This window comes from Oncorhynchus nerka, linkage group LG9a (assembly GCF_034236695.1).
Source record: "Oncorhynchus nerka isolate Pitt River linkage group LG9a, Oner_Uvic_2.0, whole genome shotgun sequence".
Classification (NCBI taxonomy): domain Eukaryota; kingdom Metazoa; phylum Chordata; class Actinopteri; order Salmoniformes; family Salmonidae; genus Oncorhynchus; species Oncorhynchus nerka.
This window is the reverse complement of record NC_088404.1, coordinates 45,528,422-45,600,252: the sequence shown is the minus strand read 5'-3', so window position 1 is coordinate 45,600,252 and position 71,831 is coordinate 45,528,422. Positions and strand designations below refer to the sequence as shown.

Here is a 71,831-nt window from a genome sequence, read left to right as displayed (position 1 = left end):
ACTATTTCTACACAGCCTCTCTACTACTCATCTCCACTATTTCTACACAGCCTCTCTACTACTCATCTCCACTATTTCTACACAGCCTCTCTACTACTCATCTCCACTATTTCTACACAGCCTCTCTACTACTCATCTCCACTATTTCTACACAGCCTCTCTACTACTCATCTCCACTATTTCTACACAGCCTTTCTACTCACACTATCTCTACACAGCCTCTCTACTACTCATCTCCACTATTTCTACACAGCCTCTCTACTACTCATCTCCACTATTTCTACACAGCCTCTCTACTACTCATCTCCACTATTTCTACACAGCCTCTCTACTACTCATCTCCACTATTTTTCTACACAGCCTCTCCACTATTTCTACACGTCTCCACTATTTCTACACAGCCTCTCTACTACTCATCTCCACTATTTCTACACAGCCTCTCTACTACTCATCTCCACTATTTCTACACAGCCTCTCTACTACTCATCTCCACTATTTCTACACAGCCTCTCTACTACTCATCTCCACTATTTCTACACAGCCTCTCTACTACTCGTCTCCACTATTTCTACACAGCCTCTCTACTACTCATCTCCACTATTTCTACTCAGCCTCTCTACTACTCATCTCCACTATTTCTACACAGCCTCTCTACTACTCATCTCCACTATTTCTACACAGCCTCTCTACTACTCATCTCCACTATTTCTACACAGCCTCTCTACTACTCATCTCCACTATTTCTACACAGCCTCTCTACTACTCATCTCCACTATTTCTACACAGCCTCTCTACTACTCATCTCCACTATTTCTACACAGCCTCTCTACTACTCATCTCCACTATTTCTACACAGCCTCTCTACTACTCATCTCCACTATTTCTACACAGCCTCTCTACTACTCATCTCCACTATTTCTACACAGCCTCTCCACTACTCATCTCCACTATTTCTACACAGCCTCTCTACTACTCATCGCCACTATTTCTACACAGCCTCTCTGCTACTCATCTCCACTATTTCTACACAGCCTCTCTACTACTCATCTCCACTATTTCTACACAGCCTCTCTACTACTCATCTCCACTATTTCTAGCCTCTCACCTCTCCACTATTTCTACTACACTACTCATCTCCACTATTTCTACACAGCCTCTCTACTACTCATCTCCACTATTTCTACACAGCCTCTCTACTACTCATCTCCACTATTTCTACACAGCCTCTCACTACTCATCTCCACTATTTCTACACAGCCTCTCTGCTACTCATCTCCACTATTTCTACACAGCCTCTCTACTACTCATCTCCACTATTTCTACACAGCCTCTCTACTACTCATCTCCACTATTTCTACACAGCCTTTCTACTACTCATCTCCACTATTTCTACACAGCCTCTCCACTACTCATCTCCACTATTTCTACACAGCCTCTCCACTACTCATCTCCACTATTTCTACACAGCCTCTCTACTACTCATCTCCACTATTTCTACACAGCCTCTCTACTACTCATCTCCACTATTTCTACACAGCCTCTCTACTACTCATCTCCACTATTTCTACACAGCCTCTCCACTACTCATCTCCACTATTTCTACACAGCCTCTCTGCTACTCATCTCCACTATTTCTACACAGCCTCTCTACTACTCATCTCCACTATTTCTACACAGCCTCTCTACTACTCATCTCCACTATTTCTACACAGCCTCTCTACTACTCATCTCCACTATTTCTACACAGCCTCTCTACTACTCATCTCCACTATTTCTACACAGCCTCTCTACTACTCATCTCCACTATTTCTACACAGCCTCTCTACTACTCATCTCCACTATTTCTACACAGCCTCTACTACTCATCTCCACTATTTCTACACAGCCTCTCTACTACTCATCTCCACTATTTCTACTCAGCCTCTCTACTACTCATCTCCACTATTTCACAGCCTCTCTACACTCATCTCCACTATTTCTACACAGCCTCTCTACTACTCATCTCCACTATTTCTACACAGCCTCTCTACTACTCATCTCCACTATTTCTACACAGCCTCTCTACTACTCATCTCCACTATTTCTACACAGCCTCTCTACTACTCATCTCCACTATTTCTACACAGCCTCTCTACTACTCATCTCCACTATTTCTACACAGCCTCTCTACTACTCATCTCCACTATTTCTACACAGCCTCTCTACTACTCATCTCCACTATTTCTACACAGCCTCTCTACTACTCATCTCCACTATTTCTACACAGCCTCTACTACTCATCTCCACTATTTCTACACAGCCTCTCTACTACTCATCTCCACTATTTCTACACAGCCTCTCTACTACTCATCTCCACTATTTCTACACAGCCTCTCCGCTACTCATCTCTATTTCCACTCATCTCCACTATTTCTACACAGCCTCTCTACTACTCATCTCCACTATTTCTACACAGCCTCTCTACTACTCATCTCTCACTATTTCTACACAGCCTCTCTACTACTCATCTCCACTATTTCTACACAGCCTCTCTACTACTCATCTCCACTATTTCTACTCAGCCTCTCTACTACTCATCTCCACTATTTCTACACAGCCTCTCTACTACTCATCTCCACTATTTCTACACAGCCTCTCTACTACTCATCTCCACTATTTCTACACAGCCTCTCTACTACTCATCTCCACTATTTCTACACAGCCTCTCTACTACTCGTCTCCACTATTTCTACACAGCCTCTCTACTACTCATCTCCACTATTTCTACACAGCCTCTCTACTACTCATCTCCACTATTTCTACACAGCCTCTCTACTACTCGTCTCCACTATTTCTACACAGCCTCTCTACTACTCATCTCCACTATTTCTACTCAGCCTTTCTACCACTCATCTCCACTATTTCTACACAGCCTCTCCACTACTCATCTCCACTATTTCTACACAGCCTCTCCGCTACTCATCTCCACTATTTCTACACAGCCTCTCTGCTACTCATCTCCACTATTTCTACACAGCCTCTCTACTACTCATCTCCACTATTTCTACTCAGCCTCTCTACTACTCATCTCCACTATTTCTACACAGCCTCTCTACTACTCATCTCCACTATTTCTGCACAGCCTCTCTACTACTCATCTCCACTATTTCTGCACAGCCTCTCTACTACTCATCTCCACTATTTCTACTCAGCCTCTCTACTACTCATCTCCACTATTTCTACACAGCCTCTCTACTACTCATCTCCACTATTTCTACACAGCCTTTCTACTACTCATCTCCACTATTTCTACACAGCCTCTCCACTACTCATCTCCACTATTTCTACACAGCCTCTCCACTACTCATCTCCACTATTTCTACACAGCCTCTCTCATCTCCACTACTCATCTCCACTATTTCTACTCAGCCTCCTACTACTATCTCCACTATTTCTACACAGCCTCTCCATCTCCACTATTTCTACACAGCCTCTCTACTACTCGTCTCCACTATTTCTACACAGCCTCTCTACTACTCATCTCCACTATTTCTACACAGCCTCTCTACTACTCATCTCCACTATTTCTACACAGCCTCTCTACTACTCGTCTCCACTATTTCTACACAGCCTCTCTACTACTCATCTCCACTATTTCTACTCAGCCTCTCTACTACTCATCTCCACTATTTCTACACAGCCTCTCTACTACTCATCTCCACTATTTCTACACAGCCTCTCCACTACTCATCTCCACTATTTCTACACAGCCTTTCTACTACTCATCTCCACTATTTCTACACAGCCTCTCATCTCCACTATTTCTACCTCATCTCCACTATTTCTACACAGCCTCTCTACTACTCATCTCCACTATTTCTACACAGCCTCTCTGCTACTCATCTCCACTATTTCTACACAGCCTCTCTGCTACTCATCTCCACTATTTCTACACAGCCTCTCCCTGAAGTATTAGGCCTAAAATGTAGATGTGCTTTCCTTGCCAACTTGTCTGATCCATGCAGTGCTTATTGCCAAACAGGAATGTGTATAGTAATAGTATTGAATAGACTGTGCTGTATATTGTGATTTGTCTGATGGTGTTTATAGAATGTCAACTTGTTTCTTCATTTGAACACTTTACGTTAACCTTGACTTTAAGCCTCTCTTGGAGAAGTTGATTTCTGAAACAATAAATAGTGAGTTGGTGACAGACAGCTTGCAGTGTGCTACGGTTGGGGTTAAGACTGGAGTTGAGTCTGAGATTGGGTCTGGTTCCGTGACTGGGTCTGGGGCTGAGGCTGGGGGAGACCTTCACTCCTGACCCTGGCTGTGTGTTAGCTGAGTCGGCTCCAGGTTTGCAGGTTCATTCCCCACATCTCAGATGTTTAGACACGGTCTCACTGTGGAGCATTCTGCCGTTAAGTCTCTTGCCAAGTCAGGCATCGGGCGAAAGGAAAATGCTCGGTTGACAGCCTGTTCACCAGTAACGTATTAATACTATCAGCTAATCGGAGAGTTCTGGCCTCCAACCGCACAGGAACAACTGTGGGGGGAATGTAAACAAAGAGAGATGTTTTTAACAAGGCCCCCCCAGTGTTGAACTCCTACTCACACCTTGACCAGATACAAATCATTTTCGTTGAGTTTTTCCTGCTGTTTATTTATTGGAAAGCTTGTAACGTTTTGTGGAACACGATCATTTACTGACCTATGTGAAGTCTACTGTAGCACTACGGGGACTCTTCCATTATACACTACAGTTACACTACTGTTCAAAAGTTTGGGGTCACTTAGGAATGTCCTTGTTTTTGAAAGAAAAGCTCATTTTTCTGTTCGTTAAAATAACATCAAATTGATCAGAAATACAGTGTAGACATTGTTAATGTTGTAAATGACTATTGTAGGTGGAAACGGCTGTTTTTTTATGGAATATCTACATAGGCCCATTATCAGCAACCATCACTCCTGTGTTCCAATGGCACGTTGTGTTAGCTAATCCACGTTTATCATTTTAAAAGGCTAATTGATCATTAGAAAACCCTTTTGCAATTATGTTAGCACACCTGTAAACTGTCGTTCTGATTAAAGAAGCAATAAAACTGACCTTCTTTAGACTAGTTGAGTATCTGGAGCATCAGCATTTGTGGGTTCGATTACAGGCTCAAAATGGCCAGAAACAAAGAACTTTCTTCTGAAACTCGTCAGTCTATTCCTGTTCTGAGAAATGAAGGCTAATCCATGTGAGAAATTGCCAAGAAACTGAAGATCTCGTACAACGCTGTGTACTACTCCCTTCACAGAAGGGAGTAGTGTTATATTATGTTATTTTAATGGACAAAAAATGTGCTTTTCTTTCAAAAACAAGGTGATCCCAAACTAAGTGACCCCAAACATTTGAACGGTAATGTATATTAAATGATTAGTTAAAATAACGTTCTAATATCTGTACTTTGTAACTTTGGTTTTCATGGTAATTTTCATTTCAGTGTTAAGTATCCTGTTATGTTCATATTGACCTACATATTGACCATCCCCTATAATACTGTAAAACCAAAGGTGCTCCCTCTTATTCCTGATCACAGGTCAGCTGTTCATGTCCTGCAGAGAGGTCCAGATGAGACAGGAAGTGAGGATGGATGGGGAGTTCTACCTGAAGGTCAAGTCCAGGATACTGCAGGTGTGTGTGCTCTGTCAAAATAACTTCCCATCACTTCGTCATTCAGCCACATCCTCATCTGTTGTCTCGATGTGTGTTTCCTCCTAGATCTTCTGTGCTGAGATGCAGACTGATTTCCCTAAGGAATATGTTACTCTGCGGAGTGGTCAGACAGACAACTACTCGGAGGTCTATGGATACAGGTGTGCTTGTTGAAATGAGATTATTCTCCTGCAACAATACATTTGAGTCATTTAGCAGACACTCTTTCCCACAGCAACTTATAGTAGTGAGTGCAGACATTTTCTCATACTGGTCCCCCATGGGAATTGAACCCACAACCCTGGTCTTGCAAGCACCATGCTTTACCAACTGAGCCACCATGTTGCCAGTGTATGTGATGAGTGACAGCATGTATAGGATTCCTTCCTGTATTCATTTTTTTAATTTTTTTTTTAAATGTACCTTTATTATGGCCCAGCGTCGTCCGGGTTTGGCCGGTGTAGGCCGTCATTGTAAATAAGAATTTGTTCATACCTGACTTAACTGACCCTACCTCGGACGACGCTGGGCCAATTGTGCACCGCCCTATGGGACTCCCCATCACGGCCGGCTGTCTACAGACAGAATATACTGTATTTTCCATATAAGGAATGTACCTTATCTGTACCATTATTTTCAACGTCTAGGTTGCTGAACCCTTTTGAGTGCCCGTATAACGGCAGCAGAAGGCAGGACTGTGACTGCAGGAACGATTACTCTGCAGCGGGATACACTCTCTTCCACAAGGTCCGCCTGGACATCAGCTCCCTGAGGATAATGAGTGAGTAATGACCATGTGATTGCCTGACCACTCCACTGTAATGAGACCACACATCCATGTTGTTTTACCCCTGCACACACCCCACTCCTCTTACCCACAGCACGGAATAACGTCTTGCCAAGAGGGAATTGCTCACCGAATGCAATTTTGAACACCTTTCGCCATACTCCTCACAGAAATCGCGATAATCGCCTTTCAACGGGCCTTGGTCACGTCACTGCAGTCCCCTTTGAGACACAAACTCACAGACACATGGTTACACGCAGGCATACTCACAAACACACAAATGCTCGTACACACACACAATATCGATTGTGTTTTCTGACATACACATCGGGAGTCACACATACTCTCTCTCTCTCTCTTATACACACACACACACGTGCAACAACTCCAGGCGATATTCCTATCCTCTGCCCAACCTCTCCTGTTGTCCCTGAGCATGCCTTAGATTAGTGCACATGTGGCGTGGTCAGGATATGTGGTAATTATATGTGTGTGCGGCTAGGAGGAGGGAGCCCACCACTCCACTCCACCACTTCACAGAACCCATGCAGTCATCTTCCCATCCCATCCCATTCCCTGTCTACTCTGGTCCTGACAGCACATGTTCCCACCACGCCAGGCCCTCCCCTCCGCACTGCAAGGAACTCATTTGGGCTTGACTCTTAAAAAAAAAAAAAAAAAAGAAGAATAATGACTTAGATTATGAGCTGCTCTAGCTGTGCAATGTGTTTCTCATTAACTTTACAAAGCGAGAGAGAGGGAGAGACAGGGAGGGAAGGGGAGAGAGAGAGAGACAGGGAGGGAAGGGAGAGAGAGAGAGACACAGGGAGGGAGAGGGAAGGAAGGAAAGAGAGAGAGAGAGAGGGGGAGGGAGACTAGGAGGGAGGGAGCGCACTGGTCATGGTCACCATGCGTGACGAAGCCGTAAAAACAGGGGAACTAAGATGATCTTAAATGTCATGTCGTTAGGCCTTAAGCCAAGGTAGTTGTTTAGAGCCCCTCGTCTCCTACTCATGTGTCTGTGTATTGACTGTGACCTTCATATGCTCTGTGTCTCTGCGTTGTGTACCAGCCACGGACCTGCAGTTCTCTCAGACCCTGCTTGGCCGTCCCGTCCCGTTCGCCACGGCGGGAGACTGTTACAGCGCTGCCAAGTGTCCTCAGGTATGAAACACAGACCATTTGTGAGTCTATAAATGACAGACTATAATCTGTATGCCTGTATGTCTTGATGGGGGCCTTGAGCCAACCTTTGCTGGCCGAGGTGTTGAAATTCAGTTCTGTCTGACTGGGTTTTACTGACCTGACCCGTCCAGTCTGTTAACTGGAGAGAAGTGTGAAATCGTACGTTTTCCCAGTTTCCACCAGAGTAGTAACCACAGAATCACATTTAACCGTCCAGTGGAGCTCAGTGTGTCTGCCCACTGTACCGTGGTGCTTTAGTTGTCAGCCACCGGAATGGAAATTAGATACAGCCTAATTGACTGTATTTGATTCCTGATCAGGTCCACTTAAAACAGTTTCAGTTTGTTGGTCTATTGTAATCACTCTGGTGTGCTTCCGCAGGGCCAGTTTAGCATCAACCTCATAGGGACTGGTCTGAAGGTGGCTGAGACAACCAAGTGGACCTCACAGGGCAACTATGTCTCTGTCAAAGTCCACAGATCAGAGGTAAGGAGGACTATAAATTCTGGATGTTCTGAATGACTCTAAACCGTCCTATCGTCTGAATTGTCACTTGTTGTATTTTCGAATCTGATTCATTCAAGAGGAATTTCTAGAGACATTAATAAAAATCCTCATTCTCTATGGAAAGTTAATTTTTGTCCTGTCCCACTCCATTCCATTCTCATTTCTCCCTCTCTGTCTGTAGGACGGGGCAAGAATCTACGGTCGCTGTGGTGGCTTCTGTGGGAAGTGCATTCCCCAGCCTCACAACGGCCTGCTGGTTCAGGTCCAGTAAGGGTCGGAGCAACGTCAGACCAGGCAGTGAAACAGACACCAGACCAGAGCTTCCGGGGATCCAATGCACTTCATTTGTGAATGTGGCCACTAACTCCTCCCTTCATCACCCCTTCCTCCCCACCCGGCAGCTAGAACATAGGGACAGCTCAAATAATCTACACTGAGTATACCAAATATTAGGAACACCTTCCTAATATTGAGTTGCGCTGCCCCCTTTTGCCCTCAGAACAGCCTCAATTCGTCGGGGTATAGACTCTACAAGGTGTCAAAAGCGTTCCACAGGGATGCTGGCCCATGTTGACTCCAATGCTTCCCACAGTTGTGTCAAGTTGGCTGGATGTCCTTTGGATGGTGGACCATTATTGATACACACGGGAAACTGTTGAGTGGGAAAAACCCAGCAGCGTTGCAGTTCTTGACACAAACCGGTGCGCCTGGCACATAATACCATACCCTGTTCAAAGACACTTAATTATTTTGTCTTGCCCATTCACCCTCTGAATGACACAAATTCATGTCTCAATTGTTTGAAGGCTTAAAAAACCTTCTTTAACCTGTCTCCTCCCCTTCATCTACACTGATTGAAGTGGATATTAACAGGTGACATCAATAAGAGATCATAGCTTTTACCTGGATTCACCTGGTCTGTCTATGTCATGGAAAGATCGGGTGTCCTTAATGTTTTGTATACTCAGTGTACACACCGCTAGCCATGCAGGGTCCTTTAAAAGAAGACGAGAGACAACCTTATTACGTTCCGTCCTCGCTAGTGTTTGTAATTGTAGTGGTTACCAATCTGCATTGGGATATGAAAAGCAGAATTTGTCAGACACTCTCACATATTCCAGCATTGTACAGTCTCAAAGGGCCACAGTCATATTTCTGGTCGGAAGTTGCAACACTGAGGTAGCCACTGCATAGTACCGAGCTTAAGGAAGAATCCTCTCATGGTTGGAAGTAAGATCTTCCTCATCTCACAAAGGTACCATTTTTCTTTTGGCCCTCAAAAGAAAGGTGAAATTATCATTATGGAACAAAGTGTTTTTATTTTTATACCGTCAGCGAGGAAACGTTTTGTTCTTAAAATGGAACATCTCACTCAATATTTGAATTGTATTCGCTAGTAGTGTCATGACGCGTGGGTTATTACTCATTCCTGCCAAAAGGCTGTTTGTGTTGTGATTAGTATTCATCCAAAATTATAGGAAGAAGAAAGCTACAGACCAGGAGATACGTCCAGACGTGTGTTTTTCGGGAAATATTTGTTCACCAATTAGTTAGCTAGGGTTTGTGTACTACTGTTGTTGTGCATTCTTCTACTAATGGTCACCCAGACTTGCCTTATCTCAAAGGTCAAAGGTTACAGTGAGGAGTACTATGCCTTCTGACCACTGCATCCCAGACTAGTCCTCACGGTTCAGAACCCAATGTTACTGACTACTGACTGACAATGTGATTAGAATAATATCTCTAGCAGGTCATAGAGAGACAACCAATAGACACTAACTCATTGGTGATGTGGTCTGGGGGGAAAAAATAGGTTGTTTGTCCCTGGAAAACAGTTTGTTTATATATTTAAATGAATTGTTATGGTGGTAACTGTTGTCTACATCATTTAAGAGGTGGAAAGTCAAGGCCGAGCTCTCATCTCCAGTCAGAAACTAGTTTGGCTTAGTTCACTTGTGACATTGCTTTCCAGATCATGTCCCTTCTAGGTCCTATAGGTGCATGCGACCCTACCTCTCACAAGCATCCATACTCATGAGATGTATTTCATTTATATCGTCAAATATTTCTTTGACCATATTTATACTGTAATGATACATAGAGACATGTTTTTGTACTACAATGACTACTAGAAGCCGGGAAGCTATTGTTTGGTTTACTTGTTTGTTGCTGAAATGGTATTACAGTGTGTAGGGTGAGTAACTACTAATCTGAAAGAGGCTCTTTGAATGGTGCTTTAATAGCACTGACATCACCACTAATCTTGAGAAGGAACTCACTACTGGCATTTCGAACTGCCATTAGCTTCATGCCTAGTGTAAATGTACTACTACAGAATAATGCCCACAATGCTTTGCAGAACATGTCATGGTCCTTTTATTAATGTAGCTGAAGACCAACCTGGAGGGTTGCCAGATATCCTGAACTACATGAGGGAACCTGCCTGAAGTAGCTCTATCATCATTTAGGTAAATGGAACTCTTTTTCACCACTATAACTGGGGCAGATTTGGCAACCCTGCCATGCTGGTACGCCGGTGTTAAGCTTTAACCAAAGTTTCATAGATGCAGATTAGAACTTTTGTCAGACAATGCAGCTACTTTTGATTTAAGGAATGGTAGGTAGAAAACCCCTTACAAAAGTCAATGAGCAGCTAGAAAACCTTTGGCTATCATTCTTGTTTGATAGGCAATTATACTATGATGAGGTCTGTATCAGAAATTGAAAGAATACTTGATGCACTATGTGCCATAAATTTTGTAGAAAAGTAATCCTGTTTGTTTCTTTTTTTAAATAATAGTTCAGATTTGTAACTTATGATGTATGTTTATTTTTTAATATTCGTGCTGTGTTTTGAATGTAATGGGAATTGGTACGGAATTGAACAAGATGCTTGTTTGCTATGTATTTATCCAAAGATGATTTTAAGAATCAGATGTACTTACAGAGTGTGTGTAGGTTATATAAAATGGATTGATCCAGGTGCTATGGTCACTAATTGCATCAACATCATAGGTCTTGCTACTTTACTAATACTGTAAAATAAGAAATAATAAAATATTTGAATGCTTTTCAATTGATTTCTGTGTGTTGAATGCTTCCATATTACAACGCTTTTGTCTTGCTTCATACAGAGTGAATGGTTAACAGATCAGTGCTGGTGCGCTCTTCAACAGAGGTGGCCTTTGGTTAGACATGAATGGCAGAGGGTCAGAGCTAGTTAGATGGCTGTGTTAGCTGACTTGTGGGCCCATGTGGATTCACTTATTTGTGCATTTCCAAAACATGACTGGAGTTCAATTTCACTCAAATACTTTGGCTGTAGTTTCTCACTACACCAGGTACACTCAGTGTTGAACCCTACAGCTTGGGCTGCCAACTTATCAATGAGTCACCAAATCCATATGTCAAATCAAAAAGTGAGGTCAGTTCTCCAATTCTCTTTGAAAACATGACTAAAAAAAGTAAAATTCAAAATAATTATGTCACTGAAAATGACTTGATAATGAAGGCACAGGTACTTTAGTGAGAAGAGCTGTTTATGTATGAGGCAGGCTCAGCTTTGTACATTAAATAAAACCAGATACCGTAATCCCTAAAGAACTTCTTTGATTCTGTGCCAGTAGAAAATGTTTTTAAAAAACTAGCTTGGTTCCCCAAAAAGTTAATCTAATGATTTGGAAGAAGGGTTGTATCACAACAAGAACTCCCCGAAAGCAGTTTTCCAGGGAAGCCAAGCTGTGCTGAAGTCCACATTGAGTCTTCTGGCTAAAGAGAGAGAAGTCAGATTAGATGTGCTGGGCTCCTCTGTTCTCAGAGAAACCAGACATCCCTAATGAATGTGTTGAGAAACATAGACCAGCACAGAGGATCCTCATAAAAGCAACTAATGATTGATGTTAAACATGAAAAACATCATACGGAAAGGAAGCAGCCCAGCTAGTTGCTCCACTCTGCATTCCATTACCACATCACTTCTAACCAATGATTTATATATGGTATACACTATGGGCCCGAATCAGACTTAAGAAATGTACGGCTTAACTACCCACATCTTTCCTATGCACTTCTCAGTAGTTGGTATTCAGACACCTTATGTAGGTGCATAACAGGCTTTGCAGGTGTGGTTCCTTTGTGGGCGCTGAATACATTCAATTAAACCCCTGAAAACCCAGATTTTCTCATGGAATTTTCATTCAATAGGGTTTTCAGTACATTTATCTTAAGCCATCCCTTTAACTAGAATTGTGTTGTCAGACTAAAATACACTGAGAGAACGGGTTCAGAATACAGGGATCAATGAAAGAAAGACATCTAAATATATGCGTATTTGTCTCTGTTTCAGCACCAACTGGTAGATTTAAAAATACTCTGATCTTGTAGAGTAGCACATTTTTGGGTTAGGAAAGTATGTATGAATCATGAAAAAAACGAACTGGTTTGGAGAGCCTTTACGCACACAATATATTGATGAATCAAAAATACAGTGGTTTGATTCATGCTGAAAGTGGTCATATGGGTGGAAAAAAAAGTGTACAATAAGGGATGAACAATAGTCATGTAAATCTACCCTAATCCTCACTAATCATGGAAAAGTATGACAACTGAACCGTGCACCAGGCTCAAGGTCTGAGTTCCACAATGATTCAAATAGACTACAAATCCCAAATGATTGCCCAACGTTAGCCTAATATGATCCACTAATGCTAGCAACCCTCAGGAACAACTACACAGAAGTGACAGAGGACAGAAAGGTAAACGAAATGGAAGGACGCAAAATGGAAGCTAGAAATGGAAGAAAACGAACACTAAAGTGACAATTATAAATGTATGTGGGTATTACTGACGGTGGCTCCTGATAGAGGCTAATATTTAAATGGAGAAAAGTCTGGGTATATAATTCAAGCATTCTACAGCGTATACATCAACTCGGCAGGTTCAGCCCTACAGAAGCACAGCTTGGGTCTCCAAATTTCATTCACAAAAATGAGGGCACACAATAAAAATTCTGACCAAACAGTTTTATAGCCTACTTCACTGTGGGAAAAGGGGCCACAATACATGTCATATTGATATGATTTTCACTTTGCTTCCATATGACTGGTTAAACATTCGTCTCCAGGGATCATAAGGAAAAATGATTTAAAACAATGTCTGTGTATTTACAATCCGCTTCTCCAAACTGATTATTCATTTAACTAGCTCTTATCAATAGCTCTTCTCAATTATAAATGACAGTTTATGGAGAATGCTGTCATTTCTATCAGAAAAAAAATGAAGTTAATGCTTATTCATGGTTTCCTCCTGTGTAAAGGTGGTGGAATTATGAGGGATTAAGTCAGTCAGAATATGTTGTCTCCGTAGACACACCTCCACCACGTCTTCATTTCTTAGATCTCCACCCCGAACGAATAACGGATAAATAGCATGCTATTCTCATGCTTAACTTCAAGATCAGACTACACATTGAGAGAAAAGTGCATAAAGAGAGAATTATGTTCCACTCAAGCATGCTTAACTCTGGTCCGATCGGCCTCTTCATGACTGACAGGAGGAGCTGTTTTGAAGCCACCACACCTCCATCGAAGGCACTTAATTGTAAAAAAATATATATTTTGGAAGCTATATAAAATGCATTTATTCATGTTTATATTTGTTTTTGCCATGTTTATTCTACAGACAATTGAATGCATACTTTTAAATTATATTATGTGAACTAAACATACAAAACAAAGAAAACTTTCCTTTTTAGAAAGTTCTAGTGTTACTTTCCCCACCACAAACAAACACTTAAATACATGTAATTTTGTCCTTGAAACATTTCATTGAAATACTGTAGAAGTCCATTAACTCCTTTGGAAGAATGGTCTTCTGAGGAGTGCCAATATGGCCGACCGGTGGTGGCTAAAGCCTCTCATTGGCCAATGAATAGCATAAGCAATTCAGGTTTTATACACAGTACATCATTGCTTCAAACATGGAGCATTCTAAAAGTATTTTACTGTATACAATGGAAAGATCATTTTCTCTCACCATACATTAGAAAGTACATTGGTTTAATATTACAATGTACATGCAGTGACAGTCAAGGTTATAAAAAGAGGTCTGTATAAAAACGTATAATCCGATCAAATCGCATTGGGCCCTGGTTCATTGGGTAACAAATTCCTGATTTGGGTAAACACTGCCCTCTGCTGGAAGTACAGTGAGACTACACACGCCGTGTCATAGTCATTGGACTGTGCACTTCATTTATTTGTACATACAGCAACATGATGTTAACAAGTCCATAAAACATAGGTTAAATAGTTAGATATAGGTGTAGGTCTAAAGCAGTTGTGAAATTGAACCGGAGCTTCCCGGAGCCAGGTTCCTGCACCTTGGGTCAATGGGAGAGTCAGGCGGAGCCAGGCTCCTGCACCTTGGGTCAATGGGAGCACCTTGAGTCAGGCGGTGCCAGGCTCCTGCACCTTGGGTCAATGGGAGAGTCAGGCGGAGCCAGGCTCCTGCACCTTGGGTCAATGGGAGAGTCAGGCGAGCCAGGCTCCTGCACCTTGGGTCTCAGGCGGAGCCAGGCTCCTGCACCTTGGGTCAATGGGAGAGTCAGGCGGAGCCAGGCTCCTGCACCTTGGGTCAATGGGAGAGTCAGGCGGAGCCAGGCTCCTGCACCTTGGGTCAATGGGAGAGTCAGGCGGAGCCAGGCTCCTGCACCTTGGGTCAATGGGAGAGTCAGGCGGTGCCAGGCTCCTGCACCTTGGGTCAATGGGGGAGCCAGGCTCCTGCACCTTGGGTCAATGGGAGAGCGCGGAGCCAGGCTCCTGCACCTTGGGTCAATGGGAGAGTCAGGCGGTGCCAGGCTCCTGCACCTTGGGTCAATGGGAGAGTCAGGCGGAGCCAGGCTCCTGCACCTTGGGTCAATGGGAGAGTCAGGTGGAGCCAGGCTCCTGCACCTTGGGTCAATGGGAGAGTCAGGCGGAGCCAGGCTCCTGCACCTTGGGTCAATGGGAGAGTCAGGCGGAGCCAGGCTCCTGTCACCTTGGGTCAGGCTCCTGCATGGGGGAGAGTCAGGCGGAGCCAGGCTCCTGCACCTTGGGTCAATGGGAGAGTCAGGCGGAGCCAGGCTCCTGCACCTTGGGTCAATGGGAGAGTCAGACGGAGCCAGGCTCCTGCACCTTGGGTCAATGGGAGAGTCATGCGGATCCGAGCTTACAGTACCTTAAGGGTTCAAAGTAGTATAAAAAGTAGGAGAAAATGATGATAAAGGATAGGGTTAGGGTTGAGGCTACTGTGTTTTTTTTATTACATTTTTAAATCATCACTGTATGTCATGAAAATAACTCAAAATATATTTTGCAACATTTATTTCCCTGAGCCTCCTTCTTCCATTGAAATCCTCAGTCTGACCGTGCGGGTGTGTTGAGACACATTTTTACATATTTACATAAATAGCCTTGGACAGGATAGCATTTGGTATTTTATACGGATCCCCATTGGCTGCTGCAAAAGCAGTAGCTACTCGTCCTGGGGTCCACACAAAACATGAAACATTACATAATACAGAACATTAGCTCAAGGACAGACCTACATCAATATAGATTCTAGAGCACAACCCGCTTACCCATTCAAATTAGGCAAATACATATGCAAATAAAAGATGAATGGATCCTTCTATAACAAGGGTCTTCAACTTTTTATTTCCTAAGGACCCCCTCCCAGGCAAGCCGGTTACCCAGGGACCCACATCACACGTTAACAAAAAAATAGCTGTCTGTCTTATCTTCAGGTGAATGATAATGGCAATGACAATTCATCAACACTTTTAAATTAAAAGATTTGGTAGATGGATTTTCATTATTTTGACCAACCCCACATTTCATTTGGAAGAAGAAGTATAAACTGTAACATAGGTTACACCAAACACATTTTTCGCTAAGCAGCTGATTAGCTGGTTAAACAAAGGTAAGCCATGTGTTGTCAAAAGAATTGTCAAGAAAATTTGCAGGTGCATTTTCAAAGCATATAACACTCTTTTCACACCACTTTGATACAAAATTAATTTTGTAACAGGTTAGGAAAGCATTTTCGCATTTTTAGCTTAACCTCAGCATTTTTTCCTTAATCTCAGTCTCCTAACCTGTTACGTTAATTCTCCTAAACCTGCTACAAAAAGTCACATCAGATTCTCCAATGTAACTGGCTCCAGTGAGTGTAATTTGCTCATTGTTAGGTGCTGAGAAATAACGTTGACATCATTAGAAAGATATTTTCCTCTTTTCTTCTGTAGTTATGTCATTCAAAATGTGTTTATTCTGTTGTTACTAGCGATATGCATAAAAACATTTCACTATAAAAATATAAAAAATACACTTTAAAAAAAAATATACACTGAGTATACCAAACACAATCTGTGCTGCTATCAGCAACCATGGTGTTCTACATCACCATGTTACACTCGGGCCACATAACACCCAGCACCTTCTAAGATTTATTGACAATCTAAGAGATATTTTATTTGAGCAGCAGGTTCAAGAGCAGCAGGGTCAAGAGCTAAATGAGAAACCCATTCCCACCTATGTGCTAGTGTGGAACAGTGTCCGTTTCCACCGAGCTGCTCAGGTAAGGGAATGGTTTAACATCAATGGGCAGTTTATGAACTTGTACCTCCCTCCATACTTGCCTTTCCTGAATCCGATTGAGGAGTTTTTCTCCTCTTGGAGATGGAAAGTGTATGATAGACAACCCCACACCAGAGTAAATCTGCTGCAAGCCATAGATTTAGCCTGTGGTGATATAGGTGAGGAATCATGTCAGGGCTGGATACGGCACACAAGAGGCTTCTTCCCCCGTTGCCTCAGGAGGGACAATATTGCTTGTGATGTCGACGAAGTGCTCTGGCCTGACCCAGCCCAAAGACAAGAAGAAGCACATTGATCACATGTTTACTCCTTTGATTTTTGTCTCTTTTAGTATTGTATACTGTAGTACAGTGCATTGTAGGCTGTATACTGTACAATGGACAAATTGTATGGCCCTGAACATTGTGCTTTCCATTTATTAACAGTACTGACTGCTCAATAGATTTTGACTGGTTGCAGGTTCATATCAACAAAGAACAAGAATTACAGTATCACAGAGACAAAGGACAAGTTTGTGAGACTACTGTAAAAATAGGGGTAGGAGGAGGAAGAACAAAAAACAAAATTGCAAAGAGCAAAGCAGAGTAGTAATTTCTGAACAATTTTGAGCTACTATGATAGAACATGTTTTCGTTCATCAAAAGACAATGACGGAAAAATATGAATATTTTTTTAAATAAAAAATGTACTTCTCCCTGAGAATAGTATGTTTTGAACAATGTCTTTTCTATTTTTCGGCGTATTGTTTACTGACTGCTTGAGAGTGTATATCATTTTGATCACTTTGTTTATGATTTGAGAGCAGTGTTTGATTTTGAACACAGGTAAAACTGTTTTGAGGCGAATATTTCATTTTGCGAGAGGAGTCAGAGTATGTAAATAGTGCTGGAAGATGAGGTTTTGTGTTTAATGTTTTCAGGAAATGGAGCAAGGTTTCAGAAATGGTGTTTTAGCAATTGAGAAAAACTGTAATAAGGGATCATAGCTTTCACCTGGACTCACCTGGTCAGTCTGTCATGGAAACAGCAGGTATTCTCAATGTTTTGTATACTCAGTGTATTTTGGAAGACCACCTACAGTACCGTAGCAGACCACTACGTGGACACGTGATTGAACTGTCTTTACAACAGGACATTTACATTATTTTGTTTTGATTTGGTTGTAAAAAAAGCAAAATTCTCCTTTAAGGCTTAAGTTAAGGTCCAACTGATAAGTGGACACGAAGCTAGGGTTAGGCTATGGTTCGGGTTTGATTGTGAGGCTGTGTGTACAGTATGAGAATCTTTGACCTTAATATAATATTCTTCTGCCCTTAGCAAGGATTATACTCTCCAACCTTCATATCCAGCAGATATCCAGCTGTGCTTGTTGTCACATTTACCTTGACCACACCACCGCAAATATAGCTGATAAAAAAATCACCATGACTATCACACTTTATAATTCATCATTTATCAATGTCACACAAAATATCCCTGGTAACGGCGACATACACTACATGTCCAAAACTCATTCCACAGTCATGGACATTAATATGGAGTTGGTCCCCCCTTTGCTGCTATAACAGCCTCCACTCTCCTGGGAAGGCTTTCCACTAGATGTTAGAACATTGCTGTGGAGAGCAAGGGCATTAGTGAGGTCGGGCACTGATGTTGGGCGATTAGGCCTGGCTCGCAGGCGGAGTTCCAATTCATCCAAAAGATGTTCGATGGGGTTGAGGTCAGGGCTCTGTGCAGGCCAGTCAAGTTCTTCCACACCGATCTCGACAAACCATTTCTGTATGGACCTCGCTTTGTGTATGGGGGGCATTGTCATTCCACGAAGTTGGAAGCACAGAATCGTCTAGAATGTCATCGTATGCTGTAAGGTTAAGATTTCCCTTCACTGGAACTAAGGGGACTGGCACGCACCATGAAAAACAGCCCCAGACCATTATTCCTCCTCCACCAATCTTTACAGTTGGCACTATGTATTCAGGCAGATAGCGTTCTACTGCATTCCGCCAAATCCAGATTCGACCGTCGGACTACCAGATTCATCACTCCAGAGAACGTGTTTCCACTGCTCCAGAGTCCAATGGCGGTGAGCTTCACACCACTCCAGCCGACGCTTGGCTTGTGTGCGGATGCTCGCCATGGAAACCCATTTCATGAAGCTCCTGACGAACAGTTATTGTGCTGGCATTGCTTCCAGAGGCAGTTTGGAACTCAGTAGTGAGTTTTGCAATCGAGGCAGTCCCATTCTGTAAGCTTGTGTGGCCTACCACTTCGTGGCTGAGTTGTTGTTGCTCCTAGACATTTCCACTTCACAATAACAGCACTTACAGTTGACCGGGACAGCTCTAGCAAGGCAGACATTTTACAAACTGACTTGTTGGGAAGGTGGCATCCTATGACAGTGCCACGTTGAAAGTCACTGAGCTCTTCAGTAAGGCCATTCTACTGCCAATGTTTGTCTATGTAGATTGTGCTCGATTTTATACACCTGTCAGCAACGGGTGTGGCTGAAATAGCAGAATCCACTAATTTGAAGGGGTGTCGACATATTTTTGTATATATAGTGTATCACTGGGCGATGGGTTAATAAACACAAATAGTATGGAGAAGTTCAACTGCTGTTCTTTGTATAAACATGAATCTTTAGGCAGGAAATGCCAAATAATAACTGAAGGATCTATGCTAAAACACATTAGTACTCCCTGCCTGGCTCCATTCTGATCCACAGCCCTTACACCTTTGGTGTTCCTAGATCTGAAAGAACTAGAGCTGCTCTATAGACTTATAATAATATTAAACGCTGTGTGAAGAACAGCCTGAAGCTAGTCTCATTTAATCAAATGACAAGTGTAGGATGTTTGTTAACAATTTAGTGCAGTTCATGGTCAGTTTAGCCCACGTCTGTGCTAGACATACAGATGCCTACTACGTGACTGTCTGTTGTGAGCACTCAGAGCAACATCAACAGACACGTGAGGATCATTATCTTCGCCGTTTGAATAATTTATTACAATATTCAGTCATTTTCAGTTGAAATTCTCCAGCAATACATTTTTAAAGAGAACATGTACAAATTTACACAGCACAAATTACTACCATTTTATCATATAAAGAACATATCAACAATGTCAGCAGTGAAAAAGTAAATGAAAAAATACTTAAGCCTTCATCAGTTTAAGACAATTCTTTGAGGTAAAATTGTCCCATAACTAAACTACTTCAACCTCAAAATATCCATCTATCTTCAATACTCCAAGTAGTGGATTAGTTGTTCGAAGTCTTCTGGGTTTTCTGAAATTCAGTGACCTCAACCTTTGGAACCCTATGGTCAAAATTGGAATATGACAATGCGTAGTCAATCTCACATTACTAAAATCTGTCAATGATGTTCAATATATACAACAGGCTATGACATTGTATAACCATTTCACATTTGGCATATTATAAAATGAAGACAAACCTTTAATAAGTGTGTACCAGCCATTCAACCCTGATTTATAAACACTGTCATCATAGTCAGGTACATCTCTTGTGCCATCTGAAAGTCATGAAATACAATATCCATTATCGATCGCTTTTGGGAAGCAATACGTGACGAGAAAAAAAAATGCCCTCACGACATGGAAGCAGAGCCAGAAGTTAAACTTACATTTTCCTTTGAGATACATCATTGACTGAGGGCCCCAGCGGTTTGGATTAATTTTAATCTGTCGAACAACGTAGAGATAAACTAATTTAGATCACATGGCTGTAGTTGCTGCATTCATTAGCAGTACAAGTATATTAATACATGTTCTTTAAAAACAGTTCAGAAAATAACAAGATTAATAAAATTCTTTACCTTTTGAGCATGTGATTCCACAATCAACCAAATCACAATGATTGTGCAAGTCCATTGAATCGTTGTTCTTGACCTCTACAAATAAATAAACATCCCATTACTTGTTTAGCCTGTTTTTTTGTTGTTGAAAATACTCTAAATTTTAATATCTAATACTTACCATGTCTACAAAAGAGCTGCCTGTCTACAGCCAAGCCAAACCATCTGTGATTGGGCCAATGTTCTTGTCCCCTTTTATTGTTAGGGATAGCAACAGGGTCTCAGGTTCAATAGTACCCCCGTGTGAGACAACTGTTGCAGGTACTCTGAGCTCTCCTAGGAAGGCTGTTGATGTTAGCTCAAAAACAAAAAGCTTACGTCAAGACCTCAATTGACATAATGAAAGTCAATACAATTAGAGTATCCTGGATCTTTAGATCTGTTTTTAAAGATTCTGCATATCGTTTATTTGCAGACATTTAGAAACATTAAAACTAATCACATTGTCGGAATTTAATATTTTATTTTCACAGAATGCTCATCAGTACATTTGGATGTTGTATTTTAACAGAGACTCAACAGGGACATTTGCATAAAATTAAAAGTTCTTTCTGCAGCTTAAAAAGAAAGGATGAAAGAAATGGAAAGAATTGTTCACAATAACTATTTTTTTTATTCATATTTCAAACCAATGACATATGACCCAAAGCTGATGGAACTGTCCTCCATTCTGAGACTTAAACTAAAGTGAGTGAATAAGTTAAATAAATTAACGCATAAATACATGCATAAATCAATTATGTAACAAATAAATACATACGCATACACAATTCACAACATCTTGTTAATAAACATGTTGATAAAAAATGGCAGTTTAAATGTCATCATGTCTAGAACAGACCATATCCAAAATGTTAATCAACTTGTCCTACATGAGATTCTATCTACGAGCTAGTAGATTTAAATATTGACCGAACAATCTGCGTCAAACACTGGCCGAACTCCTCCAAAATCATTTTCTCAGCTTGACACAGCGTGTAGCCTTCCTTCTCAGCCTCCTCTGCTTGCGCCAGAAGACAGCCGCATGTGGCTTCCACGACGTCGAGCGTGATGCACGACAGAGGACACCTATCAGCCAAAAGACCAACAGTGAACAAAAGAAGGAAGGAGGAGACCATTCTCCTCTCCTTACAACAACAACATAATGCAATTAGCAAGTCCTGAAGAGACTAAATTATTTGTTTGTCAAGTGAAATGAAAATCATCTTACACTACATATGCATAGATATTCATTCATGGCCTACTTCCTAGTCAATTACTTATTAAGTCATCATGTTTAGGATGAATTTATTATGATTTTTAAACAATTCATTATTTAATTGACTAAACCTGGGGGGGGGGGGGGTAAGGGAGTTGGACAGAAAGCAGGGAATGATTGCTTTCGAAAACTAAATCTATGACATTGAATTAATTTAGATGTCCTCACTTGTCCTTGTCACATTTGGCCTTCTTGTAGAAGGTGGTGTCAGGGCTGTCCCACACCATGGTCTTCCTCTCTGGACTGTCCTCATAGTTTCTGCAGCCCACACACTTACAGGTGGATGAGCACATTATCTTGGCCTGTATGGGATAATAGAAACACTACTGTTACAGACTAGTATTCTACACTGGCTATACCAAACATTAGGAACACCTTCCTGATATTGAGTTGCAGTGCCCTTTACCCTCAGAACAGCCTAAAGGACTCTAACAAGGTGTTGAAAGCATTCCACAGGGATGCTGGCCCATGTTGACTCCAATGCTTCAAACAGTTGTGTCAAGTTGGCTGGATGTCCTTTGGGTGGTGGACCCTTCTTGATACACACAGGAAACTGTAGCGCATGAAAAACCCAGCAGCGTTGCAATTCTTGACACTACAGGTTCCTCTTAAGTCAAACAGAGTAATGTTTTATCCATATATACCTCATAGCACTCGCAGTAGTTCTTCAGACAGCCTGAGCGTTTGCAGTTGCAGCCCTTGTTGTGGCGTCCTTTGATCTCTCCCAGTTTCCCGTTTCCAATCTTTGGTCTGAACGCCTCGGGATTTCTGTCCAGACAAATCTTCAGGAAAATTATATGTTTATCAATCTTAAAATAACATAGAAAGCAGTCTACCAATAATAATTCAACATTATTTATGTTTAACTCCCTACACGTCTAGCTCAGTTGACTTTGACAATATTTTTCACTTACAAGATGAAAGATACCGACTAACACTAAAGCATACACACAAAAAAAAGATTCTACCTAAAAGGCTTCTTCGACTGTCCCCATTGGAGAACCCTTTGAAGAACCCTTTTGGTTCCAGGTAGAACCCCTTTGGGTTCCATAAAGAACCCTTTCCACAGAGGGTTCTATCTGGAATCCAAAAGTGCTATTCTATGGCAGGGGTGTCAAACTCATTCCACGGAGGGTCGAATGTCTGCAGGTTTTTCAATTAAGATCTAGTCAACCAGGTGAGGGGAGTTTCTTACTAATTAGTGACCTTAATTCATCAATCAAGTACAAGGGTGGAGCGAAAACCCGCAAACACTTAGCCCTCCGTGGAATGAGTTTAACACGTGTTCTATGGGGACAGCCAAAGGTTCCGTTTGGAACCCTTTTTTCTACGGGTGTAGGGGAACCCTGGTCCACTGAAGCTGTTGTCTTTCTGTCTGCTGGCAACTCCAGTAGCTCACTGAGCCATCAAACTCCCCTAATAGTCTGACCCTCTAACCTTGGGCGAATCCATAAATGGTTCAATACAAATCCTGATGAGTTCATTCAAGCAGTGTAGTGCCTGTCAGCAATGACAGCAGGCAGATACTCTGGGTGTCCTCTCAACAACTTCATCAGTTGTTTCAAGACATGACTAGCACTGTTGTGGTGACCATATCATTGGCACACCGGCAAACAAAATTCCATGTGACTAATCAACTAATCTCCTTTCATGCACTCTGGACATGCGTTGGTTGTACCCAACTCACTAACAACCATCAGGTCCTAATGGCCTGGTACTCAGGGCTCTATTGTCCCTCCATCAGGTCCTAATGGCCTGGAACTCAGGGCTCTATTGTCCCTCTAACCACTCTGACATCTATGCAATGCAATCGAAAATCACATCAAACACTCATCAAAACAGTATCGTGCTTTTAAAACTCACCTCACTGTGCTACACCGGCTCCAACGCTCATGGGATGTGGCAGGGCTGGCAAACAGTTACAGACTAAAAAGTAGGTGCCCAGTGACATGAAACAGGTCAACATTCACAAGGCAGCAGGGCCCGACGGATTACCAGTATGTGTACTCCGAGCATGTGCTGACCAACTGGCAAGTGTCTTCACTGACATTTTCAACCTGTCCCTGACGGAGTCCAATATCAACATGTTTCATGCAGACAACCATAGTCCCTGTGCCCAAGAACACTAAGGTAACCTGCCTAAATGGCTACCGAACGTAGCACTCACGTCTGTAGCCATGAAGTGCTTTGAAAGGCTGGTCATGGCTCACATCAACACCATTATCCCAGAAACCCTAGACCCACTCCAATTTGCATACCACACATGATGCAATCTCTATTGCACTCAACACTGCCCTTTCCCACCTGGACAAAAGGAACACCTATGTGAGAATGCTATTCATCAACTACAGCTCAGCATTCAACACCATAGGGCCCTCAAAGCTCATCACTAAGCCAAGGACCCTGGGACTAAACAACTCCCTCTGCAACTGTATCCTGGACTTCCTGACGGGCCGCCCCTAGGTGGTAAGGGTAGGTAACAACACATCCGCCACACTGACCCTCAACACGTAGGCCCCTCAGGGGTACGTGCTCAGTCCCCTCCAGTACTCCCTGATCACTCATGACTACAAAGCCAGGCACAACTCCAACACCATCATTAAGTTTGCTGATGACACAACAGTGGTTGGCCTAATCACCGACAACAATGAGACAGCCTATAGGGAGGAGGTCAGAGACCTGACCGTGTGGTGCAAGGACAACAACCTATCCCTCAACGTGATCAAGACAAAGGAGATGATTGTGGACTACAGGAAACTGAGCACACCCCCATTCTCATCGATGGGGCTGTAGTGGAGCAGGTTGAGAGCTTCAAGTTCCTTGGCGTCCACATCAACAAAAAACTAACATGGTCCAAGCACACCAAGACAGTCGTGAAGAGGGCATGATATAACCTATTCCCCCTCAGGAGACTGAAAATATTTGGCATGGGTCCATAGATCCTCAAAAGGTTCTACAGCTGCACCATTGAGAGCATCCTGACGGGTTGCATCACTGCTTGGTATGGCAACTGCTCGGCCTCCGACCACAAGGCACCACAGAGGGTAGTGCATACGGCTCAGTACATCACCAGGGCCAAGCTTCCTGCCATCCAGGACCTCTATACCAGGCGGTGTCAGAGGAATGCCCTAATAATTATCAAAGACTCCAGCCAACCTAGTCATGGACTGTTCTCTTTGCTACCGCACGGCAAGCGGTACCAGAGCGCCAAGTCTAGGTCCAAAAGGCTTCTTAACAGCTTCTTCCCCCAAGCCATAAGACTCCTGAACAGCTAATCAAAGGGCTACCAAGACCCCGCTTTTACGCTGCTGCTACTTTCTGTTTATTATCTACGCATAGTCACTTTAACTCCACCTACATGTACATATTACCTCAATTACCGTGACTAACCGGTGCCCCCGCACATTGACTCTGTACCGGTACCCCCTGTATAAAGCCTCGCTTTTGTTATCTTTCTGCTGCTGTTGAATTATTTGTTACTTTTATTTTCTATTTTTTACTTAACACTTCTTAAAGCATTGTTGGTTAAGAGCTTGTAAGTAAGCATTTCACTGTAAGGTCTGCGCATGTGACAAATCTTTTTTTTTTATTCCATTTAATTAGGCAAGTCAGTTAATAACAAATTATTATTTTTTGATTTGATCAACATGAAGAAAGAAGTTCAACAATAAGTTGAAAATGAGTGTAAAACATGGTAGTTGTGGATGTTGTTTTAAAGCCTAACACAACTAAATGGATTGTGGATGTTGTTTTAAAGCCTAACACAACGAAATGGACTGTGCTTTCTAAGGTGATGATTACTTCAAAACATCCCTTTGCATATTAGAGCTTATGTATACGCATAGGCCTATGAGCCCAATCCCGAAAACCCCGATTTAAAATAATGATTGTGCTGTTATTCAATACATACCCTCCATGACAGAAAAACATACAAAAACAAAAAAAAGATTTAAAGATGTATTTTGTACATAATTGGTCCAGCCTATACTCCAAAAATGTAAAGATTATAGTAATCACCTTTGTGTGAACTGTATTATTATGCATACTGGATGGACTGGTTATCTTATGCTATGCTCCAACATTACTATCCATGAGTCTGGGAGAGAACCTACAGGACTAGGTGATGCTGTTGGTTCATTGATTGTGCAGGGCAGCTACAGAGTAGGCTGGTTAGCCTACAATTACAGTGAATTAGTATTTGATTTTGAATAGTGCATTTTCACCACTGTGCGTTTCCATCTCCTCTCTCTCCTCAATTCCTCTCTCCAGCGAGCAGAGAGGGGCTGTCAAAAGTTTAATGAAATATGTTTAGTTGTGAAAACATCGATGTTCCCGAACAGATTTCACTTGGTTTCCCAAATTAAGCACGGGGTATCTGCAGGAACATAATTGGAGAGCCCATGGCATACAGAGTTTAGACGGAATATCACCTGTCGCACAGTGAGTGTGCATGCTCCTCAAACAGCGGTGGAGTGAAATAACTGGAGAAGCCTACCAGCGTGATTGAAAAAGAAACCAACGGGGGGCTCCACTCGCTATTTGAGTGCATATTGCTGACGTCTTTTCCCCCTGCCTATCTGATAATGGGCCATTCTAAATTCAAAAGGCACTCGCACATTTAAGCTATCTTTGTTGCAGGTGTATGGTAACAATTGAATAACATGACAGAAGAAAGCTGCATGCCTCTCTTGCTAGTGTCACTGTCCTCTTGAGGCCGATGTGTAGAGCTTAAAAAAAGAACAGTGATACTAGCAAGAGCAACACGCTGGTTGTTTCTTTTTTCTAAATCGAAATAAAGACAAGATAAAATTGAGAATAGTGTAAATAATATGAACACTTGATGAGAGAACAGCGTGTGCAGCCTGAAGCAACGAACAGAGCGCAAGCTTCTCACATCATCAATAGCCTATAGTTACATCATAAAGCCCATATATGTTCTGATTTCTAAGACATTCTACGGTTTGTATCATTCACGTCTAAAGTTGACAAATAAGTCTAAACCTAGCGTATAGCACCTGTTTCAAATTATCACTTTTACGCTCAACATAGCCACTTCATATGCATTCCGGAATGGGAAAAATATCCTTTCTATTTTATTCAGCTATGTTCAATTATGTTCTTCTTACTATAAAATCATATAATATTAAAGAATGGCAGACTTATAAGCATATCTTGTCTGCTAAATGAACAAGCCCACAGCCTATGGCATGGCACATAGCCAGATAACATACAGAAGGTCAACTCATATTCTGTTCTTTTGAAATACATTTTCTTCATATCGTGTTTCTTTAGACCTGCCTAAAATATAGAATGGATGTGTTGTGATGGTGTATATTAAATTGATTTATTATACTTTTTTAAAATGTAAAATGTTCCAAAGGGACGCATCAGCGGCTTGTATGTGTGGAGGCCTGGAGATACTAAACATGTTTATGTTAATTAACGGACATTTACGATGGGACCAGTAGTCTTTTGCATGACAATTATCGGCTGACAAAATGTCATGACTGCCACAGAATGGACAACTTGTAATCAGTAGGGACAGGAGTTGTTCCTAACCAGGAAAAACTCTAATGAGACAAGTGTTTCACTGTACCTTGATGGCCTTGTATCTCTCTGACTCGTGCTCATTGTTGTTGCAGCAGTTGATGCAGTTGCAGTTGCTGCAGACGTCGCCGTTAGCGAAGCAGTCACAGTAACTACAAAGACAGCATACACAGTGATTAGACCAGTCATGATGACATAATGTACAATGGCAAATAACATGAGGAGTGAAGGTCTTAGGACACACCCAATAATTGCTGAGTCATTGGTTGGTCATTCTACAAACATTCACACGTGAGATCACACTTGTCAGTCTACATAACAGATAACAGAGTAGGAAAGAAACTACTGTATATCTCACGGGTTGTGATACAACTCACAGTTTGAGACACTGAGATTTAGTGCAGTTGCAGGGCTTCTTGGATTTGGAGTCCCATAGAGATCCACTGAGACTTGATCAAGGTGAAAGAGAAGATGCAGAGTTACTACCATGACCTGCTGACCATATGATCTATGACAATATCTGCAGTGTCATAGTCAGCTAGCTAGCACACGGTGTCACCCCCGCCTCCCGGAGTCCTCCTTAGGACTAGCTGGCTAAGCTAACAGTGTCCTCGGCATCGTTAACAGAACAGGAGCGAGGGACACTACTGGTGTGTACTTTTCTTCTGTGGGGTTTATCAGCCGTTGGCATTCAACGTTATGGTCAATTACTGCCATTTACTGTACTGGAGTGCCTCCTCCTCCTGCCTAAGTACTGCAGTCATAGCTTAAAAATGGACAAATACAAGTATAAAGAGGGGTTCCTGCAGATGCAGAAACTGCCCACATGCAGGAATGCCCTGAATTGCGGCCTGCAGTCACACCCTTCTCAAAACACTTTCAGACTTGAGTGATCACTATTGAACAGCAAATGGCCACTAGTGGTGTAAAGTACTTAAACACACACTATGCAGAAATCGCTTCTCCATTTCCTGGTTGCAAAAATTTGAATAGTTTGCCTAATTTCAGTTTATATGACAAAACAAGCAATTATAGTGTAGAGAATCATTTTAACATCTAAACCACTGTGAAATATATTTTCCATAACCAAAAATATTGTATTTTCAGCTGTTTGAAGCTAGTATACAAAAACAAGAGACAAAAATGTAACTTAAGAACGGGAAGCATAGACATAACACACATAGAACAGATTTACCACTTCTTAGACTTGCTTTCAATGCAAATTATAGATCTATAACCAGCATTTCTATGTGAATTTGGTCGGATCGCCCAAAAAGTTACATATTGAAACTTCACAACTTTTACTCCACTAGATTCCTAAAGAAAATATGTACTTTTTACTCCCATACATTTTTCATGACACCTGAAAATTACTTGTTACATTTTGAATGCTCAGGCAGGCCAGAATTCTGGTCCAATTCACACACATATCAATATAACAGGTTGCTGCTTACTGCTTCTGATCTGGCAAACTCACTATACACAAATACTGTGTTTGTAAATTATGTCTGAGTGTTGAAGTGTATCCTTCTATCCGTAAATAGAAAAAATAGAAAATCGAGCTGTCTGGTTTGCTTAATATAGGGAATTTGATGTACAGCATTTATTTTTTACTTTTACTCAAGTATGACATTGGAGTACTTTTTCCACCACTGTACTTCAGTACAGTCTACTTTTAGACTTTTAGTAAAGTAGTATTTAAGTGGATTCATGTGGAATCCTTTGCATTTTTCTTATCGTTTTAATGGAAAACCGGGACTAATTCCATGTCACATCCCCTAGTGTTCCTACCGTAAGACACTGCTTGCCGTGGACTGACCATCAGGGACCAGACATAGGGAGTCAGGATACTCAGGATACTGCTGGTACTGGCAGGACAACCATATACATGTCACTTTTCAACTTCATGGTCAATTGTTATGAAGTTCACTTTTCTTTTTAGCTTTTCAAGTTTGATGGTTGATTTAGTGTTATTTATCAGTAGTAAAAGCAAACATTCTGGCCTACATTTTTTGATTGTTAGAGCCACAGTTGATCTTATGCAGGTCATGAGACTTGAGGATGAGACAGACATGCTACTGACCTGTGAGAAGTAGGGTGCAGGCATGTGGTTGTAGCTGTATCCAGAGCTAGGAGGACCAGAGAAGACCAGATGGTTGGGGGAAAGGAGGCTGTGGTTGGGCCCAATGGGAGGCAGGCTAATAGAGGGCAGGTAGGACTGAGAAGCTGTAGTACATGAAGAATGAGATTGGTGTCAATACTGCACAACACATCATACCCTGCTATGAATATTTATTTATCTAAAAATACATAATAAACATTCTGGGATTAAATAGTTTATACATCAATATTGGCTTACATATTAAGACGTATTCAAATAACCAGAACAGCTCAACAACAGTAGGCCTATGAGGTTTGGGATGATCAAGATTCTTCATGGTAGCCTACACGTCAACAACACAGCACTAAGACGTGATCTGCCTGCCTCTAACCTTTTCCCATTGAGTAGCTCTGCTCTGAGTTTTCCTTAGAGGATGTGGTGTAGTAGTGGGTCTCTGGACTGGAGTCAGGGTGGCCAGGAGGCAGGGAGTGGAGCATCTGACCTGGGCTACAATGGTTCATTACCACCATCTGCCCTCGGCCACTCATGTTGCACACAACCTAGATAAAGCCCCACAGTGGACGTGTCACAATACCCATAAAACCAAGCAGGCAAATAGGGAAATGGTTCCAATCGTTTTTCCACCATTCCTTTTGCCCATAGGGGATTTTGAAACACTTAAAATAAGGGCTGCGTTTTGTGTAGGCTTACCCTGGTGTGACTTTTTGGTAACCATGTAAATCTCTCGGATAAGGTGACTTTTATCAATATATTCAGCTCTACTCTGAGAATAGAAAATGCTAATTAACATCAAAGTAGACATCATGCAAGACTACAAATCCCTGCAAGCTTCTGTACGTAATGTTTAGCTGACATCTTTGCTAACAGGCATTGTGTCAATTTAAGACTTGCCAAAGACAGTTCACAGAATTGTCAATTTAAGGAAATGTTGCTTATTTATTCATTAGTAAATGTTGTTAACATTAGATAGTTAATCCAGAGATTCTTACCTTTGCCTTGATTCGGCAGTCTCATCCAGATCATGGCATTTGTAGTTCTGTATGAGCTAATTAGCATTTCATTTTGAGGGAGTAAATACAGGCAAATATACTGAAAAGTCACCTTGCCCTGAGAGAGATTTCCATCGTTATCAAAACGTCATGCCAGGGTAAGCCTACACGAAACACAGCCATTATTTAAGTGTTTCTAAAATCCCCTATGGGAAAATGGATGGTGAAAAAACTATTTGAACTATTTCCCTGTTTGTTTAATTGCTAGGTTTTATGGGTATTATGACTCATACTGTGGTACTCTTATGGAGTTACAGTTTACTGCTACACACTCACAGAACCATGTCCACCTGTAGAGTAGGCCTTCATTGTGGAATTGAATGTGTACTGTAGTGCCTAAAGGTAATACATGTTGTTGATGATGGAAAACTGTGGCCAGTGGAAAATTCCCACTGGGCACACACTGGTGTTTCCACGTCATTTCAATGAAATTACATTTAAAATAGACGTTGTATTGAAGTCTGTGCCCAGTGGGTTTTATATACATCTCTCAGCTAAACAATTACACACTCACAGTGGCGTTCTCCCCAAGCTGGTGGTCTAGGTGCTGTAGATACACAGTGAGCGGCCCGTTGGCCTAGAGACCGGAAACACAGAGATTTTATAATCAGATGCCTGGCATTTCATAGCTAAATATGCATATCACTGAGAATCCACACAGTAATGGTCTTGAGTTATGGTTGTTATGAAAGGACCTTCACATATCCTCTTGTTAGAATTATTGCTTAACACAAACTAACACACAATTTGACTCTTGTAAGGTCATTGCGATCATGTTTAGAATACTGCTCTATCTTTTGACTCAGAGAGCCCTATTCAATAATAACCATTCAATTAGGTTTCCAAGGCTAGATAAAATCATATAAATTATCTTTGCTATGCAAGACTGCATATTAAAATTGTCATGCTGACATTTAGCCTGTTTTTCACAGTCAACCCTTTTTCATTGATCACATGAATCAAAGAATGTGTCTATTCCTGCAGTGCAAAATTCATGAAATATTATGCTTTCTGGTAAAGGTTGTATATGGTCCTGCATTATACATTATTTGTAGGTTACATGTACACTTGTACACATCAGACAGTAAGTTGGAAATCCTCTTACAGACTGACTGATGTCTATTTGATTCTGAGGCATTAGCTCGGCCATAGTCTCCTGTTTGCGATAGGACTCTGGTCCGTGGTCATCCTTGCTGTCTGGGCAAATGCTCGCCACAGCATCATAGATTTCACCCTGGACAAAATAATATGAATATGTAACATAACACAAACTTGAATTAGAGCAATATACTGTACCACCTCAATAATTGATAGTGATGTCAAAATATCCAATAAAATATCAGTGTATTGGGTAAGTACATTCTGCATCGCCGGATGCCCCGGGTTTGCACCTTTAGACCATTCTATTGGTAATTTAAAAATCTCCACCCACTCGGGGCGCCAGGCGTTGCAATACGAACTCACCCATAGATTGAGGATTGTAATGTAATTTCTAAGGTTTGTTTTTGGTTTGAATTAGCACTTACTGACAACATATTGCTGTGGACTGGGCCCTCAGATGACCACTGGCCACCAAGTGAACTGAGATGACTGTTATTAGCTAAACTGGGGTTCATTAAATGGAACGGGCTAGACTGGGGGAGCACATAATCTCCATGAGTAGCAAATTGGTATTGAGGGAGTGAGGGCTCAGCATCATGTGGAGGTGGGTAAAATCTGTAGTTGGTACAGTGGTGGTCCATCCTGCTGGACCCAGCTTCTCTGCTGTACCCTGACCACTCTCCACCTGAACAATGGGGCATCACTCCTGGCACACTGAAGTCAGTGTGATCGCCTGAATCAATGTTGACGTCCAATGTTCTTAGGTGGCGACCATAGTTCTCAGAGGAATAGACAGCGGAGGTTTCGGATCCATTGTCCAAACTTCTTTGGTTTTGGCAACTCATTCTGAAAACAAGGCTCCTACCTGACAGAAGCATAAATCAGTGACAGTGGTGTTAGCCTGGATAGTTAGTAAAACACTGGCCCAGAGATGCATTTTAGGCTGACTTCATGGTTAGAATCAATGAGCATGGTTCTAACGATTAAATTTAGCCTTAAGATGCTTTTGGGAAAGCGGCCCAGATGTCTAGTCTAGTTAAATTAGCTAGAGAATCAGTCAGTTCACCATTCAATAATACATTTGACATATAGCTTTCCTTCGTCATGATTTTAAGCGTTAGCATAGCTAGAATAGATAGTTGAGCTAATTACTGTAGCTAGCTAACTTAGTACAATACTATTCATATAAATATTTTACGTTTTTTTCTCGACCTCTCTTGTTCCAATAGCTATTAGTTGGACAGTTCACAACAAATAACAATATGCTGGTGTTTCAAAGCTAATTAGTACTAGCTAGCTACCCCCACCAATAACTTTACCTGACAGTCAGCTGTGGAAGAACCTTTCCTGAGGCGAAGTGACTGGAGGGAGGGGCGGTGCGAGCCACATCCATCTTTCAAAATGGATGCGTTCGATGGTTTGGCTAGTGCCAGGGGGGATGTTTTGGATTTGCACTTTGGGGCTAGTAATAATGTTATATAATTTAAATGAGTAGTGAATAGGGATTGGACTGATTTAAGAGGGAAACCATTTTTGATTGGCTTGTATTAGTTTACTAATTCTTTGGGGTTTGCCAAAGACCTTTGTGTTTTTACACATCTAAATAGAATATATCTTTGTTATTATTGAATATTTTGTTAATGTCCTATGGCGGGTGATCAGTGTCAGTTCGAAAATGCAATGCTTAAACGCTAAATATTAATGTGAAAATGGTAAATGCGTTTGTATTTTCAAATCAGTGTGCATGATTCATGCCACAATTAAATTGAACCTGCTCTAATCACCCTACCTGTGTATAAAATAATATGATATATTCTTTCAAAGTTGCTGAAAAATTAAATAAATAAAAATGACACATTTAGAAGGCAACAGGCAGGTCAAACTGACATTTTTTCTGTAAAAATGGCAAGAAATAAGAAGAGTTGACAGACACCCTTCATTGGTCCAGTCGGGTTGTTTTATAACCACACCTTCAGATTGTAACGCTACTAAAGTTATGTCTGGACAGGCCAATCATGTTTCCTAATCATCAAACAAAGTAAACTGATAGACATATTCTAAATAGTATGAATCGACATTTTTGAAAATGTCATTCTGTACTAATTACTGGGGCGTGCAGAGGCCTTGGTCTACAAATGGTGAAAGACCTGGCGAGAAGCATCGAGCGACCGAGCACAATAAGTGACTGCGCGCAAACCACCCGCAGCACAGGTAGGAGAACATCATGTTCAACTTGTTTTATGAATTCCATCTAATGGGAATACACGTGTGAGGATATGTTTTGACTGTAAACCTAGGGATGCATGATAAAAGTTGTTCTTCATCGGGATCTTCATAATATTGCCAAATCCTACAAAGGTGTTTATATTGTACGGCTTGGTGAGTAGCATAGCCAACATAATTACGTAAAAGAGAGCGCAGAGTAATGCGGATGGATTCATTATTTTGTTGGGGATATGATCCTATGTGTATCATGTGCCATGTTTAGTATTCCAGCAGATGGCGCAAGAGGCACTGTATTGGGTTTTGGCTTGAGGTTCCTCACAGGGCTTCTCTTTAAATTAAAACATTCAAGTAACTTTGATTACATGCTCAATTTTATGTTTCAAGTACTCAACAGAACATGAAGAGATGCCAAACTGAAATAACCATTAGCTAATTAAACCTTATCCTCTTAAATAAAAACAAGCAACAACAAAAATGGTTTGTTTCTTGTTTTAAATGGTCATGCTCTCTTTGTTATCAGATGTTGTCAGCCAGTCATGTATAGACTCAGCATTTCACGAGGTGTCATCCATACTGGGAGGTGATGGGCTCAACTGCCTCATAAACAACACAGCTGATCTGAAGACAGTGACACCTGACGACTTTCGAGAGTAATACTGTTTCTACTCTTTTTGCCACCAAGGTAAATTTATTTGTTTCACCCCTAGAAGAGCATGAATGAGAAACCTCTTAATTTTGTTGGAGCACAGGGGATCTTCACATACCCAAGTTTTATGACCGGTTCCCTACTTCATCTAAGAAACCTACATTGTAACTGTCCAGATCACATTGTCATGTTTTTGACTGAGTTGTTTATGTTGTTGGCTCTTGTAGGCATTTCTGCCATTGCTCCAGGCAGCTGCAGCACGGACCACTGTAATGGGGATCAATAGGGCAGCTGTGATAAACATGTCTTCCATACTGGGCTCCATTAAGGCCAATTGGGGAGCCGGAGCAGCCTTCAAAAGCTATGCTTACAGGACCTCAAAGGTGAACAGCAACAGTAATTGTCCTTTCAACAGAGCCCATATAAACATTACAGATCATCTCCGGTTGCAATATTGGCCATATGTTTGGGTGTGAAGATAATTAATCTGACTGTTTGTATGTGGGCCCGTTCCTGTAGGTTCATGCTCTACAACATCCGCAGAGTACGACCCTGCCTCACACAGGAAGCGGCGCAGGTCCTAATCCAGGCACTTGTCATCTCCCGTCTGGATTACTGCAACTCGCTGTTGGCTGGGCTCCCTGCCTGTGCCATTAAACCCCTACAACTCATCCAGAACGCCGCAGCCCGTCTGGTGTTCAACCTTCCCAAGTTCTCTCACGTCACCCCGCTCCTCCGCTCTCTCCACTGGCTTCCAGTTGAAGCTCGCATCCGCTACAAGACCATGGTGCTTGCCTACGGAGCTGTGAGGGGAACGGCACCTCAGTACCTCCAGGCTCTGATCAGGCCCTACACCCAAACAAGGGCACTGAGTTCATCCACCTCTGGCCTGCTCGCCTCCCTACCACTGAGGAAGTACAGTTCCCGCTCAGCCCAGTCAAAACTGTTCGCTGCTCTGGCCCCCCAATGGTGGAACAAACTCCCTCACGACGCCAGGACAGCGGAGTCAATCACCACCTTCCGGAGACACCTGAAACCCCACCTCTTTAAGGAATACCTAGGATAGGATAAAGTAATCCTTCTCACCCCCCCTTAAAATACTTAGATGCACTATTGTAAAGTGGCTGTTCCACTGGATGTCATAAGGTGAAAGCACCAATTTGTAAGTCGCTCTGGATAAGAGCGTCTGCTAAATGACTTAAATGTAATGTAATGTATGTGTACACAGTCATTACATGTCCTGTCCATTTCATTTTGTTTACATATGTAGGCTGCCTTGAACATGGCGACAAGTTGTCTGGCCATTGACCTGGAATCTGAAGGGATTCTGTGTATAGCCCTTCACCCTGGCTGGGTGCGCACTGACGTAGGTGGCCCATATGTGAGTGTCTCATACTCTTGGTTGAGGTGTTTTATGATTGGGTCCTTAATATGAATACATTATAATATATTTCTGTGTATCTCAATAAATTGACTGTTATGCAGCATTTCCTGTCTATTATGGAATAGGCGGATTTGAGTGCGGAGGATCATCTTTGCTGTCTCTGACAGAAAAGCATCATGGAGGATTCTTCAACAACTCTGGAAACAAGCTACCATGGTGAAGCTCAACTTTGAAACAGTAACTTGTGTAATGTGCAGTTGTACTGCCGACAATTCACTGGGACAAAACACTGAGCAGAGATCATAGAATACAACGCACAATTGCAACATCATGCTGTTAGGTTGCTCTGCAATCTCTGATTTCTTTGTATTTAGTTGGCGTGAGAGAGAAGCTGGAGACTTGACATTTTAAATTTGGGATTTAAAAAACAAATCGGAGTTGTTTGGGTTGTTGTAATCTCACTGTTTGCATAGAACAACTATATACTGTATAATCAATATATAGGAACAAAAAAGTCTTGCCATTCAAAAAGTTTTATTCAATACATTTCTTTCAAATTATAATAGGAACATGTTTACTCTGTATAGGAGATTGTTGTAAATCATGACACCAGTATCCAGTATAATGGGATATGCACAGACAATGTACTTTGCAGGCTTTTGAAGAGTTGAGAATAGATCAATGAATGTTGAAGTTGAACTAGGGCTGACTCATCTCTTCTGATGTGAGCAAGGAAGGCAGGGTATCCAGAGCTCCGATTTCTGCAAAGTAGATGAAAAAACATTTGAGTGAGCACAGTCAGATGGTTATATCTGATCAGTACTATGCTAGTAAGTTGTTCTGTTCCAAATATGTTTTTAACTATATACTGCCAGGAATCTGACTACAAATGTAAATATTACATCAAAATATGATCATTTTACTCTGGAACATGTCAACATAACCGTTTATGATATGAATAAAACTCCTGATGGAGTACGCAGTCATATATTTTGCTGTAATTAAACATTCATAACAGACATCAACTCACCTTTAAGTTGCATGTATGATAAGAAGTCAATGACATTATGTAATACATCCTCATCTGTTATTCTCAAGGAACCTGCAAAATTAGAGATCCTCATGAGGTGTAGAAGACGTACACTGAGTAAAGCAGACTTACTGTACTGCAGCACTCTGAACGTTGGATTCTCCCTCTCATGGGGTCTATAAACTGTAGGCTACAAGCCCCAGGTTTTACATGGCTGTTAGAGCCTCTCACCTGATTTGAAGTCATAGTCCCGGGGCATGTCTCTCTTACCAGCAAGGCCATGCTTGTCACTGAGCGTCCGGTGACCATCGATGCCATCTGAACAACAAGACAAAATCATAGTTTGCACAGCTGACTTTCACCCATTCCCTAGATGAAATCCCCTTCATTGCACACCACGCACAAACACCACAGCCCTGCCTAAAGCCTCAAGGCACCCTTGTAATTTATGAGCGTGCGTTTTTTCCTTTTATCTGTCATGAGTCTGAAAAGCAACCTGCAGGGCTTGAGTCTCGGAATTGCTTTACAACTTATATTCACCAATGGAATAAGTGAAGGATAGGCACATACACATTTGAGAATGGATACAGAACCTAAAAAGGAAATAAATATTAAGGAACAGTCCAACCACATACTAAGAAAAAATACAAATAAAAACCAAGAAAGCTAGGCTAAATTAACATTTGGAGAGTAATTTCATTCACTGTGCATCTCAGAGAGCACATTGCTTATGTTTTTAATTTATAGCCAAAGGGGCAAGGTGCAGACCAGAAAATGGTTGCAATACCACTCCCCTTTCACAACTTTAATAGAGGTTTAAGTCAAGAGGGCTAGGAAAAATGCACTGAACAATCATGTAAGTGCACTAATTATCTGAATTGTAATCCTTGAATTTTTACCTTAACCCATAGCCTCAGTCATCACACATCAAGTATAATTAAATACTAAAATAACATTAGCATCATTGTCTTTGTTCTCACAGTGCCTTTCTGAGATTTAAGCTCCTGTATGACAATTTAATCATTCATAAACAGGTAGAAAAATAAACTAACAAAGGGACCATGGCCGTGATAAAACACCTCTGCTTGGTTGTTTAATACATTATGAGACATGAAATATGCTTAATCTGGAAACAGTAAATAAGCACACAGAGCGATGCGTCACAGAGCAATTCCTCCGTTGACTCCAATGTCCTGCAGGAGCTATCTTACATTGACTTAGCAGTTCTTCTCTCCCCCTTACGCTGGGATTATCCTTTATCTGTATTAGGTGATCAATACGACCTGAAACACAGGGATGATGGCATTTTACCTGAACTTACAACACTGACCTGTGTCTATAAAGTAGTGTACACTGAGTATTGAGATGTTTAAATTAACATTGTGCAGTTAACCACTTACCATCCTTGGCATTCAGCAGACAGATTGGATTAAATGTGATATTTAAATAAATCCTCAGTTAAAAGTACAAAGTTGCATATGACAGAGGTACTGCATATTGCATTTGTGTTTGAAAATTAAACTAGTTTAGGACATATCCTCATTCTTTGTTGACAAGAATCCATTAACCTTTGGAATGAAAAGGTTATCCTGTTTAAAGCAGATACCTTCCAAAATATTATAATATAGTGAATATAGTCAGGGATGACAACTTAAAAGTCCAATAATTACACAGAACAAGTATGTTGGAAACCATCATGCCACATCACACAGCCAGGTGAAAGGTGAAAAAGTATACAATGGGCAAACAAATATGAGGTTAAGACTAGGAGAAAGGAGTTGACTGTTGTGATTGAGAGGCTGTACATGTATATATTGTTAATAAGTTAGAAAAGGGGTTGGGTACTTTCTAAATGTAATCCGTTACTAGTTACCTGTAGAAATTTGTCATCGGTAACTTAACTTTTGGATTACCCAAACTCAGTAACGTAATCTGATTACATTCAGTTACTTTTAGATTACATTCCCCTTAAACTGCATTAGAAGAAGACAAAAATGTATGTTACCAATTGAACGACATCAATTGCAGGATAAATTAATGTTAAAGTTTACATAGCTGGCCATACATGGATGTTACATTTTACTTTGTGTTGGTTATGTATACTTCTTCTAAGCCATCGCTTTCTACTGCATCTTTACATTAATGTATATCATTTATAAATCCAAAAATGGATGTAGCAACTACAAATTGCCCCTTTAAGTCTATCAAAAGTGGGTGAGTTTGAGCATGTGTCCATTAGGCCTATGGATTTTTTTTTTATCAGCATGGATTAGATTGAGCAATAAAAGCCCTACATTTATCCATAGGCTGGGATCCGCACTATGCAGCTGTTGCAAGAGCGCATTTTTCACTGGCTGTCCACTGGTTTCAAAAACAATGATTGATAGGCAGCTTACATTTATTGAATTCAACCATTGTTGGGTTCAAATATACTTTAGATTTGTGAACAACCATCCTCAACAACCACAATCCGTAAAGCGAAAATAACTAAATGAGAGCAGCAGTGTGATTCACATCACTGCGCAATGTAGATATCAATAAGTGATATCCGTATCGCCCTAGACTACACCACTGCTGTCATCCTTACCTCTAAACATTATTCAAATTGGATAATCGTTGGATGCCGACAGCAGTCGCACCATTGGAAGACATGTTTGGACTGTAGCCTACAAAATCCTATTCCTGCTCTTTTCCCGCGATCCATCAAACACATTTAGTGTGTCATCATAGTGGCATCTGACTTGTGGTCAGACTCCCTCAGGTGGAACAAATTTAAACTTGAGCCTTTTTTCGATGCTGATTTGAATGTCATTGAGCAATCAGAAGTGTCAAAAAAATCATTTTTTTTGTGAATTTAAAAGTAATCGTCTAGTTTTTCAAAAGTATCTGTAATTACAATGTTTTGTTTGTAACGGATTACAGTTACCGTTTTTTGTAATCCCTTACATGTAACGTTACATTATGTAATCTGTTACTCCCCAACCCTGGTTAGAAGTCACTTACGAGGACCCAAAAGGTAGCCAGCACTGTTCAGTGTCCATCCTCGCTTCTCTTTAGCCTGCGATCACAAACACACACACACACACACACACACACACACACACACACACACACACACACACGCTTAAATCAGATTCCTTATACACACTGTATACTCACTCATCAGTTAACTCAACACACACCTCACACTACAGTATTTCACTTGTTAATAAATTACATTTTTTGAATGCCAATTGCTCAACTTAACTATATTGCAATAACTCGATTCTCTCAATGCCACGTTATGGTGTTAAGTCATTAAAACGTTAATATAATTTGTATGTTGTTTGCAATAGCCTAGGCCTACTTCTAGTTAAAACAACGAGAAAATCACAGCATTTTAGACAACATTTTTCCAAATACAATACAACGTTGACCTACCGCAATCACTAATCCAATTGTTTCTGACAGAGCTGCGCAGAAAATGAGTGATATGCAAACTACTCCAATAGACTTCTGCATCTAAGGCAAGATATAAAAACATTTTAGTTGTAGAAAATCTCAAAATTGTAGAAGTTGAAAGTCGCAAAACAAACATTTATAAAGAAGTCTTAAATCTGCTTACCTTTAAAGTTTTGTTCAACGGTGGAAGATAAAATATAATGTAAACGTCTATAAGGCTTTATTCAAAATAGGTATGCTCATAGATGAGGAGAGAACTTCAATGTCCATGTAGTGATTCTCGTTTGGGTTAGGATGATTCTGGTAGCCTTTTATAATCCCCAAGCAACTACAAAAAAGTGTAGGGGGGATAAAGCGTAGGGGGGGGGGGTCCTACCTGTTCCTCAAATTCAGACGTCACAACCACCTACCCCCTCCTGTAGGCTTAGTGGTCATGTCACGATGAAATTACAATAACATCGTCATGTACTTTTTGCAACCTGAAACATTGAGTTGAACAGTAGTTCTGAAAGTCGGATCAATTTTCTCATTAACAGAATCTCACGTGATCTCATTTGTAGAAAAACCATTTATCGTGTATGTCTAAACTAAAACTGCTATAAGATCATTGAATCTAAAATATTTATTTTAGAGCCTCTCAGAGTGGTTAAAATGTCAAAATACAAAACCCTTACAGACAAGGAGAAAGTTAGAATTTTTCCATGGATTTGTGGACCGGTCCATTTCAATTATGAAAGCAGGAAATCCTGAATCAAAGGGCAATATCTATTTTGTGACAATAGATTGGAACTTTTCTGTAGCCTTTATCCATAGATAGTTGCCATAAAATATTAGTTTGAGGGTGTTAAAATAACACTTTTCAGAAATGGTTATAGGTTACATGTATATGAGATCAATAAGAGGGATTTAAATGAAGTTCTTCATTTAATTAACAGATCTGAAATAATGAGAGCATGACTTATATGAAAATGTTATTCTATCATTGAGATTAACTAGTCATACTGGAGGATGGTAGTCACAAGCTACACTAGATAACAGACTAGAAAAGCCACTCTCAGGGCACCATGACCTTCCATTCCAATGACAGTACAGGTCAGCAGCCACCAACAGAGAGCAAAATGGGACAAAAACAGTGTCTAACAAAGGCAGGAACCTTAGGGCTCTTTGTAAAATGGTTTGTCCGTTTTTAGATGTTCGGTCTGATTCTGCAACAGGTATGGGCAGTTTGGTAAGTTCTTCTCTCCATTTGTCATTGGTCTGTGTGGGAAATCCTCCATTGTAACAAGCATCACACCTTGGGCAATGTTCTGATCCATTATGACATGAGGAAGGAACTCCATCCAAAGAACTCAATGCTGAAGATCTATGGCTGTCTCTTTTCACATTGATGATCGGAGTATTTATCACACCACCACACAATCCATGTGTTGATGTTTTCTGCAGGGAGAGGTTGCTGAAGAGAAAATCACGTTTTTATGAGCACTGTTCTGACTCAACACCTTGTATTAATCAATCTACACTCCATCCTGTACCAACCATACAGGACAGATCTATTTGGATACAACCACTTTTCCAGCTAAAGTCCAGGCCTACCTGCTTTCGATGTTCTTTCCTTGCCTTGTCTTTAATTGCAAAGTCCTATCACAGAATGGCCTCCTGGACTCCAGGTAGGGCTCTTGCACAGGTAGGGTTCTTGTCTGGAAGAAACAGTGCTATAACCCCATCCTTAGTAATTGCAACACATCCATATCTGCCGTCACTGTTTAACTGGACTACGCATGGTTGTGCTTTAGAGAAACGTGCAACTTCTGATGCAGGTAATGGTCTTTGTTGCTCCGAATCAGAGGTCTCTCGCCGTAGTTCACAATGCATTCTTTTAGCAGACAATCCATTGGGCAACATTTCAACCTCTGCAAGTTGACCATTGAAGCCTGACAGTTTTCTTCTGACTTTCTACAATATTAAATATCATAGATGAAGTTAAGGAAAGTTCCTAACTCATATATAAAGTAAAGTATTCCCAAAATACATGATTTGCATCAATGACGTCACGTGAGTCTGCATACATTTGCACTAACCCTTATTTTCTTTGAGACTCCATGCCCTCTGTGTCTGCAATGATCGCACATTTTTACAGTTATCTTACAAGGGCTAAATTAATTACACAAATTCTGGATTTGTGAAAGACTGCTTATTACAGATTATAGCAGTGGCTAAATGTCTATTTTCGCAATGTAAACGGACAGCGTACTAGCCTTGCTTGGCCGAGACAGCTCCTGTGTGGAGCGCACTGTCGCGTAGCGCACTGGCTGTTCAACCAAAGGCGACCGATGACGTCACGCGATCGATGACGTCACGCGATCATAAAGCTCGAAACATCGTTCTAGCCTAGCAACGTTATATTGAAACGTTTACACTGGTCTCTCGGAAATTTGGATGAACTTGGAGAAAAAAACGTTGTCTCAAATCCCAAAATAAATCCATGAGGTAAGTTTATTTGAGTAGTGTGTTTAGCTTGCTAACGTATGCTAACATAGCTAACGTTAGCAAGCGTATTTTGCCCACAGAAGCCGTTGATCAGCGCAGTGGGAAAGGGGCTCGATCTCCTATGTTTGTGTTTTCCTAGCTACTGTAGCTAACTAGCTAACTGCTGCAGTGGTTGGCTAGTTTCTGGCTTCGTTGCCACGCAAGCTAACCAGCAGTGTCGTGTAGTAGCTAGTGATCTAAAGTTAGCTAACTAACATTACATGTAGTTTAACTAGCTAACGTTAGCTAATATTAGTCATTTCTGTAATTAGCTAGCTAGCAAAAGTTTTGTAGCTTGGCGGTAGTCAGTATTGAGGAAGCTACCCACTGGGCAGTGGGCACACCACTTCATTTCAACGTGGATAATTGGGTAATATTTGGTTGAGACATTGTAGATCAATGCGATTGCAACCTATATTCACCCACTCAAAAAGCTAGTTGAATTTCCAATTCCAATGTGTTATCACTATGCTTTCAACCACCTAAAAGCACAACCAAATTCCAATGGAAAAACAATGTCTGATTTTTGGTTAGTTGTTAACATTACCCAAATGTTTATCAATGCGCGTTTTGACACAACCAAATGTCAGCATTTTAAAGGATGTGCTTAATCTAGTGCTTGAATAGTACCATCTGTGCCACAGACTTGGCTTGCTTTAATTCCAGTTTGTCTACAAATTAATCAAATCAAATTGTCACGTACATGTGCTTAGCAGATGCTATTGCGGGTGTTGCGAAATGCTTGTGGTTCTAGCTCTAACAGTGCAGTAATATCTAACTGTAATATCTAACAATTTCACAACAATACACGCACATCTAAAGTAAAGGAATTAAATTAAGAATATTTCAACATTTGGGTGAGCAATGTCAGAGCGGCATAGACTAAGATACAGTAGAATAGGATAGAATACAGTATATACATATGAGATGAATAATGCAACATTTGTAAACATTATTAAAGTGACTAGTATTCCATTATTAAAGTGGCCAGTGATTCCAAGTCTATGTATATAGGGCAGCAGCCTCTAATGTGCTAGTGATAGCTATTTAACAGTATTTAACAGTCTGGTCTTTTTGGCCTTCCTATGACATTGGGTGCTGTAGGTTTCCTGGAGGGCAGGTAGTTTGCTCCCGGTGATGCGTTGGGCAGACTGCACCACCCTCTGGAGAGTCCTGTGGTTGCGGGCGGTGCAGTTGCTGTACCAGGCAGTGATACAGCCTGACAGGATTCCCTCAATTGTGCATCTGTAAAAGATTGTGAGGGTTTTAGGTGCCAAGACACATTTCTTCAACGTCCTGAGGTTGAAGAGGCGCTGTTCCACCACACTGTTTGTGTGGGTGGGCCATTTCAGTTAGTCAGTGATGTGTACGCCGAGGAACTTGGATGACCGATTATGATTTTTCAACACCGATACCGATTATTGGAGGACCAAAAAAGCCGATACCGATTAATCGGTCGATTTAATATATTTTTTTAAACATTTGTAATAATGACAATTACAACAATACTGAATGAACACTTATTTTAACTTAATATAATACATCAATAAAATCTATTCAGCCTCAAGTAAATAATGAAACATGTTCAATTTGGTTTAAATAATGCAAAAACAAAGTGTTGGAGAAGAAAGTAAAAGTGCAATATGTGCTATGTAAGAAAGCTAACGTTTCAGTTCCTTGCTCAGAACTTGAGAACATATGAAAGCGGCTGGTTCCTTTTATCATGAGTCTTCAATATTCCCAGGTAAGAAGTTTTAGGTTGTAGTTATTATAGGAATTATAGGACTATTTCCCTCTATACCATTTGTATTTCATTAACCTTTGACTATTGGATGTTCTTATAGGCACTTTAGTATTGCCAGTGTAACAGTATAGCTTCCGTCCCTCTCCTTGCTCCTCCCTGGGCTCGAACCAGCAACACAACGACAACAGCCATCATCGAAGCAGCGTTACCCATGCAGAGCAAGGGGAACAATTAGTAGAAGGCTCAGAGCGAGTGACTTTTGAAACGCTATTAGCGTACGCTAACTAGCTAGCCATTTCACTTCGGTTATTTCACAGCCTCATCTCGGGATTGAAGTCATAAACAGCGCAATGCTTGACGCACAACGAAGAGCTGCTGGCAAAATGCACGAAAGTGCTGTTTGAATGAATGTTTACGCTCCTGCTTCTGCCTACCATCGCTCAGTCAGATACTTAGATACTTGTATGCTCAGTCAGATTATATGCAATGCAGGACACGCTAGATAATATCTAGTAATATCATCAACCATGTGTAGTTAACTAGTGATTATGATTGATTGTTTTTTATAAGATAAGTTTAATGCTAGCTAGCAACTTACCTTGGCTTACTGCATTCGCGTAACAGGCAGTCTCCTTGTGGAGTGCAACGAGAGAGAGGTAGGCCGTTATTGCGTTGAACTAGTTAACTGTAAGGTTGCAAGATTATTATTAATATGTAGGCAAACTGGAATTAAAGCCAGACTAAGTCAGTGGCACAGATGGCACTATCCAAGCAGAAGATACATCTCCATCAAATGTTGATATTTGGTTGCGTTAAAACCCTGGATGGGAGACCAAAGGGTAGCTGTAGATAGATACATTTTCCAGTAGGATGTTCTGCCAAGACTGTTTTATTTTTCTTATAGTGTACAACATTGTAGATCTGACATTGTTTTTAAGGTAGAAATTCAACATATTTTATACAAGGTTTGTCTATTTCGAAATTTGGTAACCATGATGACATAATCCATGGCACAATACGTTGCGAAGAATTACGTTGAAACAACGTTGAGTCTGTGTTTGTGCCCAGTGGGTGAAAATATAGCTAGTTAGCTAGTTCAAAGTAATGTTACATGCTACCAATTACTTTACACTGGAAGAAGTTAAGCTGCACCAGAGAGGAAGAAGCAAAGCGAGAGTATTTACAGTACTCTGGCCAAAATCTGTTCGCATGAGATAAGCAGACAATGGGGGCGTGCTCGGTCCTCCTTTTCCTGTAGTCCACAATCATCTCCTTTGTCACTAAGCTAAGGGCCCTGGGACTAAACACCTCCCTCTGCAACTGGACTCCTGTGCTCCCTGTTCACTCATGACTGGACGGCCAGGCACGACTCCAACACCATCATTAAGTTTGCCGATGACACAACAGTGGTAGGCCTGACAAGACAGCCTATAGGGAGGAGGTCAGAGACCTGACCGTGTGGTGCAAGGACAGCCTCTCCCTCAACGTGATCAAGACAAAGGAGATGATTGTGGACTACAGGGAAAGGAGGACCGAGCACGCTGCCATTCTCATCGACGGGGCTGTAGCCACTTTAACCATACCTACGTGTACATACTACCTCAATTAGCCTGACTAACCGGAGCCTGTATATACAGTAGCCACGCTACAGTATATAGCCTCGCTACTGTTATTTTTCACTGTCTTTTTACTGTTGTTTTTATTTCTTTACTTATCTATTGTTCACCTAATACAAATCAAATCAAATTCAAATCAAATCAAATGGATCTATATAGCCCTTCGTACATCAGCTGATATCTCAAAGTGCTGTACAGAAACCCAGCCTAAAACCCCAAAAAGCAAGCAATGCAGGTGTAGAAGCACGGTGGCTAGGAAAAACTCCCTAGAAAGGCCAAAACCTAGGAAGAAACCTAGAGAGGAACCAGGCTATGTGGGGTGGCCAGTCCTCTTCTGGCTGTGCCGGGTGGAGATTATAACAGAACATGGCCAAGATGTTCAAATGTTCATAAATGACCGGCATGGTCAAATAATAATAAGGCAGAACAGTTGAAACTGGAGCAGCAGCACGGCCAGGTGGACTGGGGACAGCAAGGAGTCATCATGTCAGGTAGTCCTGAGGCATGGTCCTAGGGCTCAGGTCCTCCTCCGAGAGAGAGAGAGAGAGAAAGAAAGAGAGAATTAGAGAGAGCACACTTAAATTCACACAGGACACCGAATAGGACAGGAGAAGTACTCCAGATATAACAAACTGACCCTAGCCCCCCGACACATAAACTACTGCAGCATAAATACTGGAGGCTGAGACAGGAGGGGTCAGGAGACACTGTGGCCCCATTCGAGGACACCCCCGGACAGGGCCAAACAGGAAGGATATAACCCCACCCACTTTGCCAAAGCACAGCCCCCACACCACTAGGGGGATATCTTCAACCACCAACTTACCATCCTGAGACAAGGCTGAGTATAGCCCACAAAGATCTCCGCCACGGCACAACCCAAGGGGGGGGTGCCAACCCAGACAGGAAGATCACATCAGTGACTCAACCCACTCAAGTGACGCACCCCTCCCAGGGACGGTAAGAAAGAGCCCCAGTAAGCCAGTGACTCAGCCCCTGTAATAGGGTTAGAGGCAGAGAATCCCATTGGAAAGAGGAGAACCGGCCAGGCAGAGACAGCAAGGGTGGTTCGTTGCTCCAGAGCCTTTCCATTCACCTTCCCACTCCTGGGCCAGACTACACTCAATCATATGACCCACTGAAGAGATGAGTCTTCAGTGAAGACTTAAAGGTTGAGACCGAGTTTGCGTCTCTTACATGGGTAGGCAGACCATTCCATAAAAATTGAGCTCTAGAGGAGAAAGCCCAGCATCCAGCTGTTTGCTTAGAAATTCTAGGGACAATTAGGAGGCCTGCGTCTTGTGACCGTAGCGTACGTGTAGGTATGTACGGCAGGACCAAATCAGAGAGATAGGTAGGAGCAAGCCCATGTAATGCTTTGTAGGTTAGCAGTAAAACCTTGAAATCAGCCCTTGCCTTGACAGGAAGCCAGTGTAGGGAGGCTAGCACTGGAGTAATATGATACATTTTTTGGGGTTCTAGTCAAGATTCTAGCAGCCATATTTAGCACTAACTGAAGTTTATTTAGGGCTTTATCCGGGTAGCCGGAGCATTGCAGTAGTATAACCTAGAAGTGACAAAAGCATGGATTCATTTTTCTGCATTATTTTTGGACAGAAAGTTTCTGATTTTTGGAATGTTACGTAGATGGAAAAAAGCTGTCCTTGAAATGGTCTTGATATGTTCTTCAAAAGAGAGATCGGGGTCCAGAGTAACGCTAAGGTCCTTCACAGTTTTATTTGAGATGACTGTACAACCATTAAGATTAATTGTCAGATTCAACAGAAGATCTCTTTGTTTCTTGGGACCTAGAACAAGCATCTCTGTTTTGTCCGAATTCCTATTTCTTACTTAATAATTGCACTGTTGGTTAGGGCCTGTAAGTAAGCAAGGTTTACACATGTTGTATTCAGCGCACGTGACAAATAAACTTTGATTTGATTTAGTGGAGCAGGTTGAAAGCTTCAAGTTCCTTGGCATCCACATCAACAACAAACTAACATGGTCCAAGCACACCAAGACAGTCGTGAAGAGGGCACGACAAAATCTATTCCCCCTCAGGAGAAATATTTGGCATGGGTCCTCAGATCCTCAAAAGGTTCTACAGTTGCACCATTGAGAGCATCCTGATGGGTTGCATCACTGCCTGGTATGGCAACTGCTCGACCTCCGACTGCAAGGCACTACAGAGGGTAGTACGTACGGCCAGTACATCACCGGGGCCAAGCTTCCTGCCATCCATGACCTCTATACCAGGTGGTGTCAGAGGAATGCCCTAATTGTTGTCAAAGACTCCAGCCACCCTGGACATAGACTGTTCTCTCTGCTACCGCACGACAAGCGGTACCGGAGCATCTAGGTTCAAGAGGCTTCTAAACAACTTTTAAACAAATCAAAATATATTTTATATTTGAGATTCTTCAAAGTAGCCATCCTTTGCCTTGATGACAACTTTGCACACTCTTGGCATTCTCTCAACCAGCTTCACCTGGAAGGCTTTTCCACATATGCTGAGCACTTGTTGGCTGCTTTTTCTTCACTCTGCGGTCCAACTCTTCACAAACCACCTCAATTGGGCTGAGGTCGGGTAATTGTGTCATCTGATGCAGCACTATTTCACTCTCCTTCTTGGTCAAATTGCCCTTACAGGTGTGTTGGGTCATTGTCCTGTTGAAAACAAATGATAGTCCCACTAAGCGCAAACCAGATGAGATGGCGTATTGCTGTAGAATGCTGTGGTAGCCATGCTGATTAAGTGTGCCTTGAATTGTAAATAAATCACAGACAGTGTCACCAGCAAAGCACCATCACACCTCCTCGTCCATGCTTCATGGTGGACCACACATTTGGAATTAATCCGTTCACCTACTCTGCGTCTCACAAAGACACGGCGGTTGGAACCAAAAATCTCTCATTTGGACTCATCAGACCAAAGAACAGGTTTCCACTGGTCCAATGTCCATTGCTCATGTTTCTTGGCCCAAGCAAGTCTCTTCTTCTCATTGGTGTTCTTTAGTAGTGGTTTCTTTGTAGCAATTCGACCATGAAGGCCTGATTCACACAGTCTCCTCTGAACAGTTGATGTTGAGATGCGTCTGTTTCTTGAACTCTGTGAAGCATTTATTTGGGCTGCAATTTCTAAGGCTGGTAACTCTAATGAACTTATCATCTGCAGCAGAGGTATCTCAAACGCATTAAGGAGGTTAGAAATTCCACAAATTATTTTCTAACAAGGCAGACCTGTTAATTGAAATGCATTCCAGGTGACTACCTCATGAAGCTGGTTGAGAGAATGCCAAGAGTGTGCAAAGCTGTCATCAAGGCAAAGGGTGGCTATTTTGAAGAATCTCAAATATAAGATATTCTGATTTGTTTAACATTTTTGTGGTTACCACATGATTCCATATGTGTTATTCATATTTTTTGATGTCTTCACTATTATTCTACATTGTAGATAATAGTAAAAATAAAGAAAAACCCTTGAATGAGTAGGTGTGTCCGAACATTTGACTGGTACTGTATATGTTTACTTAAACCAAGCAAATATATACATCCATTAAAAGATATCTGCCTGCTTCACCTATATTTTGTTTACCCACTGGTTGAATCAATGTTTTTTCCACATCATTGAAATGAAATTACGTTGAACCAACATGGAATAGACGTTGAATTGACATCTGTGCCCAGTGGGTAGCTATGTAGTTCCAGTTCTAGTTAGCTTAGTAACTACACCCCTACATGGCAAACAAGTAAGTAAGTTAGCTAGTTAGCTAATTGACTAGCTAGCTAACTACTGAAAACACTAGCTACCAATATTTTAATTTAGCTTGTTGAACAACCACCAAGCTACTGCAAAATGTAGTTAAATTACTAGCTTGTTGAATAAGCTTCATGTAGTTCACTACTCCCCAACACTGAGTAGTTGAACTAAATTCAAATCTAGGTAATGTTTTCAGTAACCTAGTTAATTATTTTTTTGCCATGTAGGGGTGTAGCTAGCTACTGTACTACATACTACTTTTTTTGTACAAAAATACATCAATATCAGACTAAATCATCATTAGACTAAATGACAAAATGATCTGTTCTTGCATTTCAGATTTACACTGTACATGTGATACTTTTCAGGAAGTAGTTTGGATGTATTCAAAGTAACTTCAGTTAAGTAAGCTATATTTGTCTTGAGGGTAGCTTTAGTGTAGCTTAACTTCTTTCATTGTGATGTACCTGCTAGCTTGGAAAACTATAGGCCTATTTTCAGAGTAGCTTCCCCAACACTGCTAGCCAGACCTATTTTGTCTAACCACCAGATATCCAAAAGAAGCCTGATGTCTTTTGAACAGTTTGACCTGGCTGAGTATCTTTAACGTTAGCTAGTGTGATTTGTAACCCGTCCGAGCCCGCTGACAATGCCCACCCGTTGTCACCGATGGGTGCAATAACCTTTTTCCTGTGCCTCCCTCCCAGTCTATCTGCATGCAAAAATGGCTTTCCTACACACCGAATCCCATTCAGAAATCAGCAATATGATGTCTGATAATGACACCAGCCTCATGCCCTGGATTCTTTTAAGTGACCAGAGTCAACCAGGGATCATACTCACTGTGTTTGGAGCATGTCTCTTTGGAGGTAAAGTTAGATAACTAGCTAGACCGTATACATTAGTCTCTTCTTGTGCACAACCCAAAACTAAATGCAATATGTAATTGCAAACCATGTCAGTGCCGTACAATTATACACTACCCCTACAATTACCCCTGTGTTACCCGAAATCCCTCACAAACATGACAACTTTTTCCCCCTCTGGTTTCTACAGCTGTTGTCAGAACCCTCTTGCAGACTCTGAAGCTGCCATATACTGTACTATTAGCCCTTTGTGGGATGTTACTAGGAACACTCAGTTTCCAGTATCCAGAGGTATGGACATACATTTGAACTCGGAAGTTTACATACACCTTAGCCAAATACATTTAAACTCAGTTTTTCACAATTCCTGACATTTAATCCTAGTAAAAATTCCCTGTCTTAGGTCAGTTAGGATCACCACTTTATTTTAAGAATGTGAAATGTCAGAATAATAGCAGAGAGAATTATTTATTTGAGCTTTTATTTCTTTCCTCACATTCCCAGTGGGTCAGAAGTTTACATACATTCAATTAGTATTTGGTAGCATTGCCTTTAAATGGTTTAACTTGGGTCAAACATTTTGGGTAGCCTTGCACAAGCTTCCCACAATAAGTTGGGTGAATTTTGGCCCATTCCTCTTGACAGAGCTGGTGTAACTGAGTCAGGTTTGTAGGCCTCCTTGCTTACACACACTTGTTCAGTTCTGCCAACAAATGTTCTATAGGATTGAGGTCAGGGCTTTGTGATGGCCACTCCAATACCTTGACTTTGTTGTCCTTAAGCCATTTTGACACAACTTTGGAAGTATGCTTGCGGTCATTGTCCATTTGGAAGATCCATTTGCGAACAAGCTTTAACTTCCTGACTGATGTCTTGAGATGTTGCTTCAATATATCCACATAATGTTCCTTGCTAATGATGCCATTTAATTTGTGAAGTGCACCAGTCCCTCCTGCAGCAAAGCACCCCCACAACATGATGCTGCTACCCCCTTGCTTCACGGTTGGGATGGTGTTCTTTGGCTTGCAAGCATCCCCCTTTTTCCTCCAAACATAACGATGGTCTTCATGGCCAAACAGTTATATTTTTGTTTCATCAGACCAGAGGACATTTCTCCAAAAAGTCCGATCTTTGTCCCCATGTGCAGTTGCAAACTGTAGTTTGGCTTTTTTATGGTGGTTTTGGAGCAGTGGCTTCTTCCTTGCTGAGCGGCCTTTCAGGTTATGTCGATATAGGACTCGTTTTAATGTGGATATAGTTACTTTTGTACCTGTTTCCTCCAGCATCTTCACAAGGTCCTTTGCTGTTGTTCTGGGATTGATTTTCACTTTTCATACCAAAGTACTTTCATCTCTAGGAGACAGAACGTGTCTCCTTCCTGAGCGGTATGATGGCTGCGTGGTCCCATGGTGTTTATAATTGTTTGTACAGATGAATGTGGTACGGTACCTTCAGTCATTTGGAAATTGCTCCCAAGGATGAACCAGACTTGTGGAGGTCTACAATTTCTTTTCTGAGGTCTTGGCTGATTTCTTTAGATTTTCCCACGATGTCAAGCATAGAGGCACTGAGTTTGAAGGTAGGCCTTGAAATACATCTACAGGTACACCTCCAACTGACTCAAATGATGTCAATTAGCTTATCAGAAGCTTCTAAAGCCATGACATCATTTTCTGGAATTTTCCAAGCTGTTTAAAGGCACAGTCAACTTAGTGTATGTAAACTTCTGACCCACTGGAATTGTGATACAGTGAATTATAAGTGAAATAATCTGTCTGTAAACAATTGTTAGAAAAATGACTTGTGTCATGCACAAAGTGGATGTCCTAACCAACTTGCCAAAACTATAGTTTGCTAACAAGAAATTTGTGGAGTGGTTGAAAAACAAGTTCTAATGACTCCAACCTAAGTGTATGTAAACTTCTGACTTCAATTGTATCATATTTATCCAATTATTTAATATCTAAAAGTCTAAAATATACTGTTGAGAAAAGTTATGTTCTGCCTCTATAGACTGGCTACAACCCACAATTATGATGTTAATCATAGGCCATATGATCAGAATCAGAATTATGATACCTTTGCTGATATGGATTTGTATTGCTGTCCAGGTCAGTTATTACACAAAGGAGATTGCACACATCAGCCCCAAACTGTTGATTCACACGTTTATGCCCGTGTTGATATTCAGTAGTGCCTTCGAAATTGAATCGCACATCTTTTGGAAATCTTTAATACAGGTGAGGTCTTCCCTGCACTGTTGTTATTATGAACAGGTTTCAATACAATTCATTTTGTGAATTGCCTTATGGTGTTTAAAAGAAACATAAGTTAACAACACTAAAATACGTCACTAGAAATGACTAAAGAAATAACATAAACAGATGATTTAAACTTTGTGTTAAACAGGTACTACTGCTGGCAATACCTGGATTTTTGCTCAGTTCTTCTATGATTGCATTGCTAGTTGTGAAAGTGTATGCTTACAACTGGGACTGGTATGTTGGCATGATGTTTGGAGCCATTGTAAGCACCATTGACCCTTTCATATCAACGGCTTTGTTACGCAGTCTCGGTAAGAATACACATCTTTCTGCAGAAAAATGCAATTTAATGATATCAGCTGTACTGGTAGGAACTCACTATGTCCCTCTCTACAGGAACAGCCAAACCCCTCATACTTCTGATAGAGGGAGAGTCATTGTTCAGTGATGGCGCCTCTATCATTACATTTGATGCATTCAAAGACCTTGCCACTGATCTTAGTCATTTTGAAGGTACAATGTACAGTATCTGTGAAATTACAGTTGTATCTATTTTGGGGTTCAAAGAAGGAATATTCTGTAATCATGTGAATGTTTTCATCCCACAGCAACAACTTTCACCATCAAGCTGATATTGAAAGTCTTCGGGAGCCCTCTTTTAGGGTTCATCATGTCTAAAATCATTATGTTTTGGCTGTCCTACATCTTCAACGATGGACTGATTGAAATAACCATCAGCCTGGCAATGACGTACATCACATTTTACTTCGGTAAGGGAGTTTTTGTTACGTCCTTTTAGAAATGACGTAATTTTGTTTGTTCAATAGCAAGAAATGTATCTTAAATAAATATAATTTGTTTAATGAACATTTTCATGTCATTTAGCTGAATGGCTAGGCATGTCTGGGGTCATAGCTGTCCTCATTATGGGGCTTCTCTTGGACACTGTCAACTTCAGCCCAGAAATTGAAGTGTTTCTTTTACGGTGAGTCTAGATAATTAAATCCACTTTCTGTGGTGTTTTCTGAATTTAAAATAGTTTCTAAAGACAAGATTCTAATTTCTCTATAGGTTCTGGGAGATGCTGACCTATTTGGCCAACACCTTAATTTTCTTCATTGTTGGTATTGTGGTAGCCAGAGCATTTCAACACGTGGGAGTCAACGATTTTTTCAACATTGTAGTGCTCTACTTTGCTATGTACATCATAAGGTAAAGAACATCACTGTTTTAATGAGTTTACATCAGGCATTTAACCAGTTTTTCTACCATGTGCTAATGTTATGTATCAGTTTGGTTTGGGACTCTTCTTTCTCTATTACAGACTTGTGACTGTTATTGCACTGTCACCCTTTCTGGTACGCACTGGCTATGGCTTCAGCTGGCGGTGGGCAGCAGTCTGTGTCTGGGGCGGGACCAAAGGGGCCTTTTGTCTAAGTCTTACACTCATGGCTTTTCAGTCAGACGATTTAGATGAAGAGCAAGTGAGAGAAAAGGTAGGGATTTTTTTGTATTTGCTACTTTCTACCCCTTTAGCAGGCTACCATGATGATAGCAGTGTCTTATGGCCCCGGTTAATGTAATTGCAATCTTGACAGTTGAATATCATCTCTGTTACAGATTTTGGTCCTGTCTTCTGGAATGGTGGTCCTAACACTTCTTATCAATGCATCATCGATGACTTGGTTCCTTAGACTATTAGGTGAGGTATACTGTGTCAAGTAGTTTCTCTTCCTTGACAGCTTGTAGTCCTCTCAAATCTGGTTCGGCCAAAAAAAACATCCAAAAACACCATTCATTTTCCTCGTAGGCTTTGTCCAACGAACCATGTTTGCGAGGCCAACTAAACTGCACTTAGGAGCACCTAGGCAGCATTAGGTTGTCTCTCTCTGACAATGCATCTTGTGTTCCCAGGCCTGTATTATGTGTCTGTGCCCAGGCCTATATAATGTCTCTTGTGTTCCCAGGCCTGTAATGATGTGTCTGTGCCCAGGCCTATATAATGTATCTTGTGTTCCCAGGCCTGTATGGTGTGTCTGTGCCCAGGCCTATATAATGTCTCTTGTGTTCCCAGGCCTGTATGATGTGTCTGTGCCCAGGCCTATAAAATGTATCTTGTGTTCCCAGGCCTGTATGATGTGTCTGTGCCCAGGCCTATATAATGTCTCTTGTGTTCCCAGGCCTGTATGATGTGTCTGTGCCCAGGCCTATATAATGTATCTTGTGTTCCCAGGCCTGTATGATGTGTCTGTGCCCAGGCCTATATAATGTATCTTGTGTTCCCAGGCCTGTATGATGTGTCTGTGCCCAGGCCTATATAATGTATCTTGTGTTCCCAGGCCTGTATGATGTGTCTGTGCCCAGGCCTATAAAATGTATCTTGTGTTCCCAGGCCTGTATGATGTGTCTGTGCCCAGGCCTATATAATGTATCTTGTCCCATGATGTTCCCAGGCCTGTATGATGTGTCTGTGCCCAGGCCTATATAATGTATCTTGTGTTCCCAGGCCTGTATGATGTGTCTGTGCCCAGGCCTATATAATGTATCTTGTGTTCCCAGGCCTGTATGATGTGTCTGTGCCCAGGCCTATATAATGTATCTTGTGTTCCCAGGCCTGTATGATGTGTCTGTGCCCAGGCCTATATAATGTATCTTGTGTTCCCAGGCCTGTATGATGTGTCTGTGCCCAGGCCTATATAATGTATCTTGTGTTCCCAGGCCTGTATGATGTGTCTGTGCCCAGGCCTATATAATGTATCTTGTGTTCCCAGGCCTGTATGATGTGTCTGTGCCCAGGCCTATATAATGTATCTTGTGTTCCCAGGCCTGTATGATGTGTCTGTGCCCAGGCGCATGGCCATGTATAGTGCGGTGCAGCGGGTACGGGAGAGCTCGCAGAACACTTTCAGTTTGTTGAAGATTGACAGGTTTTTAGCAGATGCTAACTGGGAAATGGCAGAGCAGAGAGTCCTCATAGAGGACCCCTATAAAACACCCAATGAAAAGGTATTGTGTGTCTCTTTCTGTTTTCTTTAACACGAAGAAGTAACCGATTTGAAACAAAGACGACATGCATATCATCTGTAGTCATTTGGCACTGTGTTACAGTGTAAACACCCAAATCAGTATATCTATATTTTACTCCTACTTTGACATATGAGTGAAAATATATGTCTTTGCCTGTGCCCTTTCTTCCAGGTTAGCATTGAAGAGTTCTCTCCCACAGCCAGGATGACTAAGTGCCCAGACTGTGACAGGGACATTCCCTATGCACCATCACCACAGGAGCTGGAGGACATGATGGAGGAGGCTCGCATGCGCATCCTGAAGGCTCAGAAGGTATGGTTCACCCCACTGGATCCTACTGACCACAATGTTCATCATAGTCACCCTGACCTTGCGTACAGAGATGGGGCCTAATCGCTCATTCAGCCTGTTCAATGTACAACACATGGAAGCAATGCTCACCTAAAAAGAGGATGAGGTCGAATGTTCTGTTCTTTTCAAATATGTAAAATCAATGTGGTCGTTCGATAGGATATTACGTTAGAAATGGTTTTTGTTTCTTTAATCACAGCCTGTACCTCTGCTTTTCCTCACTTAGTTGTAGCCTTGTTGATACACTTCTACAATTTGGTTAGGATGACCCATAAGAATATAATTAACTTTTTAGCCCACAGGGAAAGAACTATTGACTTTGGTGAATGTAATGGGTTTAGCATGAATTTGACCGATGAATCATTAAGAGTCCAGAATGAATGGTGCCTAAACTGGAAACTGATGTTGGTTTCCTACCAGACAAGCTACTGGAAGCAGTACAGCGCTGGAATGCTGAACCGAGAGGCAGCCAGGACCCTGATCAATACAGCTGAGAACATGACAGACCACAAGGGAAAGTAAGTGCTGCTCTCGTTGACCTCACTCAAAAAGATATAGGACCACTTGGTTCAGTCCGGGTCTATGTGTTTATGATGAGCATCTTCCATTGTTTTTATAGTCATTGTGTAAGTGTGTGGCACCCTTTGGAAAAGGGGGCACCACTTGGAAGACTCTAACCTCAGTAATTGCACCTTATTATGTACTTAGATTAAGCACCCCTTAAATATTTGACATCTCTCTGGGTTATGATTCTATTATTGTCCTAGAGGTTTATTGGCCTATGGCAATGTTAATAGGCCAAGTAATATACAGTGCATTCGGTAAGTATTCAGACCCATTGACTTTTTCCACATTTTATTACGTTACAGCCTTATTCTAAAATGGATTAAATAGTTGTTTTCCCCCTCATCAATCTACACACAATACCCCATAATGACAAAGCCAAAACAGGTTTTTAGAATTAAAACATAAATCAATAAAAACAGCCAAAATCTGTTCACATGAGATAAGCAGACCAAGTGGGATTTTTTTTGTATGGAGGTCTATGAGAGTGTCGAATAACATGAGGCTTATTTGATCGAATTGAAGTTTCGTAATGTTTATGCTGTTACAAATAACGTACTGCTATAAGTGGATGCACGTGACATTCCCGCAACTTTGAGAAATATGACTTAGTTGTGCCTGTTGTTCACACACGTATCTGCCTTTTCATTGGCTAGAATGGTCCTATCTTATCTCGCCTCCTCTCGCCTGCCTTCCATCTTTGAGGACATGAATTTGCATTGTTAGAGTGGTCACCTGACTATTTTGTCAATATAATAGATCATCTTTGACTGCGATAAAGTTACCATTAAGATACATATTGGTAACATTAGTTTACTTAGCTAGCTAGCTAACTAAAGTAACTTTGAAAAGTAGCCAGCTAGTTCACTAACTTAGTAATGTTACTTCCAAACTACTTTTTGATAAATTATCATATCTAAATGTGAATTGTTAGCTAACTAGACTAACGTTAGAAATTGCAAGTACAGATCACTATGGAGTCAGATGTTACGAGAATGTGTAATTTAGTTTATTAAACACCAAACTGTTTCGAATGAGAATTAGGCAGGTCTGATGCTGAAAAACATATAATCATTTATTCCATTTGTAAAGCGATTTTCATTATCCAAGATTCTCAAAGTGCAGAAAATAAAAGTATTGACATTACCGGTCAAAAGTTTTAGAACACCTACTCAATTCAAGTGTTTTTTGTTATTTTTACTATTTTCTACATTGTAGAATAATATTGAAGACATCAGAACTATGAAATAACACATATGGGATCATGTAGTAACCAAAAAAGAGTTTAAAAAGACAAATATATTTATATTTGAGATTCTTCAAATAGCCACCCTTCGTCTTGATGACAGCTTTGCACACTCTTGGCATTCTCTCAACCAGCTTAATCTGGAATGCTTTTCCAACAGTTTTGAAGGAGTTCCCACATATGCTGAGCACTTGTTGGCTGCTTTTCCTTCACTCTGCGGTCCGACCCATCCCAAACCATCTCAATTTGGTTGAGGTCGGGTATTTGATATTTGTGGAGGCCAGGTCTTCTGATGCAGCACTCCATTATTCTCCTTCTTGGTAAAATAGCCCTTACACAGCCTGGAGGTGTGTTGGGTCATTGTCCTGTTGAAAAACAAGTGATGCTCCCACTTAGCCCAAACCAGATGGGATGGCGTATCGCTGCAGAATGCTGTGGTAGCCATGCTGGTTAAGTGTGCCTTGAATTCTAAATAAATCACAGACAGTGTCACCAGCAAAGCACCCCCACACCATAACACCTCCACCTCCATGTTTTACGGTGGGAAATACACATGTGGAGATCATCCATTCACCCACACAGCGTCTCACAAATTTCCAATGTCCATTGCTCGTGTTTCTTGGCCCAAGCAAGTCTCTTCTTATTATTTGTGTCCTTTATTAGTGGTTTCTTTGCAGAAAAAGGCCTGATTCACACAGTCTCCTCTGAACAGTTAATGTTGAGATGTGTCTGTTACTTGAACTCTCTGAAGCATTTATTTGGTGTACAATTTCTGAAGCTGGTAACTCTAATGAACTCTGGGTCATCCATTCCTGTTGCGGTCGTCATGAGAGCCAGTTTCATCATAGCGCTTTATGGTTTTTGCGACTGCACTTGAAGAAACTTTAAAAGGTCTTGAACTGTTCCGCATTGACTGACCTTCATGTCTTAAAGTAATGAGGGACTGTCATTTCTCTTTGCTTATTTGAGCTGTTCTTGCCATAATATGGACTTGGTCTTTTACCAAATAGGGCTATCTTCTGTATACCACCCCTACCTTGTCACAACACAACTGATTGGCTCAAACGCATTAAGAAGGAAAGAAATTCCACAAATGAACTTTTAACAAGGCACACCTGTTAATTAAAATGCATTCCAGGTGACTACCTCATGAAGCTGGTTGAGAGAATGCCAAGAGTGTGGAAAGCTGTCAAGTGTGGCTACTTTGAAGAATCTCAAATATAAAATATATTGGTTACTACATGATTCCATATGTTATTTCAAAGTTTTGATGTCTTTACTATTATTCTACAATGTAGAAAATAGTAAAATAATAAAGAAAACCCTTGAATGAGTAAGTGTGTTCAAACGTGTATATATATATATATATATATTTACTTATACAAAGCAAATATATTTAACCATTAAGTTTGAGTATGCAGTGCATTCCGAAAGTATTCAGACACCTTGACTGTTCACATTTTGTTACGTTACAGCCTTATTCTAAAATGTATTCAATTGTTTGTTTTTTCTCATCAAACTACATACAATACCCCATAATGACAAAGCACAAACAGGTTTTTAGAAATTGCTTCAAATTTATAAAAATGCAAAACCTTAAATATCACATTTCCCTAAACTTTCAGACCCTTTACTAAGTATTTTGTTGAAGCACCCTTGGCAGCGATTACAGCCTTGAGTCTTCTTGGGTATAATGCTACAAGCTTGGCACAGCTGTTTTTGAGGAGTTTCTCCCATTCTTCTCTGCAGATCCTCTCAAGCTCTGTGAGGTTGGATGGGGAGCATCGCTGTACAGCTACTTTCAGGTCTCTCCAGAGATGTTAGATCGGGTTCAAGTCCGGGCTCTGGCTGGGCCACTCAAGGACATTCAGACTTGTCCCGAAGCCACTCCTGCGTTGTCTTGGCTGTGTGCTTAAGGTCGTTGTCCTGTTGGAAGATGAACCTTCGCCCCAGTCTGAGGTCTTGTTGCGCTCTGGAGCAGGTTTTCATCAAGGATCTCTCTGTACTTTGCTCTGTTCATCAGGGATGCAAACTAGTCACCTTTCAGCGAAATTCGCCGTTTTGAATCCAAAATAGGTGACCTACGTGAATCGTGTAGATTCGATGAGAAATTTTTGAGGGGCGGGGGGTCACTTGGAGCACTACTGGCTGTAAACAAACGAGTGATGCGCGTTTGTAAGCAAACAAGTGATGCGCGTTTGGAGCAATACAGGCTGTATCCAAGGCTCAGCCAATCGTTCACATAACAACAGAATGCAGCACGCGACTGAAGAGAGAAAAGACAACCAGTTTGCTAGTTACAGAATCAGCGCTCGCTCTCGAAAGACAGCAGTAGGGTGCAGAGGCAGTTTGCCAGTTACTGCAGTGCGTCCTTGAACGATAACGAAGAGGTAGGTGAGACGCCTGACCACTGAGACGGGGTGAGAAGGTGATGAAGTGTAGTTCATGAGCTGTAACCGAAAAACAACTGGCATTTGGAAAGTTTGAGGTGAAGGAGAAAGTGTGTATTGTTAGCATTGAACTCATATTTTCCCGCTACAGTATGTGGTTAATTTTCAGAGTGAGAGAATTACATAAAAAAGGGGCGTTGCTTGTTGGAGGAGCCGACCCTTTCAATTTTTTTTTGTTGCCTAAAATGACAAAACCAAATCTAACTGCCTGTAGCTCAGGAGCTGAAGCAAGGATATGCATATTCTTGATACCATTTGAAAGGAAACACATTTTGAAGTTTGTGGAAATGTGAAATTAATGTAGGAGAATATAACACATTAGATCCGGTAAAAGATAATACAAAGAGAAAATCTGTTTTTTTAGTTTTTTTTTGCCATCTTTGAAATGAAAGAGAACAGCCATAATGTCTTATTCTAGCCCAGGCACAATTTAGATTTTGGCCACTAGATGGCAGCAGTGTATGTGCAACATTTAGACTGATCCAATGAACCATTGCATATCTGTTCAAAATGTTGTATCAAGACTGCCCAAATGTGCCTGATTGGTTTATTAGTTGTGCACTCTCCTCAACCAATAGCATGATATTCTTTCACTGTAATAGCTACTGTAAATTGGACAGTGCAGTTAGATTAACAATAATTGAAGCTTTCTGCCCATATCAGATATGTCTATGTCCTGGGATTTTTTGTTTTTTTTGTTACTTACAACCTCAGGCTAATGTGATTAGCATATGTTAGCTCAACCATCCCGCAGGGGGGACTCCAATCCCATAGAGGTTAAACAAGTGGATTCAGGTATCAAGTGGAGCTGGGCCTGGCTTATGTTGGATGCCAATACAGGTGCCAATACAGGTGAAAGAAATGCCACACACTTTCCCTCTTTCAATACAGTGGATAAAAGGGGTATGCCGGGTGTACTCTCTGCCTGAAAGAGATCAATTATGCCAACAAAGGATATCGTGCTCTGCTGGAACATTGTAGAACAGATGTCCACAGGCAGAAAGTGAACAATGTAATAACGTGCAGTGTAGCCCAAAGATATTGCTTTTATTGTGTGGAACTTGACAGTAACACTTGTGTGAGTGAGGGTGGATTATTACATGTTTTACTCAGTGAACGTTATTTTTGTAGCCTTACAAAGTGGCCACTATGATAGAGCAAAAATAGAATGCCTGTTTGTTTCATTCTATATCTATTTTTTTTTTTTTTTCCCAAGTGCAATATTTAGATGTGTGTGTGGTCACAAGCATTCTATAATAAAGGCTGTCATGGCTAACTGCAATATTAGTGTATTGTTTTTTTCTCAAGACTTGTGTGTGTCATTTGCAGTAAAGTCTAGGCAACAAATAACATTGGATTGATTTCCTTACATTTTTTGCTGTGAGTTAGGTTCACATTAACCACTTTTTTTATTTTACATACAGAGACTGATCATGTAGATCACATTATTTGTTGTTTAATCAGTTAAAACCTGCAGGGATTTTTTTGCATGTTTCAGTGAGGAGGGAAAAAAAGTGTCACTTTTTTGGGCCTTCACCAGTTTGCATCCCTGGTTCATCTTTCCCTTGATCCTGTCTAGTCTCCCAGTCCCTGCCGCTGAAAATCATCCTCACAGCATGATGCTGCCACCACCATGGTACACAGTAGGGATGGTGCCAGGTTTCCTTCAGACATGATGCTTGGCATTCAGGCCAAAGAGTTCAATATTGGTTTCATCAGACCAGAGAATCTTGTTTCTCATAGTCTGAGAGTCCTTTAGGTGCCTTTTGGCAAACTCCAAGTGGGCTGTCGTGCCTTTTACTGAGGAGTGGCCTCCGTCTGGCCACTCTGCCATAAAGACCTGATTGGTGGAGTGCTGCGGAGTTGTCCTTCTGGAAGGTTCTCCCATGTCCACAGAGAAACTCTGAAGCTCAACTTCCTGACCAAGGCCCTTCTCCCCTGGGCGGCCAGCTCTAGGAAGAGTCTTAGTCCTTCCAAACTTCTTCAATTTAAGAATGATGGAGGCCACTGTGTTCTTGGGAACTTTCAATGCTGCAGAAATGTTTTGGTACACTTTCCAAGATCTGTGCCTTGACACAATCCTGTCTCGGAGCTCTACGGACAATTCCTTCGACCTCATGGCTTGGTCTTTGCTCTGACATGCACTGTCAACTGTGGAACCTTATATAGACCGGTGTGTGCCTTTCCAAATCATGTCCAAATCATGTCCAATCAATTGAATTTACCACAGGTGGACTCCAGTCAAGTTGTAGAAACATCTCAAAGATGATCAATGGAAATAGGATGAGCCTGAGCTCAATTTCGAGTCTCATAGCAAAGGGTCTGAATACTTATGTAAATGAGGTATTTCTGTTTTTATTTTTAATCAATTTAGTCTACTTTTTTTTTTTAAAGCAACCTATTTTTCATTTTGTCATTATGGGGTATTGTGTGTAGATTGATGAGGACCATTTTTTATTTAATCCACTTAAGAATGAGGCTGTAACGTAACAAAATATGGAAAACGTCAAGGGGTCTGAATACTTTCCGAATGCACTGTAGCTATGATGTGTGGTTTATTTTTAGAAAGTGGAAATATGAGTTCATATACAGGTATATGATATACATTGAGGACTGTTTAAGTATAGGAGAAGATATGTTTGCAAAAATTGGGAGAGCAATGCATACGTTTCTGTCTTTGTTTAGGTTCATGAGTGTTCAGGATGTCAAGAAATACTGGGAGCTGAAAGGTTTTTTTGTGTCTCTTCGGAGGAGTCTAGAGGACTGGCTGTACAATGTCAAGCTTGATAAACTTAAACCATCAAGGTAAGAAAGCACAGCTGAGATTTACTGTAAATTAATTTAGACCACCAGGTTACTCAGTGAAATAATGGTGTTGTATAACTGCTCTAATGACACATAATGTACGCAACGATATGTTGTATTTCAGGAATGCGATGCTCAAGTGGTGCTACCAGGTTGTCTTCAGCCTCCCCTTTGAGTATTTCATCTACGCATTGATTGTCCTCAACATCTTCCCCATCATCCTGGAGTTCATCCCAGCGATCAGTGACAAACATAACCTAGAACTCAGTATTATCAACTACATTTTCTTCAGCGGCTATCTTGTGGAGGCTATACTGAAGGTAGGACATAGGCCTACACTAAAATACATGTAAACTAAAAATCATCTAATACACAATGCCCTCACATAATGTCAAACATTTGGGTTTTAAGACCCTCTGTGACACATTTCCTCTTGTTCTACAGGCTTTGGCCATGAGGAAGGCCTATATCTTCAATCACTGGAACCAGTTTGACCTCTTCATTATCGTCTTGGCTTGTGTTGACATATTCCTGGACCATTATTTAGAAACCACAGCATATGTTGTCAATATTCACATGATAAAAATTGTGAAGGTGTCTAAAATGATCCGCCTTACCAGGGCACTTCGTTTGGTGAAGGTATGCTATGCTTTGATGGGACCATAAAATCTATGATCAGTGATATACACTGAGTGTACATTTTTACATTAGTAACACCTTCCTAATATTAAGTTGCACCCCCTTTTGCCCTAAGAACAGCCTCAATTTGTCAGGGCAAAGAATTCCACAGGGATGCTGGCCCATGTTGACTCCAATGGTTCCCACAGTTGTGTCAAGTTGGGTGGTGGACCATTCTTGATACACACAGTAAAGTGTTGAGCGTGAAAAACCTAGCAGCGTTGCAGTTCTTGACACAAACCAGTGTGCCTGGCACCTACTACCATACCCTGTTCAAAGGCACTTAAATATTGTCTTGACCATTCACCCTCTGAATGGCACACATACACAATCCATGCCTCAATTGTCTCAAGGCTTAAAATTCCTTCTTTAACCTGTCTCCTCCCATTCATCTACACTGGTTGAAGTGGATTTAACAGGTGACATCAATAAGGGATCATAGCTTCCACCTGGTTTCACCTGGCCAGTTTATGTCATGGAAAGAGCAGGTGTTCCTAATATTTTGTACACTCAGTGTAGATTTGAAATAGCTTTACAGCACATTTTCTAAGGTTATCCAGTTACATTTAGCAAGGCTGTGAATCTTAATAATCTATTGTTGAATGTATATGTTTCAGATCATCATTCCCAAGCTCATAGAAATCATAAACCGGCAGATCCATAAGCAGCTCAGCTTTGGGTATGACATCGGGAAAGGCTATGTCATCGGAGAGGAGCACATAAGCAAGATCATTGACCATATCTCTGATGACAAAAGCATATCTAAGGTGTTTTTAAATGACATTTACAATACAGTATACAACAACAGATGTTGATCTTTTCACAACATGATATCATGTTTATTTCTCTCATAGTAAAGAAATCTTAGGTACTTACCTTTTTTTTGGTGCTTTTTTTTTGCAACACAGAGATGTATCTAGCCAAATAATAATTACTCCATAGCCCTATAATGTGTTGGGATCATGTACATCACACCACATCTTGTGTTGCAGAAATTGAAAATAATACTGGAGAGAAACTGCCAGCAGGCTGTCAGGGAGATTGGTAAGAGAGTAGGGGAGACAGACAAGCAATGTTACTGCATGTACACTGTATCTTCAGTATATCAGTCATGCTGAATAAAGGACATCACTTTAACCAGGGTCACTGTGAGATCACAAATATAGTATAGTTAGTTGGCTTTAGCTCACCTACATCTTTCACAGCAGCAATCCTTCAGTCCTATTTACATGTCAAGTATCCTACATTAAACCTCCCCTAAATTGATATAGATGAAAAAATTATTCAATGAAACAATGACAGAATCCTTCAATGGACTGATGTTAATACTCTTGAGTGGCCGGTATAGTAAGTAAGGGATAACCAGTATAGTAAGTAAGGGATAACCAACGAGGGGCTGGCTATCAGTTCTATCGAAAATAATGAACAGCGTGTAAAGTGTGTTCCGCTATACACTAGCAGAGTGGAACTGACGTGCATTATTTTCCAGAGAACGCATAGAGCCCCCAGTTTATTATCCCTTTTATACCATGGCTATAATTTAACACATGTGCCAATATAAATGTGTTCATTTTCCTGTAGAAATGTGTTCAACATCCACGAGTAGCTAGCAAGTTTACTAGATACCTACAGTAGTTGCCGTGGTAACCAAACATACCTGCTAGTTTAGCTAACCATATCATCCATCAGTCCTAGCTTGCCATTATTAAAATCTAATTCAACAATGCCGATAATGTTTTCAATTTGACTTTTTTTTCAAAAGCAGCTCAAACATAGACCATGTAAGAATAAATTACAGCCAATCAGCATTCAGGGCTCGAACTACCCAGTTTAGAATGTGTGATATTCTAATTGTGTACCTTGGTTAATGGAGGAAAATGCACTGCTAGCCAATCATGCTTTAAAGACGTACAATCATTTAAACTTACGTATAGTTGAAGCTGTTCTGGTCATGCTTGTAGTGATTCTACGTACCTAAGTTCTGACCAAACTTACTTGAGAGGGAGAAAAAGGGAGCAGGCTGGGGGATCAAGTCTGTGTACTTTTAGAGCAACTATCTTTTTAGATACAACCATCAAAGGAAATGGGACACATCAGGAAATACTAATGATTGGGCCCCTGGTATCGGGAAGCTAGCAGGGCTTCGGAGAAAAGGTATGGGATGTAACTACCAGTCCATTGTACCCCATCAAAGACAGAAACAGGACATAGGTGACTCCTCAAAGTAGGGGACCTAAATGTGTTCTGGGAGAACACAAGGGCTCAGTAGGATACTGGTAATAATACCTCATGGAGCCATTTTCTCAGATTCCCAGCATGCTCTCCTGCTGGACGAGATTGATGCTTCTTTCTGAAAACTATATAACACCTTTCATTAGCATTTAGAAAGAGCAGATCTGTGGTGACCTTAGGGAGTCTTCACAGACGCAAAGCAGGATTACACACTACAAGTATATGTAAAACAGCTTGATTTTCTATTTGTGAAATAGAATTATGTAGCCCTCAGTGCATCTCAGGTTCTTTTTGTTATTTGATGGCAAGCTTACGCACAGTGTGCTAAGTTCACAACTGACAGGAGTGTGACTGAGGACACCGTGTGGGATATTTTCTCAGGCTTGCTGCAGAGAGACCATCCTGAGATTGCCATCTCGGTGAAGACCAGACAGGCCATACGAGCCGTGCTGAACAGTGAGAGAGACGCCATCCATACACTCGTGTCCGGGGGGCTCTTAGATGACATAGAAGCATCAAAGCTGGAGAAGGTGCTTTCAGTTTGCTCCTCCTGCCATTTACAATGCCTCCAATGAATTTACTCAAATATATACATATATTGTTACCTCTGACTATACAGAGAGTTAGGTTTATTATTGACAAATTAAATGAATGAATGTTACATTTTTCCCTTTGGCAGATGATTGAAATAAAAATGAAGAAATTGATCAAATTTCCACCAACAATCCCAGCAGCAACAGCAGAGGAGCTTCTGCAGAATTTGCCTTGGCTGAACAAAGACAGCACCCAGATTCAGTTCATCAAGGTAGAGCACACATCTCCCAGACCCTTGCCTTAGAATGACAGTCGTTTTTATTTTCTGTATTATACCAATGTTCCTTTCATGCCATTTTTCCTTCTATTTATCGTGTTATTTCAGACAGTGGCCAAGCTTCTTTTCTTTGACTTTGGAGACACCATCATACAAGAAAATGATGACCCTCAAGGAATACACTTGATTGTCTCTGGCCTGGTTAAGGTATGTACTGATACGCACAAATAGTAAAAGGGATAACATACTACTGAGCTGAAGTTGTGTTAATCAGGGGTTACTGTTCTGAAAATGCATTCTCGTTTTTGTATCGAGCGGTTTTCATTTGCAATATGATCAGACACAAAAACCACAAACTTGAAACATCACTGCTAGATGTAATAGTTGGGAATGAATGTCTTTGGCATGACACATTATTTTCAGAGCCAACAAAATAATGACTGGCTGATATTCATCTGCCTACTACTCACCAGTAGTTTCTTTCCCAGTCTTCACCACAAACGAATTACCTCACTCCGTCACATTGTAGCTCTGTAGAACACAACATCAAGTATACAGTCAATGCTATTAATATTTGGAAATTACACTTAATCACTTGTCATTTTGGTCACCTTAAAATGGAACACAATGTAAGCTATTTCAACACATTACAGTGTGACAGTGCAATTATGGGTCATTTTGAAAGGCAGGGGATAATTGCGCTCTCTTTGTACAGACACCTTTACTTACCTTGTGATCTTACGCCGTTGTTCAAAATCAGCTCATTTTCTATACCAATTCTTGTTTCTTTGCCTCTGAATACAAAACTAGCCTTTTTTTATATTTTTCAAGTCATTGTCCCATTCATGTTGTTAATGCAGTATAAGGCATTGGTTTCAGGACCTGATATTAAACAATATTCAGAAACATTGATGAACACGTTTCCTACATTTTCTTTATATCGAATTTCTCATTCGGTAGATACAGTAAGCCAAAGTACCTTCAGGGACACTTTGTTTGTTGAAGCTTTATTAAGGATAGTAGAAAACAAACTAGAAAGGGAAGTCTCAAATAGAAATATTGAGTGCAACAACAATCTCTAAGTAGTAGAAGGAGGGCTGTATTGTACAGTATTTTATTCAAAATGATTTTTGTAATTAGCAAGGTCGTAAAATTTTAAAAGCACAAACATCCCTTTGTTACTTAGGGCTCTATTCAATCTATAACACTGAAGCTCTACAGATTCCACGATAGAAATTTAAAGGGGATTTTCCGATTGAAACGACATATGCAGCGGTTACCGTGAATGCAGTCTCCACTAAGCAGGAACATTGCCTTTTACATTTCAATCACGCTGTAAAGCTGAACTTCCGCAATTACTGTATTAAGAAATTGTCTTTTGCTACATTTTTTTTGTTTGTTTGATCTCCTCATCCTAGAATGGTTTGAACTTACCAACGTCACAGGTCATTTTCACATTGTATGAAGACGGAGTGTGTAATAAGCTCTATGACTCTATGTGAGTCATGGAGCAGCACGATGGGCATAAAAGCAAATGCTTTGTTACCTATGAGGTAGACCAGCTGTCACACTTACAAACTGCAGTATCCTCTTCTCAGAGCTCCCATCCCTATTTCCCGGGTCACATTGATGACGCTGGTTGATGCATCTTCTTCAAGAGGTGTAATTAAATGTACACATCCCCAGCTTATGTTTTTACATTATATTTTACATGGAAGGGTTTCCGGTTGTTGAAATGGAAGCTGTACCTTGAAATGATCTCTTATGTTGATGCTATTTGTATTATTCATGAGGTCATTTAAATCAAATGCTGGTCTTATAGCATAAGCTCCCCTAATCATCAAACAAGCACAAAATCACCTGATTGACGCTCTGTGGTCATAACCTTATACTGTATGGATGTGAATCTCTGAACCGTACTGTATCGCAGATGACTGGAGGAAGCCCAAACCTTGGAGGCAAGAGGCCCAAGGAGAAGACCAGGCTGACAGACTACAGGAGCTGCGGGGCCATCATGGGAGAACTCAACTGTCTCACCCAGCAGTCTATGGAGATGACGGTCACCTGTGAGACAGCCACTCAGGTCTCTTTACAGTTCATTTACTAAACTTTGTTCGCATGAAATGGCCTACGTATGTCAGTGAAGACAAGTGTTTGAGAACCTTATTCAGTCTCAAAGGTCGGATCAGTACAAATGTAAAGGAGAATAATTAGTATGGACAAAGTGGGCAATATTATCAAGGCTCTTTCCAGAATGGCCCTGTATCTGATGCAGGTTTTTTGGAGAAAGCCCAAGTAACTGAATATCCACTCCTCTGTCTGATAATAGCTATGTCAGACAAGGGTGTGATCTTTCACGACATAGATAATTGTGTGCAAAAACGTCACTGTGAGGTTGATAAACCAGCCATAAGGCCCCTTCTCCAACTGTTCCATGTAACCATGGAGACAATTGTTATCTGCCATTTTTTCCACTGTCTATATTTTTCCTGATTGTTTGTCCATGGTTTCTCCCCAGACCTGCTTCATTGCTATTGAATCCCTGTTTGAGGCGTTTGATGTTTTCCCCGAGTTCCCGTCTCTGGAGTATATGATCTGGCGCTCCCTGGCAGTGAAAATCAGCACCAGCACCTTCATGGAGCACATTATCTATCAGGTACTACCAACTTAGCGCTCTATGGTGCAATATGTAGTAAAGATCCAAACTGCTTACGCCCCAGGTTTCATTGAAATAAATGGGAGTCTCACACTCTGCAAGTTACACATCCACTGTAGCATTCCTATAAAGTTAAACAACAAAGAAAATGGCCCGTAAATCGCAGCACAGATTGAGAGCGTGAGTTGCGTTACTTTGCATTCTGTATAACCAGCGGACAACAGACAGTATTGTTAGACAGTTCCAAAATCATTTGAACAAAATCCTTTTCCCTCACAGGGCTGGAGTTACCACAGGATTTGTTCTCATCTGGCCCGGGCCTATCTGGTAGATGTGGAGGTGAACAGGAAGTTTGACGTGTACGACGGCACCATGGAGGACGTGGTGGTGATCTATGGGAGTTGTGATGACCTTGCGTCCCAGTGCTCCTACAACGCCCCAGCTCTCATCAGCAGGACTACTCACCAGGTTACTATACAACTCAGATGTCACCTTCTCATACTGTGGCTACACTAGTCAACTTGACATTCACGGACTAGGAAATAGTGCCACCTGCTGGAGACATTATCAGTGCAACAAGTGTCATGTTAAAAATGGCTGACATCCTCAGATAAGTTGCGCTATTGTATGTCTTTCTATTGTTTTACCTCTTCATTCAGATGCAGAAAGTGTTAACTTATTTTGTTTTAACTCAACTCGGTATAGGTACTGGGCACAGCAAACACCACCAAACTGTTGATCGTGCCAAGTGAGCATTCTGAAATGAAGCAGAACGTCTCAGAGCTTCCAAGACAGGACAGTGTTCCCTGTCTGAGACATGCAGCTCATAGGAGAGGTGAATGAGGGCTTTACAGTCAGCCTCAGGGTGATTACGTGGGGTGTCCCTGCTCTCTTTTGAACCTAGAATGATGCACATCTTTGTAAGATGGGCAGAATGCTAAACTAACATTATGACCAAGCCCTTCAGTAGTATTATTTCAAATGGGCTTGATTGATATTTTAAGTACAACGACCAACGCCGCTGGCTTTACAAGTATTGCAAGTGAATTGACATCGGACTCTCCTCTTTCTCTCCCGGCAGCATCTAGAGATGATCGATCAGGGCTGCTGAGAACAGTAAGCGTAAGTTAATATAATGAACTGTATCTTATTTATTTTACCTTTATTTAACTAGGCAAGTCAGTGACAGCTTAGGCTTAGAAACAGTGGGTTTCTAACCACTAGGCTACCCTGCCGCCCCTTATCATGTTTAACACATTAATGAAGTGAAATAGTGGCCCCAGAGAGGAACATCCGTCTTTCTTTGTGAAGGTGACGTCTAAGGAGGGTTCTCCAAAGAGAAGTTGTTCATCACTTGACAAGCCCACGTGATGATAGGGTATGACTGTGCAACTGCTGGCCATACAGGCCCAGACACAACCTGCCAGGCAACCTGAATCTGTAAAACTTATATAAGCAAATATTTGTTTTCAAATGTATCATACTGATTTAATATTAAACATATTTATTTCATATAGCGTTTGTGTGTTACTGTTTTAAGCTTAAACCTACTTGTCATCCAAGCTGTTCAAGGCTCAACTATTGTGCAGTGGCTATACTAACTGCCGTTTGACTAATCCAAAATCGACTCTGGGAAAATAACACTGTACTAGCAAAGCACATGAGCATTTGAACACCTAGATTAATTGAACAGAAAAGGCCCCCAGGTTTGTTTGAATTGAATCCCTAAAGACCGTTGTCAAACTCTTGAATCAATGTCA

General features: G+C 41.2%; 4 protein-coding genes and 1 pseudogene across 6 annotated transcripts in view; 3 read left to right on the top strand and 2 right to left on the bottom strand.

Moving 5' to 3' along the window:
• The window catches only part of LOC115134406 (A disintegrin and metalloproteinase with thrombospondin motifs 20-like), a 139,354-nt gene extending 128,125 nt beyond the window's left edge, over positions 1 to 11,229 (top strand). The window contains exons 33-38 of the mRNA XM_029668339.2: positions 5,565 to 5,659; positions 5,747 to 5,841; positions 6,328 to 6,461; positions 7,540 to 7,631; positions 8,034 to 8,138; positions 8,341 to 11,229. Coding sequence (XP_029524199.2) covers positions 5,565 to 5,659; positions 5,747 to 5,841; positions 6,328 to 6,461; positions 7,540 to 7,631; positions 8,034 to 8,138; positions 8,341 to 8,430 — 611 coding nt within the window. The 3' untranslated portion in view covers positions 8,431 to 11,229. The remainder of the gene's footprint in view (positions 1 to 5,564; positions 5,660 to 5,746; positions 5,842 to 6,327; positions 6,462 to 7,539; positions 7,632 to 8,033; positions 8,139 to 8,340) is intronic.
• A 9,895-nt stretch (positions 11,230 to 21,124) lies between these two features.
• Positions 21,125 to 33,186, bottom strand: tesmin (testis expressed metallothionein like protein). 2 transcript variants are annotated; one of them, XM_029668976.2, is made up of 12 exons: positions 33,068 to 33,186; positions 32,174 to 32,609; positions 31,753 to 31,881; positions 31,162 to 31,224; positions 29,969 to 30,137; positions 29,560 to 29,702; positions 29,268 to 29,344; positions 27,854 to 27,925; positions 27,526 to 27,628; positions 22,574 to 22,711; positions 22,098 to 22,231; positions 21,125 to 21,739 (listed from the first exon to the last, which is right to left on the bottom strand). In XM_029668976.2, the coding sequence occupies exons 1-12, from the start codon at positions 33,139 to 33,141 to the stop codon at positions 21,556 to 21,558; spliced, it is 1,722 nt and encodes a 573-aa protein (XP_029524836.2). In that variant the 5' UTR covers positions 33,142 to 33,186; the 3' UTR covers positions 21,125 to 21,555. The 2 variants fall into 2 exon arrangements, with proteins under 2 accessions (XP_029524836.2, XP_029524837.2); XM_029668977.2 differs by having other exon boundaries at positions 32,174 to 32,613; positions 33,068 to 33,149.
• Positions 33,187 to 33,847: 661 nt separating this feature from the next.
• Positions 33,848 to 36,387, top strand: LOC115134647 (C-signal-like; annotated as a pseudogene).
• A 141-nt stretch (positions 36,388 to 36,528) lies between these two features.
• LOC115134777 (galanin peptides-like) lies at positions 36,529 to 40,748 on the bottom strand. Of its 2 annotated transcripts, XM_029668974.1 has the most exons (7): positions 40,639 to 40,748; positions 40,455 to 40,535; positions 40,038 to 40,092; positions 38,246 to 38,317; positions 37,266 to 37,352; positions 37,035 to 37,106; positions 36,529 to 36,765 (listed from the first exon to the last, which is right to left on the bottom strand). In XM_029668974.1, exons 2-7 carry the CDS (start codon positions 40,533 to 40,535, stop codon positions 36,704 to 36,706), a joined length of 429 nt encoding a protein of 142 aa, XP_029524834.1. In that variant the 5' UTR covers positions 40,639 to 40,748; the 3' UTR covers positions 36,529 to 36,703. The 2 variants fall into 2 exon arrangements, with proteins under 2 accessions (XP_029524834.1, XP_029524835.1); XM_029668975.1 differs by lacking the exon at positions 38,246 to 38,317.
• Positions 40,749 to 42,848: 2,100 nt separating this feature from the next.
• Positions 42,849 to 71,557, top strand: LOC115134776 (sperm-specific sodium:proton exchanger-like). Its single transcript, XM_065022127.1, has 28 exons — positions 42,849 to 42,962; positions 50,829 to 50,990; positions 51,178 to 51,278; positions 53,099 to 53,227; positions 53,397 to 53,562; positions 53,648 to 53,764; positions 53,860 to 54,021; positions 54,137 to 54,236; positions 54,323 to 54,463; positions 54,576 to 54,747; positions 54,872 to 54,953; positions 56,076 to 56,257; positions 56,450 to 56,590; positions 57,050 to 57,147; positions 63,575 to 63,694; positions 63,819 to 64,014; positions 64,139 to 64,333; positions 64,990 to 65,139; positions 65,365 to 65,416; positions 66,986 to 67,134; positions 67,284 to 67,409; positions 67,524 to 67,622; positions 69,346 to 69,498; positions 69,934 to 70,071; positions 70,351 to 70,539; positions 70,777 to 70,906; positions 71,153 to 71,193; positions 71,383 to 71,557. Exons 2-28 carry the CDS (start codon positions 50,846 to 50,848, stop codon positions 71,440 to 71,442), a joined length of 3,534 nt encoding a protein of 1,177 aa, XP_064878199.1. The 5' UTR covers positions 42,849 to 42,962; positions 50,829 to 50,845; the 3' UTR covers positions 71,443 to 71,557.
• Positions 71,558 to 71,831: the final 274 nt, after the last annotated feature.

Coding starts and splice junctions, on each gene's coding strand:
- tesmin (XM_029668976.2), bottom strand. CDS start 33,141: ATGGATGTGGCTCGCACCGCCCCTCCCTCCAGTCACTTCGCCTCAGGA. Junction 32,610..33,067: donor CTTCCACAGCTGACTGTCAG/GTAAAGTTATTG, acceptor TCTGTCAGGTAG/GAGCCTTGTTTTCAGAATGA. Junction 31,882..32,173: donor TCCACAGCAATATGTTGTCA/GTAAGTGCTAAT, acceptor TATTTTGTCCAG/GGTGAAATCTATGATGCTGT.
- LOC115134776 (XM_065022127.1), top strand. CDS start 50,846: ATGGCTTTCCTACACACCGAATCCCATTCAGAAATCAGCAATATGATG. Junction 56,258..56,449: donor ATAAAACACCCAATGAAAAG/GTATTGTGTGTC, acceptor CCTTTCTTCCAG/GTTAGCATTGAAGAGTTCTC. Junction 67,623..69,345: donor TTGTCTCTGGCCTGGTTAAG/GTATGTACTGAT, acceptor ACTGTATCGCAG/ATGACTGGAGGAAGCCCAAA.
- LOC115134777 (XM_029668974.1), bottom strand. CDS start 40,535: ATGCAGAAGTCTATTGGAGTAGTTTGCATATCACTCATTTTCTGCGCA. Junction 40,093..40,454: donor CAATTGGATTAGTGATTGCG/GTAGGTCAACGT, acceptor TTGTGATCGCAG/GCTAAAGAGAAGCGAGGATG. Junction 37,107..37,265: donor GGACTATGACTTCAAATCAG/GTGAGAGGCTCT, acceptor CTAATTTTGCAG/GTTCCTTGAGAATAACAGAT.